This window comes from Sceloporus occidentalis, unplaced genomic scaffold (genome assembly GCF_023333645.1).
Source record: "Sceloporus occidentalis isolate IW3139 unplaced genomic scaffold, rSceOcc1.0.p SCAF_49, whole genome shotgun sequence".
Taxonomy (NCBI): Eukaryota; Metazoa; Chordata; class Lepidosauria; order Squamata; family Phrynosomatidae; genus Sceloporus; species Sceloporus occidentalis.
The window spans coordinates 4760818-4832906 of record NW_028317029.1 but is presented as its reverse complement, the minus strand read 5'-3'; the positions used below and the strand labels follow the sequence as shown (position 1 = coordinate 4832906).

The 72089-nt window shown below is 40.7% G+C and overlaps 1 protein-coding gene across 1 annotated transcript; it reads left to right on the top strand.

Annotated features, from left to right (window-relative positions):
* Window positions 1–13886: 13886 nt before the first annotated feature.
* On the top strand, window positions 13887–66384 carry LOC149288940 (lambda-crystallin-like). Its single transcript, XM_089491196.1, has 7 exons — window positions 13887–14056; window positions 16545–16671; window positions 52532–52693; window positions 54177–54371; window positions 56993–57098; window positions 64149–64255; window positions 66268–66384. Exons 1-7 carry the CDS (start codon window positions 13887–13889, stop codon window positions 66382–66384), a joined length of 984 nt encoding a protein of 327 aa, XP_089347322.1.
* The last annotated feature ends 5705 nt before the right edge of the window (window positions 66385–72089 follow it).

Sequence of the window (72089 nt, the reverse complement as noted above, 5' to 3'; positions counted from 1 at the left end):
GATAAAGGGTTTGCAGATTGAGTCACAAGGCCCTGTGCCAAATACTTAATTTTAAATGAAATTTGGACCACGAGCACTGTCTGAGCAGTAAAGCTAAATTGTCTCTTTATTTGCATTCCTTGAATCCTAACCAGTTCCTATATCTTTGCTGGTGATATCACTGGATTTTGATGGACGTTGGTTCCGCAGATATGTATCACCTAACCACAACCTCTGAGTCAGTTTCCTCATTGGCTTGAAATTTCCCCTAATCTGGTAGTTGAGTGTTTTATTCTTAGTTCTTGGGCACTTAGAAACTATAAACAGGCTCGGGATGAGAAGGTGAGAGCAAGCACAAAGCTAAGCTTAAGGAAGAAAACCATATTATTGGATGAGTAAAACACACACAGAGGAGAATTTTGCTAGGCTAACAAAAAAGGTGATAGAACATTCTTCAAATATATAAACAAATTTTTTTTAAACAATAATTCCACTAAAGACAACTTCTTCATCCTCAATCTGCTTCTATCTTTGTCGGCATCTCTGTGGACATAATCTGAGGGGGCCTCCACCAAGATGGCGTCACTTGCAATGAAGTCCTCTCCCCGATCCTCCACTCTGGGAAGAGGATAACTCCTTAAGTGCGATCATTTTGCCCTCACGCCATATTGCCCTCAGTTCTAGTGAAGGCAAAATGACAGCGTTTGCGGTGATGTCTTCTCCCCCGATTGGACAAACTGACAACGGTTGTGGTGACATCCTGTCTCCTGAGCTTTTGCAACTTGCAAATAAAACCTTAGACACAAAGAACATTACAAGTGATTCATTTACACTTTGGAGTATGTGCTACATTTGATAAACAGTAACTATTTTATTGTTCGTTTGTAACCTTCACATGAAAGTTAGTCACAGATCAAAGTTTAAACTTGTAATTTGTAAATTGAATAGTTTGCATCTAAATCATTTATAGTAGCAAAAAAGGTGTATTTTTCTATATTTGGACAGTGGAAGATCAATCTATTTTCCATTGTTTTATATATATATATATATATATATATATATATATTTTCTAGTGTCCCTCTTTTGAAGCCTTGGTTATTTGTTAGGACTCAAGTGCTTCTCTTTCATGTCCTGCTGTCAAGATCTGAGAACATATAGTCCTAAAATATTTAGCCTTCTTGGTCCAAAGATCAAGCAGCCAATAAGCCAATCCATGTCAGGAGAGTGTTCCCATTGAACAGACTCCCATCCTCATTTGCCAAGCCAGCGCTGAAGTTCACTTAATGGTAATTATATCACATGCGATGCGATCCCATCTCCTGCATGGAAAATAGCTGAGGGATGGGAAGAGGGACAAATGCATATGGGAGGATTCTGCAGAATTGCATGCAGCTATTATTTGCATTAAAGTGCATACGATGGTTGGAATGACCCTTCAAACTCACAATAAGGTGTGCTAAAACTACCACAAGTTTGCGCAGTGGGGCCTCCAAATAGGGTGACCAATTGGTTGATGCCAGAGAAAGACCCTGCAGGTGACCAATAGGCTCACTCGCACTGCCCTGTAACCCCTGACGGCGAAACGCTTCCGTCAACTCCTGCGATGCCGTGAAGATAAGGTAGGCTCGATGGGGAAGGGAGCGGGGAGATCAGTAGAGGAAGACGATCACGAAGATTCTTCTCGTGTGTGAGTCTTCATCTTCGCCTACGTTTTACCGCCACTGTCTTCTCTTCTTTGTGTCTTCGGAACGAACACGAAAACACACTCTTCGTGTTTGTTTTCATGTTCGTCCGAAGACGAATGCACAAGTCTAATCATTAATGATATTGTAAAAATAAGAGAGGAGAGACTTTAATTCCTATATCCATTTTTTACTAGCAGTAGGGCTGCAACTAACGATTGTTTTTCATAATCGATTAGTTGGCCGATTATTTTTTCCATTAATGTTAAAGACAAACACCAGAAAAAAAAAAACTTTGAGGAAAATGCATTTTTTCCCCCCCAACCTGCCTCCCCAGTTATGCACATCTGAGCCCAGGCTTGCCACACTGCCTCCCAGATATGCCTTATACCCCCCTGTATGCCTGATACCCCCAGATATGCCACTCTGCCTACCCAGATATGCTTTATCCCCCTATATGCCATAGTGCCCTCTGATATGCCTTATACCCCCTGATAGCCCCTGTGCCATCTGATATGCCTTAAACCCCAAATATGCCACTCTTCCCCCCAAATAGGCCTTATAACCCCCTATATGCCACTGTGCCCCTAATATACCTTATACCCCCAGATATGCCACTATGACCCCGTGCTCCATACTCCTTGGTGTCTGGTACGGGCAGCCAGTAAACCTCTGCGCGATGCACGTAGACAAACCTCTGCTTCTGCCGGCACTTTCGCTGGAGCTTCTATGTCAGGAAGGTCATGTGACGCCGGCGCTCCACACAGGTGTTCCCTGGCTGCCAGAGAGGGGGATCCAGGTCCCCTGCAGCGCTGTGATATCCGACCTCTGTTTGAGATTTGATTATAAGACGATGGGTATTTTTCAGAGCATTTGCTCATTGATTCGACTAATCGATAATGAAATTTATTGGCAACGATTTTTATTATCGATTTTATCAATTAGTTGTTGCAGCCTAAGTATATAACATTACAATTCAACTTACAGAAACAACAACCCTGCTCAAAGGAGCTTACAATTTAAATGTCCAAACATGTCACTGTTGTAGATTTTACACAGACTAATTTGACTGCATTTGCAGATATGGGTTTTGTTGTAGAGATACTTTTCATTTAAAACTTCCACTTACTTATATCCCTGCTGAGATTAGATAAGTGGAACAGCCACCCATCAGTGGTGGTAGAGGCTAATATACTAAAGGGCTTTAAACATGCATGGGATAGGCATACAGCTCCTGACTCTAAGAAGGACTGATTAAGGTCAGAGTCTTTACACCAGGAATAATGGGCCAAATGGGGCAGATCTGCCATCAACATATAAGGACAGCATCCATATTGAAATAATAAATAACAAAAATTCTGCAACAATAAATTAGAAAGTAGAGAAGGAATCGGAGAGAAGAACACTCAAAATGTTTATCGGGTATTGGTGTATCCAGGCCCGGTCTCGCCATCTGGCATAAGGGGAAATGTCCTGTTGGCCATTGCCAGATTATATTAGCCACCTATATTCATACCTTGGAACATCCAGACTCCGGCTACCCAGACTTAAGTTGGCTGCTGTGATGATGTTGGTGGGCAGTCCCCTAATGTTGGCGGGTGGTCCTGCTGATGTCAATAGGTGGTCCTGCTGATGTCAATGGGTGGTCCCACTGAAAGCTGCCAGTGTTTGGAGGGGACGTGGGCAGGGAGCGTGCCGCAATTGTGCCCCTGCGGCCCAGATGTTCTCTGTGGTGACCTGGCGAAGCGGCGCTTCACCTGGAGTCCCCAGGCAGCCTATAGGCACTGCCTCCCACAGAGCAGATGCGGTGATTTAATGTGCAGATGCGCTGAATACAAAGCACTCGGCAATTCAGCCCCAAGCACACAGTCAAGTAACATGCGCTAACTGCTCAACCTGCTATACATGTTTAGCGCATGCTACTTTGTATCTCCGAACAATGTTATTTTCAATAAAAAATCACTGCTTCTGATCAAAGCATCAAAAAACAAAGGAAATGTCTAGGCAGCCAATTGAAATCAAAGTAATTGAACACTTAGGTTAAATTAAGCTAAACGGGCAGATCCAATTAAAGCGCTAAAACAGTTAAAAAGGGATTTAAAAATAACCTTTGCAATGCTGGCACCTTTTTACTTTGTAAGATAAATCTAGGTAAGTATTGATGTACTAATACTTAGTAGCATTATTATTGTTGTAGTTTTTTTTATTATTAAAGTTTAACTGATTTGAACAATTGAAAAAGTAGGTTCAATTAAGCTAAACTAGCAGTTAAAATGTGTACAGATCCCCTTGATACAAACAAACCCATACAAGATAAACACAACATTTACATATATATATTTTAAAACCGGCCCATTATAATATGTACGGTACAACTGTTTTCCCTACATAGGGGTAATAATTAAAGGTGCCAACATTTTGTACTGTGCTAGATTTTTTATATATTCATGAATATTCTAGAAATAATTAGCGACGTGGCTGACGTATGTTCCCAATGACGGTGAATGATAGTTTTAGGGGCAATATAAACCATTGTTTTTTTTCTCACAGATGCATAGATTTTAGGACAGGGTATTAAGGAGATCCAAAAGTGGAGAAGCAGACATTTCTCTTCCAAATAGTTGTTTCCAGAAACATTGCCATCCGGAGTTTGTTAATGCAGGGGCCGGACCACCATTCATGTAGCATGGTACCCATGTTGCCGCATTGTCTCTGGCATAAATTACTAGTGTTTTGATACATCCTCGGCTGGTTTGGTAGGAACGAGGTGCCGTTTCATGAGGACTTCAACGAGTGGCGCCCCAGGAATCTCCTAATTGATTTTAGCCGTTGTTCCTCAGAGATGGGAATGTCAACAAACCCCAAATAATCATATCAGATAATTCATCTGTGTTTGATGTAAAAGAACTGTTAGCTCTTTAGTACGGGTCAGATCTGTTTCAGAATAGGGCTTAGAGGACCCCTGTCACCAACAGACCCCCGTCTAAGTTAACGTTCAACATCCGACCCAATACGAATATAAGTAAAGTGATCCCACCCATACAGCTGGAATCTAGCGATAAGAAGCGGAAATGGAACAAAATAATCTTTATCTAATGAATCTGTAATATCTACATTTTATTAATTAAGAATACAAAGTTTCCGAGGAAAACTTGTGTCTGATGCGCCCGCAGGGGTCCAGCTGCCTCTCGTGCGTCCTGAGAATGAGTGGTATCCGTGTTCACAAGCGAAATCAAGCGATAACGTAAAATTAAAGTCAATTTAGAAACAAAAAAAGGATTTGATTGATTTTTGGGGCATTTGATTTCTGCGGCCCGACCACCTCCCATCAGGACACTGGCAGTGCTCTTCTTTGTCCGCTTAGACTGATGTTGGCTCCGCGGATCTCTTTCTTTTAAGAATGACGTAGAATAGCATGATGACGGAAGAAACGAGGTGCAGGATCGCGGTCACTGCGGCCATTCCATATGTCGCGTATAGGACAACTTCATCGGAAATCGTCCCGGTTTTTACTTCCAGATCTCCTAAGGAAAGATTTTAAGTTAAAACATTTATTTTGATGTTTCATTAATATTTTTCAGTTTACCAAATATTAAAACCCATCAAAAATAGCACATCTATTCAGGGCGATAATGTCTGTATAATCATCCCCTACAGAAAAATAATATACATTTCCAAATCGTAGCTGAATAATATTTCGATCAGTCCTGATATTTCTTTTCCCATCTGGGCATCAGATATGGATTTCATGGTTTTCTGTCATATAAAAGTAGAAATATATATATATATATATATATATATATACATATATATTTGTTTCATTTAAAATACCCAACTAATGTTTATGAGACTTGCTGGGTTTCACTTGGAATCCAAACTTTAAAGATAAAAAGGTAAAACTGAAAATAAGATTTAGTTAGTTTGAAGAAGGAGAGAAAAGCTATAAAAACATAAAGAAATTAAACTTAAAATTAAAAGCCTCTATCGTGTTGGGTGTAAAATGACATAATTCAGAGAAGAAGAAAAGTACCGCTATTATAATGAAATACAATGCAAATAGTTTATAATACCCCCGATTACCTTTAGCGCTGGAGCCATCGTGCGATTCTTGCCCCTTGATGGAGGCGCAATCACCGAAAAAGAGAAAACACAGCAATAGGATATGTGTAGACATCATGCCAACAACACAGGTCTATACTGACTGTCTAACTCACGGTGACGGCAGCTTGTTTACTGCGCTGCTATTGTGACATCACTTTCATCATGCTGCAAGCTATCCTTGTAGCTGGTAGTTTATGATGTCATGCAGCTGCAGATGTTAAAGTGATATTAGCAGCAGTAATAGTTCTAGTTTCATCACTTATTAAAGTTGATATGTCTCTGAGCTTTGACTCCATCTTCTGTTGGACCAACACAGCTTTATCCTTTTCCCAAAGCAGTCCGTGACATTGTAGCGGCTCCCTGAATAATATCACAGAAACATAGAATTTGATGGCAGATCCAGCCCGTTTTGGCCCATTTTTCCTGGTGTAAAGACTCTGACCTCAATCAGTCCTTGGACTTGTCTTAGAGTCATATGCCATGCATGTTTTAAACCCTTTACCACCACTGATGGATGGTTGTTCCACTTATCTAATCTCAGCAGGGATATAAGTAAGTGGAAGTTTTAAATGAAAAGTATCTCTGTAATGAAACAAATGAAGTCAAGTAAAATCTTTGTAAAATCTACAACGGTGACATGTTTGGACATTTAAATTGTAAGCTTGTTTGAACAGGGCAGTGGCGTCTCCAGCTTTCATATTTAGGGGGGGCACATGGTGGGCCAGGGACCAAAGTAGGAGGGACAATTATAAAACGGTACATATACACTATATATATATATATATATATATATATATATATATAAAATATACATTAGACGTGCATTTTTAACTACATAATATGTACTTATCTCGTTGAAGTAAAGACCGTGATTGAAATATGATTTCAAAATAACAGCTGAACTGGCAGTTATTTTTCATTCTTTAATATTAGCCCCTGCTGCCAATATATATAAATATTAGCCCCTGCTGCAGATATATTATACCCTGCTGCCGATATACATAAAAATTATACCCTACTGCCGATATATATTAATATTAGATCTGGAGACTGGCTAGGCCACTCCAGGACCTTGAAATGCTTCTTACGAAGCCACTCCTTCGTTGCCCGGGCGGTGTGTTTGGGATCATTGTCATGCTGAAAGACCCCGCGACGTTTAATTTTCAATGCCCTTGCTGATGGAAGGAGGTTTTCACTCAAAATCTCACGATACATGGCCCCATTCATTCTTTCCTTTACACAGATCAGTCGTCCTGGTCCCTTTGCAGAAAAACAGCCCCAAAGCATGATGTTTCCACCCCCATGCTTCACCGTAGGTATGGTGTTCTTTGGATGCAACTCAGCATTCTTTCTCCTCCAAACACGACGAGTTGAGTTTCTACCAAAAAGTTCTACCTTGGTTTCAGTTGACCATATGACATTCGCCCAATCCTCTTCTGGATCATCCAAATGCTCTCTAGCAAACTTCAGACAGGCCCGGAGATGTACTGGCTTAAGCAGGGGGACACGTCTGGCACTGCATGATTTGAGTCCCTGGCGGCGTAGTGTGTTACTGATGGTAGCCTTTGTTACTTTGGTCCCAGTTCTCTGCAGGTCATTCACTAGGTCCCCCCGTGTGCTTCTGGGATTTTTGCTCACTGTTCTTGTGATCATTTTGACACCACGGGGTGAGATCTTGCGTGGAGCCCCAGATCGAGGGAGATTATCAGTGGTCCTGTACAGGGCCGGACTGGGACTGAAAAGCAGCCCTGGAAAAATTTGGAGACCAGCCCCATATAGTTTATCTCACGGTGAAGCTCTTATACCCACACGCACCCCTTATACATATCCGAGTCACACTATGTGCCATTCTTTTTATCTCATTATTTGTATTAAAATGCCAGAAAGCAAAAGTGTTAAAAGGCCCTAATAAATGAAATACATTACACATAATGGGATCAAAACATTTGCTACTGCGAACATTTTTAGATGAAAGAGTTCCATTTTATTTAGTGGAACAAAACACTGATCACATTATTCTTCATGATATTCTGGTAAGAAACTTTTATCTCTTTATTAATTCATGTAGACTATTTTTTCCATATTTAATAAAAGCTATGATTGAGACATGTTTGGTTTTTATTTCCTTTCATTTGACAACCTACCCCCGAGTTATGCACCTCTGCCCCCAGGCTTGCCACTCTGCCCCCCTGATATGCCTTCTAACCCCCTATATGCCACTCTGCCTCCAGAAATGCCTTATACCCCCTATATGCCACTCTGTCCCATGATATGCCTTCTTACCCCCTATATGCCACTCTGCCATATAGGGGGTTAAAAGGCATATCATGGGGCACTCTGCCTCCAGAAAAGCCTTATGCCCCACTATATGCCACTCTGCCTCCCCGATATGCTTTATACCCTCTCTTTATACCCTCACTCTGCATCCAGAAATGCCTTATACCCCTATATGCCACTCTGTCCCATGATATGCCTTCTAACCCCCTATATGCCACTCTGCCATATAGGGGGTTAAAAGGCATATCATGGGACAGAGTGGCATATAGGGGGGTATAAGGCATTTCTGGAGGCAGAGTGGCATAAAGGGGGTTAAAAGGCATATCATGGGGCACTCTGCCTACAGAAAAGCCTTATGCCCCTCTGCCCCATGACATCCCTTTTAACTCCCTTTATGCCACTCTGCCTCCAGATATGCTGTTGACCCCCTATATGTCACTCTGCATCCAAAAATGCCTTATATTCCCCCCTATATGCCACTCTGTCCCATGATATGCCTTCTTACCCCCTATATGCCACTCTGCCATATAGGGGGTTAAAAGGCATATCATGGGGCACTCTGCCTCCAGAAAAGCCTTATGCCCCACTATATGCCACTCTGCCTCCCCGATATGCTTTATACCCTCTCTTTATACCCTCACTCTGCATCCAGAAATGCCTTATACCCCTATATGCCACTCTGTCCCATGATATGCCTTCTAACCCCCTATATGCCACTCTGCCATATAGGGGGTTAAAAGGCATATCATGGGACAGAGTGGCATATAGGGGGGTATAAGGCATTTCTGGAGGCAGAGTGGCATAAAGGGGGTTAAAAGGCATATCATGGGGCACTCTGCCTACAGAAAAGCCTTATGCCCCTCTGCCCCATGACATCCCTTTTAACTCCCTTTATGCCACTCTGCCTCCAGATATGCTGTTGACCCCCTTCATGCCACTCTGCCTCCAGAAATGCCTTATACCCCCCTATATGCCACTCTGTCCCATGATATGCCTTTTAACCCCCTATATGCCAGAGTGGCATATAGGGGGTTAAAAGGCATATCATGGGACAGAGTGGCATATAGGGGGGTATAAGGCATTTCTGGAGGCAGAGTGGCATGAAGGGGGTTAAAAGGCATATCATGGGGCACTCTGCCTCCAGAAAAGCCTTATGCCCCCTATATGCCACTCTGCCTCCCCGATATGCTTTATACCCTCCTATATGCTCCTCTGCCCCATGATATACCTTTTAACCCCCTTTATGCCACTCTGCCTCCAGATATGCCTTTTGACCCCCTATATGGCACTCTGCATCCAGAAATGCCTTATACCCCTATATGCAACTCTGGCATATAGGGGGTTAAAAGGCATATCATGGGACAGAGTGGCATATAGGGGGGTATAAGGCATTTCTGGAGGCAGAGTGGCATATAGGGGGACACACTTACATACACACACATGCCGATTTTGTTTGTTTTTAACAAATACAAAAAACATTATACAGTACAAAAAATACATTATTTTACTCACCTTCTACTTGTCTTGACTTCCTGGTAGCTGCACACTGTTCTCCTCTATGCTGACAGGACGCCACTGACCTGACATCCGGTGCTGCAGCAGTCTGAGTGCGAGGGGGCAGAGCTTCCACCTCACGCTGCTCCCACACTATGCAGCCATCAGACTGCTGGGAACGTAATCTAAACGGCCGGTGCGTGCTGATGCCGCCGCCCGGAGCTACTTTGACACTTTTTTTTTTATTTATATGGTAAGCTGGATCGGCTTCCCATATAAAGTAAAAAAAAAGTATTAAAGCAGAGCCGGCCGGCGGCATCAGCACGCACCGGCCGTTCAGATTACATTCCCAGCAATCTGATGGCCGCATAGTGATGGGAGCAGCGTGAGGGGTGAAAGGTCAGTGCGAGGGGGAGGAGCTTTCACCCCTCACACTGCTCCCATCACTAGACGGCCATCGCACACGGCTGCTGGGTGCTGATGCCGGCCGGCCGCATCAGCACCCAGCGGCCGCTTTGATTAGATTTCGGGAAGCCTGGGGGGCAATTGCCCCCCTGCCCAGCCCGCCCCTGGCACCGAGGGAGGCGTTCATTGCCATTTGCAGCCGCTCAGCGGCTGTCTTCATGGTAAGTCTGCCGGCCGCCCAGCCCACGGACCTTCCGGCCCACCGGGAAATTTCCCGGTATCCCGGTGGGCCAGTCCGGCCCTGGTCCTGTATGTCTTCCATTTTCGAATAATTGCTCCCACAGTTGATTTCTTCACACCAAGCTGCTTGCCTATTGCAGATTCAGTCTTCCCAGCCTGGTGCAGGTCTACAATTTTGTTTCTGGTGTCCTTCGACAAGCTCTTTGGTCTTGGCCATAGTGGGGTTTGGAGTGTGACTGTTTGAGGTTGTGGACAGGTGTCTTTTATACTGATAACAAGTTCAAACAGGTGCCATTAATACAGGTAACGAGTGGAGGACAGAGGAGACTCTTAAAGAAGATGTTACAGGTCTGTGAGAGCCATATATCTTGCTTGTTTGTAGGTGACCAAATACTTATTTTACAGAGGAATTTACCAATGAATTCATTAGAAATCCTACAATGTGATTTCCTGTATTCGTTCCCCCCATTCTGTCTCTCATAGTTGAAATGTAATTATGGTGAAAATTACAGGCCTCTCTCATCTTTTTAAGTGGGAGAACTTGCACAATTGGTGGCTGACTAAATACTGTTTTGCCCCACTGTAAATAATGTGTGGAAACAGAGCATTGCAGGTATAAACCAACAGAACACACAAACCCAGCATTGCCGGTGTAGATGAACTGGAAATCACATGTAAACTCAGCACTGAAGGTATAGATCAAATAAACAACACATGGAAACAGCACTCCAGGTATTTATCAACTGAATAAGACATACAAATCCTATATTTGCAGGTAAACATAAACAATGTATGGAAATATAGCCGATACAGATCAACAGAATAACACAAAACCCAGCTTTGCAGGTATATATGAATTGGAAATGACATATAAACTCTGCATTAAAGGTATAGATAAAACCCCTAAATTACAGGCATAGATCACAGGTAGCACACCCCAAAGCCAACCCTGGCTTCCACATTGCCCACACAGAACCTGACCAGCACCCAAATTACACACACATAGGACGTGCCATCTTTGTCCCCAGTGCTTAAAGAAAATTTTTGTTATCCGCAGTATAGTTTAATATTTAATTCCTTCTGTTTAGTTTTAATTTTGGCAAGAACTTGGTGAAAATGTCAGAAAGTAGCACTGTGGAAATTTCCACGGAAAAAACCAACACAGACACCGAAGGTTACTAACCCCAACCTTGGTCGCACTGCTTTGACCTACCTCCAGCCCATGTATACAATGGTCAACCAACTACCGTATCGGCCTGATTATAAGACGACCTCCCAAAATGTGATTATTTAAAATGGGAAAAAAGAAAAAGCCTGAATATAAGACTACCCTTTAGGAAAAAAAGTTTTACTAGTAAATATTACTTCACATGTAAACCATATTTTTCCATATTTAATAAAAACTATGATTGAGAAAAATGCATTTCTTGTTATTTCCTTTTATTTGCCAACCTACCCCCCAGTTATGCACATCTGCCCCCAGGCTTTCCACTCTGCTCCCCAGATATGCCTCATATTCCCCTATATGCCACTCTGCTCCCCAGATATGCCTCATAGCCCCCTATATGCCACTCTGCCCCCCCGTGCTTACCAATGCAGCCCCAGACTTGCCCCCCCATGCTCCAGACTCCCTGGTGTTAAGTGAGGGCAGCTCACGGACGTCTACACGATACGCGTGGACAACCTCTGCTGCTGCCCAGCACTTCCGCCAGGGCTTCTATGACGGTGGTTGTGTGCGCGCATCGCACAGACGTCCACTGGCTTTATAGCTAGGGAATGCCTGTACCTGAATAAATCGCAACCATGAGGTCTAAGGTGGTGTGTGTCTCCATATTCCCAAGAGACAGAGATAAGATCTTCTGTCTAGACACTGCAAGCATATGATTTAAAATGGAATGATGTAACTTCATTGTGCATAAATAAATAAAGGAGATATCCTGATAGCTATTTTGACACACACCATAATCAATAAAATATGATGGAAAACATAGACACAAAATGTGTAACATACTGAGACTCCTTAAATAAATAACTGAGATGTGCAATAGACAACCTAATTACTAAGAAGTGTAATAGACAACGTAGTATTCTATTCTACAACTTTATTTCAGAGGCATAGACCCTTTGACAAGAATATAAATGACATTAAATGTATTGCCTAACTTTTCCTTATTTGTCAAGTATAATGTCCATTCTAAATGTACGCATTACAAATACAGGTAGGGATTTTCTTTAATGGATATTTTACTAATGGATACATTATTAGTTGTGGGATGCAATGAGTCAATGAAGTGATTCCCAGCATACCTCTACTTTAGCCTTAGTTTCAGGTTACATCATGGCAGACTCACACTTGTTGTTGGCCTCCTATTCTAATGGTTTTTGACAACTAAGAGTAATGGTGTCCTGTATCTCCTTACCCTTCTAAAAAGAACACACCATGTAAATATACAGTTCTGCAATATAACTCTCCTATGTAAAGGGACCAGTGGAGAATACATATGAAAGTAAGTACTTTAATATGCATTCTTCAATCTGTGCTTACCTAGGACTGTTGAGTATACCATATGGGTGCAGGCAGCCTGAGATGTGTTCTGTAAAGTTACCGGGGGGCGAGGAAAGAAGTAAATGCATTTACTGTGTTCTGCATAATCCCCCATGCATTTGAAAGGGGGACCACATGAAAATTTAAAGGGACCACTCAGCTATGATATTAAAGTACTTATGATGGGTGGAGGGAGTTATGCGTCTGGTATGCTGTTGAGGACAGCTCTCAGGATTTGTGGTCTCCTTTTACTCTTAGAAAGGGGCAAGCAGGGCTCCTGCTCTCCATCATACAGATTGTACAGTGCTACGGGGTATGATGGCGCTATATAAAACAATAAATACAAATAATCATGCTTGTGGTCTCTGCATCACTGATAGAAACAGAGCACTGGGGTATTGTATCTGAGCAGTCTGCTTCACTCCTAACTAGAGAAACCAGCGTGAGCAGTAAGCAAGGGCACTGCGGGACCCTCCTGAGTGCAGGAGCCCCACTTGCCTATAGTTGTTAACCTTTGTATACATGGAGGTAGGTCCAAAGTCGACGTTAGTAATCTTTTGTGTCTTTGTTGGTTTTTTCCACAGTGTTACTTTCTACCATTTTCACCAACTTCTAGTCAACATTAAAACTAAAGCGTTAACAGAAGGGATTAAATATTAAACTACAGTATATTACGAATAACAAATATTTATTGTGTGTGAGCCATTTGGGGATAAAACAAAGTTATTTGCAAAGGCGTACTCACGCCTTGTGATTACTAACGATACTTATTGGTTAAATACGGGTTATTAACTGTGCTGGGTAGCTCATATATGTATGTGTGTGTGTATGTTTGTATATGTGTGTATGTGTATATATATTATACACATACTCACAAGGGCAAGTCTCAGTTTTCCTTCTGTACCAATATGTTTTTTACATGTGTTCAACTCTCCCTGTTGTAATATTGTTGGTGCACTATAAATAATTGCAGTGTAATGATTAACTCTAATAAACCATGATTGGAAGCATTGTTGTTTTGTCTGCAGTAAAGTGCCCTGGATTCTATGCAAAATGTATTCTTGTAGAGTGTACCTTTAAGCAAAATGCCTACATTGTTTGCATATTAAATGCTAGATATGTCTTTTATAACCATCCTTTCTATATATATATTCTGTTAATAAATGGTCATATGCCTCTTTTTGGTTTTTTTCTTAATTATTATTATTATTTTGATACTTTTTAGTGGCCTCATTGGTCGCAGCTGGGCCATGGTGTTTGCGAGCGGAGGCTTTACAGTGACACTTTATGACATTGTGAAAGAGCAGGTCGCAGCTGCTTTGGAAGATATAAGGTATGTAGTACACGTTTCAATAAATGATTCACTGTCCCATGTTATGTTAGACTTTAGATTTTAATTGGTGTGACCAGATATCCCAGTGGGCGGACTGGCACCTTTAGTCCAAGGGGCGAGTAAAGCCAAGTTTCGATCTTAGGCACCGACATACTCGCTCTTACCTAGTCCCTGTGAGCTGCGCTACTGCTGTGCAGTCCACATAGTGTGGTCTTGCTTGACCTCACTGTGCTCCATCCTTTCCTGGCAAGCTGGCCAAAGTCAGTGCAGCAATGTTTGAAGAATTTGTACGGACCCAGGGCATTTACCCCCCTCCCTGGTGAACACACCCCTGGGGGTCCCAATCCTTACAGAACAATTCCTACTCCTCCCAGACCTGCCCCCTCTTCACTTTGGAAGCCTATTGGTAAATTTTATATTTAATTTCTTTTAACCCATTCAGTGTCTACCAAAATATATGTTACATGGTTGGCAACGTTGACCCACTAGCTCATGTGGTCTCTATACGCGCATAAAGGAAATGAACTGATTAGCAACTTCCCATTGGAACATGCACATGTTTAACTGTACATAGAATTTAACTTGGAACCATGTGGCCCTAATCTGCCTGTTTTTTCCCTGATGTACAGACGTGAGGTTTAATTGGCCCTTGTTCTCATCTCGTAGATTCATTCTCATGCACATAACTTGCAGAAGGAATTGTACATGAGATTACAAAAACTTTCTTGGTTTTTTTTTTTTTTTTTTTACACATTCACAGTAATAATTATGTATTTTTATGGTTTTAAAAGAAGACCCTACTTGTCCTGGAAAAAGTGATGTGTCTGTGTGGGTATTTCCAACATGGAAAAGGAAAATCATGATTTGAAAGTATATAAAAAAAAAAAAGATTTTGGAATTTAGGGTAGGATAACCTTTGGCTCTGATGTAGTTACGGCAAATGACCAGCGCTATCAAGGGCTGCATTTTAATCACTTTATTTTATCCTGTTAGCCACATGTCCTGCTTCAATGTAGTCAAACCATGCCTGAGAAAATAGGTGAACAGCGCCATCTATGGGAAAACAGAGGACATTTTATGATTTTGTAAAAAATATATGATATATATATATATATATATATATATATGATCTGTATCGCCTTTTGATCTGTGGACTTTGTAATTTAATTGCCAACTGGTTTCCATTATACTTTATAGTAGCAGTTACAACAGATACATTTTAGTTAATTAATATGTCAAGAGAATTGCGCCCCAGTAAGATGTCCTCAGACCTTTCAATTACAATATAACCACCAACCCAGCTGTGCAAATGCTGTAAATATGTTAAACTATATACATATATAATTACAGAGTTTAAAGCGATATTGAGTCCAAAGGGTGGGGGGACTCTGTGTTCCCCTGGACGAGTGCACGGGCTCTGGTCATCTTCCTGTTTTACTTTGTGGTTATGATGATAGTCGAGCCCATGAGGGAAGGAAAAAGATGAGAACACACAGCAAGAATAAATTGTTGTGAACATCTTTATTCTGTGTAGGTTCAATTTCAGGATAAGGTTAATGGCAGGATTGGTTCTTGGAATAAAACTTTCCATGTAGCTCACTGTTGACAGATCTTATCTCCCCAACCCCGATTCAGATCAATACATGTTTAGTTACTGTGGTTAAAAGCAACAGGAGGGTGCCATGTAATTTGTACTCTGCTTTCTAAAGTTGACACCTCTTTCTATTGATCTGGTTTATCTATGTTTATATTCAACACTGGAATGGATGAAACTTTTGGCTATTGTGTAACCTCATAGCTGAGGTAGATCTGCTGCCATCTTCTCAAAAGGCTCATATGTCAGAAAGTGAAGGTGTGTGCAATGGCTCATCCTGTCCTAGGCTCTGCCATGGTCCAGGGGAGGGGGCAGGTCCTGTGCTGGATTACTAGGGGCAAATTGCCCTGTAGGGCAATTGGCTCCTGGTACCACTCACTCGATACTCCCTTGTAACCATCCCGCTTGACCTACTGAGGTCTTTGTAGCTTTCTCTCTCCCATACCTGGCCCTCAGAGCAGCAGATGCATGGTGTGAATCCCTGACTAGCAGTAGGTCCTGGAGTTGGCTGGGCAGCTGCCCTTGGTCAGGCCTAGAGCAGCAGCCCCCTTATATGTATGTATTTATTTTAATGCAACTGAAAAACAATTACATTTGTGAGACACTTCTAAACACCAAATGTTCCGAGCTCCAAGAAAATGGGCATCATTGGAGGAAAGACGGGAGGTATTCATAATTGTAGCTTCAGTTCACATATAGAAAAGATACAAAAATACACCAAAGACTGTTCTCAGGTCAAAATGATCACACCTGACTTACATGAAGGGCGATGTTGGAGAGCTTTCTGAAATTATACTTTATTAATTCTGTTTTCTTATTTTTAGCTTATGGCTGATTATTTTTTTTTTATGATTTTGCAAAACTGCCTTTTTGAATTTTCTTTCTTTTTCTCAGAAAGCAGATGGAGGAACTAAAGAAATCCGGAATGCTCAGAGGAACGCTCAGTGTCGATGAACAAATGTCCCTAATTAGTGGCTGCAGTGACTTAAAAACAGCTTTAGAGGACGCTATATACATTCAAGTAAGACATGTATCCAATAATTAACTGTAATCCAGTTCTAAAAACAAATGAAAGCAGACTTGAATTGTAGTCTGGAACTGCAATGTATATTATAGAAGGCAGTTTGATTTTACGTTCTGTTTTAAAGCAAACAGGCAACAGAAAAAAATCTCAAATATTTTCTATTTATTTGGCTTGTTTAATATAGTTTCCTACAGAAACACACTAGTAGTTAACTTGCACATTGTAAAGATCCCTTACTTCTATAATGTTTTGAGATATTTTTAATGATCCTGTACTTAATGCTATGCACTGTGTTGTCTGGCTCAGTAGCTGACCGTAGTTAAAGGGACCGTTTTTAAAGGGACAGAGTTTTGATTGCCACCGCCACACCAGAATGTCAGTGGTGTTTCTAGGTTGTGTCTAAGCTGTAGTCTCCTCAGGCAACAAAGCCAGAAATGCTCTTTCCAGTGCATTTTTAACTGAGAAAATCCAGAATTCCAGGCCATTTTGATAACTGGCACAACTTTATCACAATTATATAACATAACCACCTGCACCCTGTTCTTTTCTTGCTTTTGTCTTCCAAGCAGTAGTTTTTAGAGCTGTCTACTGGGAACTATTTAATAAATGTTGAGTTGTCCCAATCTTGCCTCCCTTTTTTTCACTCTGCTTTCATCAAATGGGACAGTGATTTAATAGGGAAGAGCAGTCATGCAGATTGGGAGATGCCAAGATGATGGTACTTTTTATTTGCCTAACGATTTGAAGGATTTTGTTCTGTAAATATGTCATATATATACTGAACCGTAACCTTTTGAATTCTCATTAGTGTTTTGGACCTTTACTATGTTTCCGTTTCTAAAAGACATTTCATTTACTGGTCATCTACAGTTAAAAAAAATAAATAAAAAAAAGTTAGCAAAAGTACATTTATGGAGCAATGAACGATAACCCAAACGTTAAGAGCTGTCTGAGGTGTTACACGCTCTCCTATCGCAGGGCGCCTCCACTCACAATACCCCCTGTGTTCTTTTCCTTCTCCTGGCACAATGTCCCATTTGGTAGACCGACTACACTTTTAAGACGAAAACAGGGAACATTTTTTTTAAACACATCATTTATGTGATTCCTGGTCGGCACGGGGGGCCTGAACACCTTAGGCTGCCCCTGATCCCCTATCCTGTGTGTGTGCCATGAGGTCTCATGCGGAGTCACGTTAGGGTCAGAAGGAGTTAAGGACGCACTCTGACAGTGTCCTCCTAATTTGTAGAACCAGTACAGAAAGTAATTTTGTTTCTTTGTGGTGGTTTTTAGAGTTGAGTGGAGGGCGTGATTGTATGCCGGGGAGTGGGGGACCAAGCACATGCTTTCCCAGGGTGCAATCATTATTAAAGGCGGCCCTGCCTCCTGTGTGCATGTGTGGAAGGCACTTTTGTGCTACTGATTGGCTGCTTCAAGCAGCCAATCAGTGGAGCAAAACATTGGACCACAGAGGGGGCAGGCAGCTGTAACTATGGAGCTGCAGCTTCTACCTAAGGTAAGTAATAGTTATAAAAACTGGGGGGCTAAACGGGGGGGCTGTCCCCTGAACATCTACATTTTTGACACATTAAATACATATGTTTCTGGCAGCTCCTATAACAAAGAAAATCCCAAATATACTGGACAGAAACCCAGTTTTCCTGGCTGTTTCTCGCAATATTTTTATTGTCGGCAGTCTTTGCGTTATTGGACGCTCATTTGTAATATGTACACGTATATTGTGTATTTTCCTTTCCTCTTGTCTACTTAATCATGGAATTCAGTCAGACGACAATGGAAACCATTTGTTCATGTAAATGGTCTCCAGTAATTAGAGTCTCCCCTTTAGAGTGTCAGGTAATGGAGAAGATTATAACGCATTAGCTGGAGTCTAAAGGTTCATGAGACGTGTCTGTAAATGCCACAGACCTGTTTTAATAAAAGGAAAAATCAGCCCAAATCCTTCTCCGCAGCTAATTTATTTGTTACTAAGGTGTGGTTTAAGTGCCAAAAATCACTGCTGTTCCCAGATATTTTCTTTTATGTTTATTATGCTGCTCATTCCCGCTGACAGTTTTGCCTGGAATATGTTATTACTTGACTGCATCCCTTTAAACTACAAAAGCCATGTTTCACGAGGCTTGGGACAACTCCCTTCCCCTTTTAACTCTTTGAGGTCCAGGGAGATGAACAATTAATTGCCTTGTTAACCCCACACTCAGGCCTTTTCCTTTTTAAAGGGTTACAATAATTCCAACACTATTAATTACTCACAAATACTGTTATTTTTTTGCATTTTTTTGAATGTCATATTGTCCTGAACATTAGCTGTCCATATTATAAGCTAGGCTCATATATGATGCATTTGGATATGAAAACTTGACTTTTATGATGTTTGGTGTTTTGTTTTTTTTTGTAGACTACATGCCATTTAAACGGACCATACTTTATATGGGGAAAAAGTGGGGCTTATTTGGACCCTAATATGGTAATCAGACGTGTACTTAACCCTAGGGATGCCAGCGCCATTATTGGATCACTGGGTTTAAAGGCTGCCATCATTGTCATATGGCTTTAATATATGCACCCATTATTGTCTTTATTAAGTCAACCCTCTGTGTCAGTATTTTGCAGATGAAAGGTTGTGTTTCGAAGATGAAAGGTTCTATTACTAATGAAGAAAATGTTCATTCATGGGGCTAGGTAGCCATGGTGCCCAACTTTTTGTTCAACTTATATGAATTAAAACTATTTGCTATTATACTTTCACGTACAATATCAACAAAGAGCAGTTTTTATAGTTATAGTGAATGGCTGTGGAGTAAAGGCCCTTTATTTCATTTATTTTTTTTGCTGTCTAGTTTCATGTTGAGATGAGGCCATAAGTCATCTTCAGCCACGAATGCCCAGGGCACTTCCTCATGGCAGCCAGTAAATGACTCAATTTGGAATTCAACACAGCTACTGTATGAAAATATCTTCTACTAAAATGGAAACTTTCAACCAAGTACAGTAAAAGTGTGGGAATTTATTGCAAAGAAAGAGCAATTGTTTTATGACAGAGGGAGCAAAGCTTAGATATTGTTTTGAGTACAGCTTTGATGGATGAGTGGTGGTACACTCCTGGGTATAAGGCTGTTTCAAATCTGGCGCTACTTACAGGCAGCCAGTTGGGCTACGAGGTGCACCACCACCAGGTTCTTCCTATACTGGCAAACAAGTGCATGTAGGTGGGGGGATCAAATATTTAGTAGGCACTGGAAGCAAGGCTGGCCCTGGATGGATTTTTGGTAGGACCTTAAGCACACAGACTACTGCCACCCAAACAATGAGTCTCGTTAATGTAAATGTCGGCTCTGCATCATGGGATCTGTAGCCGAGGGTACATTTTAATGTGGTAATGGAGTTTTAGCATGCACGGGATCCTTCCCAACAGGGTTCCCTTTCTTAGAACTTCCAGTGGAGCTTGACGAGCTGCGGTAGTCTGTTTTCTAGATGCAGCTGGCATTGTGATGATATATTCTGCCGATCTAACAAAATGTATTTTTTTGCACTTTTAGCATAGTATAGTAGGTTGCAGTCCATCAAGTTCTGGCATTGTGATGATATATTCTGCCGATCTAACAAAATGTATTTTTTTGCACTTTTAGCATAGTATAGTAGGTTGCAGTCCATCAAGTTCAACCTTTCACACGTACATAGTTTTAAAGTGGATCCAAAAGAAGGCAAAAAAAACCCTACTTAGTGGCAATCAGATTACTCCCTGGATCAACTTTCTAATACTACTGTCCTTTTAAAAGTTGTAGCCCTTTATGTTATGCTTAACCAGAAAAGCACCCAGCCCTTTCTTAAAAATATCCACAGAGTTAGATAACACAACATCCATAGGCAGAGAGTTCCATATTCTTATTGTTCTTACTGTGAAGAACCCTTTCCTATGCTGATGGTGAGCTCTCCTTTCCTCAAGTCTCAACCGATGACCCTGTGTCTTTTGTAGAGACCTCTTGGTGAATAGATCACCGGAGAGCTGTTTATACCTTGTATGTATTTGTACAATGGGATCGGATCCCCTCTTAGATGTCTCTTTTCAAGTGAAAACAAGTTAATTTTTTCTAGTCTTGCTTTATAACTAAAATTCTTCATTCCTCTAATTAACTTTGTAGCCCGCCTCTGCACTTTCTCCAGCTCTATAACATCCTTCTTAAAAACTGGTGCCCAAAATTGCACTGCATATTCAAGGTGAGGCCTTACTATTGCTTTATAAAGAGGTAAAATTATATTTTCATCTCGTTATGCATGCCAATATCTTACTGGCTTTTGCAACCGCTGACTGGCACTGCACTTTATTGCTAAGTCTATGGTCTACAATTATAGACCATAGACTTCTCATTTTCTGCTTTTCCCAACGCAATGCCCTTAAGGGTGTAAATTGCGTGCTTATTTTTGTTAGATTGAGGTGCCTCAGGCAGGACATAAACCCTTCATAAAAATCAAAATACCATGCACAGCCAAAATATTTATCATTTTCTTAATGCCAATGTTTTGACCAAAAGGTCTTTAACAGGGCAAAGAACAAAAATACGAGGGGGGGGGAGGGGGGCCAAAACAGGAGTTGTTATCTTTTGTGGATGTTGCAGGGATGGAGAGCTTTGATTAATTTTTGAGTCTTATCGTATGTGATGAGAGAATAATGTTCCATTTGCTTAGAAACATTCACACGGATTTCATAGTGTCTACTACCCCCAGTACTCCTGCCTATGGTTACGAGAAGTTCTCTATTTTTGTTAAAATTTTTAGAATTTTCCAAAGCTGGATCTGCTGCATTCCATTTTTAGCCGGTTCAGAGCCATCCTACACTGTTTTTTTAAAAAAAACAAAACTTTTTTTTTGGGGTATATTGGATGACCTTATTTTATGTCACTAGATTGCTCATCAGAAATATTATACAGAATGAAAATATCAAACTAACAAACACCAGTTCATAAAGAGAGCACCTCCTGCAAACTTACAGTAATATCTATTTATATGAGGTTTAGAGAGAACTGTGCGCTAGCAGATGATTGATCTGACACAGGGCTCCAGAGGTCACCATTAAATGGGAACCTAGTTCAAAGGTAAGCACGTGTAATGACATCATTCCAGGAATCTAAGTAGCTTCCAAATTACTTTAAATCCCATGATTTTCTCATCTTTAGTTGGTAAATTTCTGTGTTTCACTTTAGATCATGTATAAAGTAGGAACTCGGTTATGTACATGTTGGCCTTATTTATATACACCTACCCAGAATCCCTTGCACTACACGATTTCTGTGGGAAAAGTAAGTATTCTGGCTTGCCTGGTGGATGTGGATGAGTGTTTTAATAGTGCCTCTGCTACCTCATTTATATTATGGAACTAATAAATGTGCCATCATTTTATTAATGGATTACCAAGATGAATTTTTATTCAGAATTGGGTCCAGTCTCTTGAGTGGTTCCTTAATTTCAAAACTGGATTCATCTGGTATCATTTTTTCACAGGAATAACAGATATGATGGTGATGGTTCCATATGCCATTTGTGGCTAAACATAGTTAAGGGGTAGGGCTTTTACCTACACGTTTAATAGGACTTTGGGCAACTGATAACTATAAGAAATAGAATAAGTATAATTTATAAAAATAAAAAAACAACAAAACACTCTGCTTTTTATGTAGGCACACTGAGAATATTAGGGCTGTACAAGTCATGCCCACCAATCAAGTCTGAGAAATGAGACCGTAAGATATTTTACCTAAAGAGGGACTGGTTCTTGCAAAAAGATTATATTATAACTCAATAACTGCGCAATCTAAACCACGAGAACGAGAAAAGATAATCTAAAAGCTTTGGTTATGACACTAAACCATTGCCATTTATACCAATATCGTACATGCTTTCTAATCATACAGATCTACAGTTTCCTGATGATGACTGCTGGTCATGTTCTACCAGCACTATTGGTTATTATAAGTATACATGATTTCTAAAGTAATTTTCACATTGTATGATAAAATCTGGACTTTGATAAATATAAGATAAGTTACGTTTGGAGTATGATTAATCTCCCCAACGTTCTGTACTTTAAACTGGTAAATTGATTGCTTTTCATCTAGTAAAAACATCCTTTCCAGTTTAGTTAATAGAAATCTTTGAGGAGGAGCAGCTATAATATCTGATAGCTGATATCGGTAGCTGATAGATGGATTACTCATGAGGCAGCCATTAAGTACCTTGGCAATAGTTGTCAACAGTCTCATATTTGCTGGGACAGTCCCAGCAATAGAGCTTATTATTATTTACTCCTTTCTAAAGTGCCATCATATTGGGCAGAGCTGTACAATCCGGGCTTATGCTTTGCTTTTATCATTACCAACAGGTATCCATGCTATTGGGATTTCTGACAACTCAGCCTGAACGTGAACATAAAAAAAAAGGTTAAAAATTAGTGTGCATGCTCTACATTTACAGTGTTAAATTTCCAGAGAGAGAAAACCAAACCAAGGAAGATACAAATGTACACTTGCTGTTTATGTTATCATACAGCACAAAAGCAATCAAGTTGTTTCTGGGGAAAAATCCACCCTTTTTCAATATAGTTAATATTTATTAATCAAAGAGGTTAGCAAAACGAGTATCAAGGAGCAGAGCATGAACTTCCAATGACATGTTCATCTGAATCATTAGGTAGTGACAACATCTACCCAGACTGGTGCAACAGTGAATCCGCTGTGTGAAACGCTGGCATTGTGTCAAACATTGATTATTCATGCGTATTTTCAATAAAGGTGTGTTAAGAAGACAAAACCGGTTGTTTACTTCAATTGTTAATGTAAATGCTACAATTATCGCTGATCTACAAAGTGGTCTGGTGTATTGATAGGAAATTGATAAGTGATGGATCCTGACTGATCCATGATGTGTTCTGGTTCCCCAGTTGTAGACTCTGCAAGACTCTTCTTCAAAGCTATTGTTTGTACTACACTTCTCCATACAGTCCTTCATAACTTATGTTATTTTCCTCATTGCTTGAACTGGTTGGAAATAATGGTTGGCAGGCAGGCAATGCAGCAAAGCATCGGAAAAGCAAGTAGGGTGCTGGGTTTTGTAGCTAGCGGCATTTATAGCGGGAAGAGGGAGGTGATTATCGTCACTCTTACTCCCGGTGACATTGTGTCCCCTGCTCCACTTTTTAAGCTTGTGGACAGAAGGTCACTATGTAAGGCTGTGTCGACACAGTCACAGCGCCCCATAGAGTAAAGGGGCCTAGGCCAAAATATGCCACTGGTGGTTATGTCACATTATAGAGCTCTGGTCAGGCCTCACCTAGAATATGGTTTTCTGTTCTGGAAACCTCATCTCCAGAAGAATATCGACATCCTGGAGAAGGACCAAGGATTTTTTAATATGTGTAGTTTGCAGGAGAGAGAAGACATGTGACACATACATTTAAATACATACAAGGATTTAAGAAAGTATAGGAGGGAGGTTTATTTTTAAATAGGGTAAAGCTAGAACAAGAAGTCATAATTTAAAAGTAGAGGGTTGAAAGCTTAAACATAACACAAAGATGTTCTACCATACTAAAAGGGTAGTACATAAAAGGGACAGCCACCTAGCAGATGTAAAGTGAGGGAATGCATGGGATAAACATATGGCTCTCCTGAGTACAAGGCAGGATCAGGGACCAATTAAGATCAGGAAAGACATGGCCAAATGGGTCTCATCTGCCATTAAATTCTATATGTCTATGTTTAAGATGTCGATGATATTATGAGACTGTTTAATCAGCCTGAAAATTATCCTTGTGTATATGGGTTCCGTTAACAAATCTATAACGTGTGGCATCAGTATGAACATACAATGTCTCTCATTCATTGGCATCAAATCAAGACAAAAGCGAGAGATGATACCAGACAAATCGTGCCTTTTACAGCACAAATCATTCTGGTTTTAAGTTAGGCATTATGTCCTTTAGCCATAGATAACACTTCTTTTTTAAATCCCCTGATATTGCTATAATTGTATTCAGTGATAATACAGACAATGGACTTCCTTCAACAACTTTGCGCTTACTCATTTTCATCAATTGTATCTTGTTCATGCCATGGGTATTTCGTATGCAAAACAGGCTCCCTGCGTTGTCTGTGTGGATATAATGGTGTTTCTTTTATACTATTGTTATGTTTTTAGCAATCAAACAATCCACTCATATGTCATAAGATGATGACTACAAATATACTTGCAGATTTTCAGCATTGGATGTACTTTCATGCACGTTGACAACATGAGTGTGCACGTCCATGTACGCTGATCATATGTGTTCTAAATACATTTACACTAGGGCTGCAACAACTAATCGATAAAATCGATGATAATCGATAATGAAATTCGTTCGCAACGAATTTCATTATCGATTAGTTGAATCGATTTTTATCGATTATAAAATGAGGGTTTTTTTCAGAGCAAATGCTCTGAAAAATACCCCTCGTGTTATAATCCGTTTAGTGTGACTCACAGGAGTCACAGCAGCAGTTGCTACTTACAGTTCCTCCCTGCAGTCACTGCCGATTGGCCCGCCCACTTCCTTTTTCCAGTCCCTCCCTGCAATCGCTGCTGGAGAAAGAAAGGGGCGGGGCCAATCGGCAGTGACTGCAGGGAGGGACAGGGAGGAAGAAAGGGGCGGAGCCAAATGGTCGATTGGCTCTGACCATTTCCTTAGCATCGCCATGGCTGTGACACTCATCTAACTGTGAGTATAAAATTAATATTTGGGCTGCTGAAAGTTAGGGGAGGTGGGGGTTAATTTAGGGGCAGTTATAGTTAATGGGGTGTTTAGGGTTAACTTAGGGGCAGTTATTGTTAATGGGGTGTTTAGGGTTAACTTAGGGGCAGTTATAGTTAATGGGGTGTTTAGGGTTAACTTAGGGGCAGTTATAGTTAATGGGGTGTTTAGGGTTAATTTAGGGGCAGTTACAGTTAATGGGGTGTTTAGGGTTAATTTAGGGGCAGTTATAGTTAATGGGGTGGTTAGGGTTAATTTAGGGGCAGTTATAGTTAATGGGGGTGTTTAGGGTTAATTTAGGGGCAGGGGGGTCTTCTCTTCAGGATTAATTTAATGCTGAGGACTGAGGGTTAATTTAATTAATTTAATAAGGTTAACTTAAGGTGCAGTTAGAGGTAAAGGGGGGCACACTAAGGGGGATCTAAATCCTGGGGGCAGTGAATATTAATCCTGTATTTATTTATAAAAGTATTGTGTCTGTGAACGAGTCTGCAAATCCTATGAGGGCACAATGGCATATCAGGGGGGTATACGGCATACCTGAGGAGGACAGAGTGACATCTGGGGGTATAAGGCATATAGGGTATATAAGGCATATGTGGGGAGGGCAGTGTGGCATGTCTGGGAGGGCAGTGTGGGAAGCCTGGGCTCAAATATGCATAACTGGGGGGCAGGTTGGGGAAATCAAAGCAAGAACATTTTTTTATTCTGCCGTTTGTTTTTAACATCCTATGTTACTTTATTAAATAATTTAAAATAAATGAAAAATTTAATTTTTTTATCCGATTAATCGATTAATCGAAAAAATAATCGGCCAACTAATCGATTATGAAAATAATCGTTAGTTGCCGCCCTAATTTACACATTATTGTTTGGACCATTCTTTCTCTGTTGGCAGGTTTCTTTGCACAGTATGTATTCCTATTCCTAGTCATGGTCTTTACTTGGTGATAATGGCTTTTGGGGATGAGTATGAGCTTCCACTCTACTCAATATTCCAATCGGGGGATTTTATTATGGTGACAAGACAATCTATCCTTTCTTAATATTTATATTGTATATTTCCCATCTAGATTAGATTACTTTGAGGTTCTGTGGCACTTTCCTTATCATGTTTGTTTTCCTGAGATACCAAATAACATTGTGGATTAGCAAGAATATTCCACAACAGGACCACACAGGGGGAGGAAAGCAGCCCTGCCAGTCTCTGCTAACTGATGTATGTCCGGCTCAATATTCAATGATTTCAATATTAAAAATCACAAGCTTTAAAGAATATCTATTATCTCACAAAATCAGCAATGCAAGGGGTCTGATGATAACCTTATAATGATTTGCTTTCTAGTCTTGCACCCAAGGCTAGGTTAACGAGTTTGGGCCCTGGAGCACTTGTAGAAAAAGGGCTCCTCCTCCAACCAACTATATTTTCACTATATAAGTAAAACGTAATAAAAAAATAGTTGATTGCAGAATCCTCTACATTTCTACAAGTGGAATATCTCCTGGTCAAAACTGTCCCTTTTTATATAAGAACTAAGCATGTGAACTCATGTTAGTTGACCTATAGATTCTATCAGTCTCATCACACTTTGAAACAGTTCCTTATTATCTGAGTCCGCATACCAGCAGAGTTTAAGCTCCCGTGCCGCCTGCGGCTGACAACACGCAAACCCATTTAACATTTAGGTGAAAGGACGGGGGAATCGGTGAAGCACTCTGTGCCCTAAAGCCCCCACTCTTCCTGCCTGAGTGTTGATGGGCACTGGGACAGAGGAGCCGGCTCTCTGCTGGATTAATCTGCTCCTCTCTGTTAGTGTCTGACAGTCCCTCATATTAATCCAGGGCTCATAGACGGCACAGGTTATGAGAGCCGTGGAGCAGCTCAGACTACTACAGGATAGACTCAGGGCCCCTCTACCATTCTGGGGCCCTCCAGCAATTGCTCCATATCCCCCTTGGTAATTCCGGCCCTGCTGGCAAAAGTTTGCATGCTTGAAATCGGCAAATACCAGAGAGACATTAGACAGTAAACAGTAAACAGAGCTAAAATGCACAGTGGGTGTGGTATAGACCAGGGTGGGTGGGGTGTATGTAAATATTAGGACGTAGGGGTAAGCGTGACATCACTCTCATTTGAATCCTATAGCCCCTCTTCAAAATGTCATGCTGTAAATGAAGCCTGTATAATAAAGTGATACTTTCGCTATCATAGAAAGCTGTTTTGGTAATATTTAACCATTTTTATAGGGGAAATCCTTAAAAAACAGCACTGTATTTTGTGCTCAATTCATAATACGCTTCCTTTGTCTGCAGACATGGAGGCTGCTATTGTTGTCTGTTACGATATCCCCAGGCTCAGCCACCACACTGGACTGATTCTTTATGACGATGCTAATGAAGTCCATTACTCCGCAGACTTTCATTAGTAGCTGGGTGATTAAGACTGAGCTATTCGATTGTTTACCTCAAGGCAGTAAGGAGTCAGGTGTTTGTCTAGTAGATAGCAGGAGCTACAACATATCCAAATGGCCAGTATGTGTGAAAACATTACATTAGGTAAAATCTGGCACTTGGATTTTTGGTGGGAGTTCGCGTGTGGGTTTATTTGGACAGGGTGTAACATGCTTTATATGTCTGCATTTCCTTGTATTAGTGGATGTTGACAGGAAGCTTTCATTGTGCTGCGGGTAGCAGCCTAACACCTCATGATTGGATTTTTTTTTACATAATCTCACAATCTGTCAGTAACCGGCACTGACTGACCACGTGAACATGTGTAAATAACTCAAGAAATTCATTCTTCATGAGCTGGTTGAATTGCGACCATTTAAGACACTGCTCCTAACTGTCTTTCAAAAGGGGGGGAAAAAAGGACACAATCAACCATAGAGGAGAGTTTTTTTCACCCAGGTTTTTGGCATCCAAATTGTATTTCCGGTTCCCATGATTGCTTTTTTTTTTTTTTTAAATACCCATTATATTTCAAGGATTAAGAGACATTCTAAAGAAAGAAAAGGACTGAATATACGATGACCATACGCACTCTGAGCCACTCACTCATATGCGCTAATACACTCTGACATCCACCCACTTACACTCATACGCCCTGCCGCGCACTCATACTGTATGTACCATTATGCTCTGCCGCACACTCATACTGTATGTACCCTTATGCTCTGCCGCACACTCATACTGTATGTACCCTTACGCCCTGCCGCACACTCATAATCTACGTACCCTTACGCCCTGCCGTGCACTCATACTGTATGTACCCTTATGCTCTGCCGCACACTCATACTGTATGTACCTTTACGCCCTGCCGCACACTCATAATCTACGTACCCTTACGCCCTGCCGCGCACTCATACTGTATGTACCCTTATGCCCTGCCCCGCACTCATACTGTATGTACCCTTACGCTCTGCCGCACACTCATACTCTACGTACCCTTCAGCTCTGCCGCACGCTCATACTCTACGTACCCTTCAGCTCTGCCGCACACTCATACTCTACGTACCCTTACGCTCTGCCGCGCACTCATACTCTACGTACCCTTACGCTCTGCCGCACACTCATACTCTACGTACCCTTCAGCTCTGCCGCACACTCATTCTCCACGTACCCTTCAGCTCTGCCGCGCACTCATACTGTATGTATCCTTACGCCCTGCCTCGCACTCATACTGTATGTACCCTTACGCCCTGCCCCGCACTCATACTGTATGTACCCTTACGCCCTGCCCCGCACTCATACTGTATGTACCCTTATGCCCTGCCGTGCATTCATACTGTATGTACCCTTACGCTCTGCCGTGCACTCATACTGTATGTACCCTTACGCAGTGCCACGCACTCATACTCTACGTACCCTTACGCTCTGCCGCGCGCTCATACACACATTTATGTAAGTAGGATGTGCAGGAGTGGGAGTAATAAAGTGGGGTTTTCAAGGACAGATACATACAGCTTTCTTTTGAGACCTTTTTTAGAGACTTAACCATTAATATTTATAATGCATATAAAGAATGTGAAAAAGGAAACAAATATTTTATCACTATTTTCTTATTTCTTTATTTTCAGGGACACTATATCTCTCTCTCTCTCCTCTTCCCCTCTATCTCTGACACAAGATCAAAGTGTATCAATGAGAGACAGGGGATTTTAACAATTCAGTGTTTAGAGAACACTAAATGTGTCATTTATTGCATGTGATCACTGTGATTTTCACAGTGATCACTAAACTTGTGCACTCAGATTCGTGCAATTTTATCAAAATTTGTCAATTTCCTTAATTTGTATGAATGTCTTAAAAAAAAAAAGAGGGACCCCCAACAAATTAAACTAAAGCAAAGCAGAGTGCCCTGAATTTTTGTTTGCGTTACATTGCTTTCTTTACTCTCACAATCTCTCTCATGCGCTCTGTCAATGTCTCCCTACCTTCTCCACCAACCACTTCTATGTTCCTGTCTCCTTTCCTGTAGCTCTGCCACTTCTCTTGCCTATTCGCGTTCTTCTGTCTTTTTTCTTGATTGTTTAGTGGGGTGTACCTGGCAGCAAGGATGGACTCGTGGACTCCTTAATTCCTGAGTAGCTGGCAGAGTGACATGCCACCAGTTGCATATTCTTTGGAGCGCCCCATTGGGACAATGTCATTACTTTTGGTCTCTTTAACAGAGGCTAATTGTTGTGTTGGGCAGTGGGCCTTCTCAATGCACCAATCAGAGATCCTCCTTGAAAGAAAGTTATTTTATAATGAAGATTATAAAATCATATCCCAGGGTTCTGCACACACACATGTGCAGAGGAGGAGAAGGCATGGTGGATACTGAGAGGCAAGCCTAGGGCAGTAACCTCTTAAACAAGTAATGTATTTGAGGTTTCTGCCCTTGTCTATTTGCTTCTCTATGTTCAGTGTGCCATATTACCAAGAGTACCAATCACCTGTCTAGCAGCTAGCATGATAGCCATACGAAGAGGGTCATCTCTGAACAGAGACACTATTGGAAAATGCATTGGTAGTGTATGAATGGGTGCTCCCAAATCCTATGCACTGGCACACAACCGGCACAGTATAAGACCTGTCTCTGAAATGTTGTTTTTTCTCTTCGAAAAGATGCCTGGATTTCACTAAAACCTTGAGTCAACAAAGCCAAATCAGTTTGCTTCGGTCATCCCTGAGTGAAATGGATTTGGCTGTTCCAAATAAACAAACAAAAAAACCCATAGTCTGCTAGTTTTATTTGCGTTAATTAATCTTCATGGTAGTACAACCAATATCATGAAGCAGTCATTTTCATTGAAACAGTGGAACAGTATTATGAAATAAAAGTAGGCCTTCTTATAAGTAAGCTATCGATGTTGTTCCTGAAACAAACATAAGGATACCTGGAACCTCAACCATTTATTAGACTGAATGTGTATAATAACGTGTCTTTGAATGCGACCAAGTAACGATATGAAGCAGATACTCTACACCCAAGGGTGGTGCATTTTAAAATGCATAGTGAAGCCATTTATATACATATATATATATGCAGCCAATTGACTGTCATGTTTTCTTTGGTTCTGGTACCTGCGTAAATAGAAGGAAAACATGTTATGCCCTTACATGCTTTCCTAATCTCTTGAAATGATTTAATTACCCAGGAGATTTAGAAGCCCTATTAGCAGTTGTTTTATTTGTAATTAGTGGTACTTTGTACATATTGAGTACTTAACCATACTTTGCACATGAAGATGCTAGAAAACCCTTCAATTAAATGAAACATTCTGTCCTCTCATAAAGTTGTATTCATTTGCAATACCTAAAACAAGCTTCCATGCATTAATTCATAACTAGAATTCAATGAGAATAGATGTTGATTGAAGTAGACTGCTTTCTGCACGTGGACCTTGCTAAGGGAAGGGCAGCACAGATAAGTAGGGGGAGATTTGCACCTGGGGTGTCCTGATTCAAGATACTAGGTCGCTTCCAGAAGCCTTTTCTTTCGTTTTACATGTGTTTTACTTAGGTCATCGTTATGAGGTATGGATACCAACATTGAGATGTGCCTTGTAAAAGTAATATAAAGCACTGAGGTTAAGACTCATCAAATGCTAGTGAAAACATGATGTTTCTGACAGTAGAAGACCTTGTGTACATTGACCAAAGCATCCTAGCTCCTTAGCCTAGATTCCCACTCAGATCCCACTGCCAAGGGGCATTTCATGGAGCAGATAACCCACCTGGTTATGAACACAACTGGTATAGTTAAGTCTGTTAGTAAGGTTACGATGTGTCCTTTGCATTTCTCTATCTAGTCTATCTACATTTAAGAACAAATGTCTAAGTTTTTTCTTTGAAACCTTGATTTTATGAACTGTTGAGTGCAGGTATCACTTAATACCCAATAGTAAGTGTGATTATGATTACTTATGTACAACCAAGTGAGGAAAGCTAACATGTTTGTTTCATGGGGATCATAAAGCTAATCAAATTGTTCTCTTTGGATGCTGCCTGTACCTGTCAAACAAAACATTGTGTGAATTGGGGAAAACTTGTGTCAGTAATAACTGTATGTTTGTGTATGTATACTAACTGATACTGATTGAACTTGTATATTCTACAACCTCTATAAACCACTTACTATTAAACGCATAAAACTGGAACCTGCCAAAATGACCTCTTAGTCACTCCAGTTAGGTGTTTAAATCCAGGCCAGAAATGATATGGATTGTTGCCTGAAAAACAAGTAATTTGGGAGATCATAAAGGGGGTAATAAATAACACAGCAGTATGGATATATTACACTGGGGAAATCACACATCAGATTTGAGATAGTACACTGCGGCATGATGGTGTCTAGCACCTGAAAATGAAATTGAAGCATATGTGGCTTGGTGGACCTTAGCCACCGCCACTTATCACTCTCTAGCCACTTCCAAAACTTCAAACCCCAAGCATCTTAAACACCCGCTAAAGATGAAAACTGGGTTCAAAGTGTGAAACTGAAATTTTCCCAGTCTTGAATGTGAAGATTTGGCACCATATGCTTTAACATGGTCATTTCTAACTAAATCTGTCATACATTTTACATTCCAGTACACTAAACAAACCTATGTTTTGGTGTTTATAAATACCGTATGTACTTGAAACTACGAGAACGATTTAGCCAGGTTCTACATGATTACTCTCCATTAACTTTTCTCTGTCCTGGAGGAAGGTCGGGGACAAGACATAGTTTCAAATGTATACTTTAATATATTCAAACAATTACAGTGATTGACAGACAAAAAGCACAAGCTATAGATGGTAAAAGATATGACAGCGTTTATGAATGCGCCTGTTTTTTCAGATATTGGCTTAAATTGTAAAATCCAAAAATGCACCAACATCTTGAGCAGCAGATGCTAAATGTGGTCGCCAGAAATGCAGCTTGGACAAGATTTCCAAAATCAGAATTAGAATTTTCATGTAACTAAAATATATTTGTATCATGCAGAATACCCTCTAAAACTTAATATTCAATAACTTAATTGAATCTGTTGTTGAGACTGTGTCACTGTTACCCACTGACAAACATAATTTGTTTGCTTGTGTATTAATTTATTGAGAAGTACTTTGGCAGAGAGCAATACCCCAAGGGGAGGATTTAACACGCCTATGCTTGGCATTAAGAAATGTATGCACTTCACATGTGCAGAGTTGAAATAGTCAAAAACCATGCATCTAAATATTTACAAATGGGACTACAATGTACTGGCAGATCGTGTAATTTACTTAAAAAAAGGCATGAAAGGCAAGGTAGAATTTAAGAAAAGTGCAAGTAATGCTTATCATAATAATAGCACATCAAACACATCCACCATTGGATCATAAACTGTGGTCATTAAAGCAATTTTGTGTTGTTGGAATTAAATCTCCAGAGAAAAGAATAAAAATGGATAAGCTGCACTATGATTATGTAAGTGTATGGTGTCAAACGTTAAGTTACTGAGTATATAAGTGTGTGATGTTGGAGAGCGTTTGTAGAAGTGTATGGTGTTAGCATGTGTGTGTGAGTGTATGGTATTGTATTAGCTTGCGGGTGTACGGTGTGCATATGTTAGTGCATCGTGTAAGCATTGGAGAGAGGTTGCTGTTAGTTTGTGTGCGTGATACTAAATGGTGTAAGAGTGTGTTAGTGTATGGTATTACTGTGTGTGTGTGTCAGCATATTGTCTTAGAGTATGTATATGTTAGTGTATGGTCTTAGCATGAGTGTGTGTTAATATTTAGTGTTAGCATAAGTATGGGTGCGGTGGCGTAACGACCACTTGTTCCTATCTCCTCGTGCCTAGTTCAGAATTGTTCAGAAAGGACGTGTATATGGAAGTGTGTGTGAGCATGGATGCATAGATTCTCACCACTGCTACTCACCCGCTCCGGGAAGAAGGTCCCGCGTCGTGTCTGTCCAATCCTCCTCCACCGGCCGCGTGGTCCGTTCTAAGCGCACCCTCACCAAACTTTGTGTTCCCCGCCACAACCGTCGAGGGAATGCGCGCGAGTGACATCACGTCTATGGGCGTGGCGATCACTAGCGGGAAGTTAAAAAACTGAGCACTGAGACTCATTCAGTGCTCGGTTATTGTGCCGTGTACTACCCATCCCTTGTATTTCCTTGCTGCCCTTATCGTGTACCAGACCCTGGCTATCCTGACGGGTTCTCTCGTGTACCAGACCCTGGCTATCCTGATGTGTCCTATATTCGAGGTGTGCTCCTGCTGTTACCTGCATTCTGGGTTTCCACCTGTGATTTCTGGCGTCATACCTGCCGCCTCACAGATATAGTGTGTGTATAAGTGCATTTAAAGTGTTTCTTTAGTTGGGGTTTATATAGTTTAGGTCATGATTTATTTGGTTTGGTATGTATGGGGAAAATTTATTTTTATTTTTGTACCATTATTTCATGTGGTGCACAATGCATAGAAAAATAAAGCCCTATTTGTCATTGAAAAAACAAAATATAAATTGTGTGGTCACCAGGGCAATGTTCTACTGTTTTTGGCATGTTGAAGATGTTATGTGTATATTCCCTTGTCCCCAATTCTCATGTGGGAACATTATGCCCAATTAACTACTAAACAGTATTGGCACTTAGAGAAGCACGTGTGTCAGACCATGACCACTTATGGACTTGTATCTGTTGAGAGGAAGTCATCTTTGTGCAAATCAGCTTCAGGAGCTGGGCATGGGCTTGGCTTGGGTCCACCATGGCTCATGGAATGCTCACCTAACTCTACACTTGTCAAGTCTTGTACGTGGGATTGAAATTGACGTGAGGCCAAAAGTAGTTAATAGTGGCCTGGATAGTTCTTAATAGAGAGCGCTGAGAGTCCTCACTGAATAAATTTACATGAGATGTGAACATATTTAATTTTTTTTCTTAAGTGAAAGGATTTGCATCTTTGTATGAGTCTGGCATTTTCTTTGAAGTGGGGAGAGGCAACTTAGTGAGTTGCCAGCTAGGTGGAGTTGGCAGTACTCAAGTCGAAACATGAGTGAGTAAAAGTGTGTTGCCTTGAATCAGAAAAAAACTATCTGAGTAATTTGTTCTGGGTGAAAGCAGCCCAAACTAGTGAGAGCCTGAAAATGCCAGCAGTGGTGGTGTCACCATGATTGACTTTTAATAACAGAGCATTTTTTATGCATGTTGATGATATAATATTACTTGAGAATTTCTATAGATCTCTGCAGACTCTACCCGGGTTAGTGGAATCATATCATAATTTACATTATGATTTACTGTTTCCAGGGGAATCTTGGCTTTAACAACTTTCTGTTTTTCTTGATTACAGCCCCGGTTTTCCTCCCAGATAAGGCCAGGCTTTTTATTTCAAATATAAACTAGATATCATCATATTACCTGCAAATCCATATTTGTTTTTCTCATTTGTTATTGCACTAGTTTTCCAGTTATCCAGTTGGGTTCCATTGCTTAGTAGATGCATAGAAGTTCAATCGTGTTTGCTCTCCTTATAGTCATTTAATCAATTGTACTTTGGGTCAATGGGAAGACTAGATGGGCCAGACAATTGCCATCGGATGCTATGTTTCTGTATTTACTATGTCTAAATATAAAAATAACAGTTCTGCATATTTAAACTGTGCCTAAAGCGACACAAATTAGCCTGTATACTGAGCACAGCAACCAAAATAAAATACACTTCGGTACTAAGGTATGTAGGTGGAACTGCATATGCAGATGCTGGAGCCTGTGTAACGTGTAAGGAATAAAATAGTGACATAACATGTGTCTTTCCTTGTATTTTGGAAAACATTTATTTTATTTTGGTCGCTGAATATAAAGGCTTGGGCTATTTGACACTCATATGCTGACTTCTGTGATAAATCCAAGAGTAAAAAAACCACAAACCAAACACTAAACATGCAGTACACGCCAGTATTCCATGGCTTCTGACATTACATCGGTCACCAGTATTCTATTGCTTTCTGACAAGGGCCATTTTAATATTTAATACTTAATGGAGCCCATATTTAAGCTTCCCCCTATGGCCCCAACCCTGTAGTACAAATAACACCAGATGTTAAATTGAAGGGACACTCCAGCCATATGCACTTTAATATTTATTTGACAGCTGAATGGTCCCTCTGGGCCGTTGCATTTGCCCCTTTTCACATCCCCAGCTAAAGGCTGAACACGTCTCCCTGCATGTGATATGTTCACCTCCAGTCATCTCCATCGTTGGCCCACGGAAAGCTGGGGGCAGACAACAGAATGCATGTGTGGAAAGTGCTGCCATTTACTGCCATGGGGCACTTTCTTGCCACAGATTGAATGCTTTAAGCAGCCAATCAGTGACAAAATGTGCTGGCCCATAGAACAGGGCAGCAGCTGCTGCAGGGCAGTCTCTTCTGTGTTTTTCATTTTGGAAGAATGCATATTACTCACAGAGAGGGCATCAGAGTCATTCGACTGTCCCTTTTAACAATAAGGCCCACAGAGTAAAACAATGTTTTTTCCTCATATGTTCCATTTTTACAGTGTCTGCTAGTTAACCCCCCCCCCAATATTTTGCACTTATTTTTACCCGTAATTCCATACATTTGGAGATAGTATATTTTCATAATGAGAATTTTTTGTTCACAGGTTCAATATGTATGGCCTTTATTAACACTGAATGGATTCTTCATGGTCATGGTGTCACGATCTCTCCCTCGGTGTCGGGTGCTCGCGTACACAGGACCGCTCGCGTGCAGCCGCTACTGGGGGTGACGGGTATCCCTCTCGACGCGGGCGGTTGAGTCCTCGATCGCTGGCGTCGTGGAGTCTTGGTCTCTTCCCCGGTGGCGAGTGCTCGCGGGCGGAGGACCGCTCGCGAGCGCCCGGTTCCGGGGGTTACTGTTGTCTCCCGCGATGCTGATGATCGGGTTTCCGATCGTCGGCATCGAGGTTTGAAGGTGGGATCTGAGGACAGTGCTGATGCCCAGTATACGGTACTTACCCGCTCCCGGTCCAGTGGCGTTCCTCCTGTCTGTATTGATGGGGGCACGGCTGGACGGGTCCGGAGGCGGAGTTCTGGGAGATTGCTCAGAACTGTGATGACGTGGTCCAGGGGGCGGAGCTTGTAAGGGCGCCAAGTTTAAAAACCCAGGAACTGCTTCATTCTGTACCCTGTTGTGGTCTGAGTATCCAGAGTTGCTGCTGCTGTTATTATTGCTTTAGTTTTTGACCCTTGCCTGCCTGACGATTCTTTTGCCTGACGATTCTGTACCTTATCCTGCTTATCCTGGTTACCATTTTTTTGGCTCGTCTGATTATCCGCTCTGTTACTGACCCGGCCATCCTGTGCACGTTACCGGCTCAGCTCCTATTGCCTACCGGCTCCGGCTGTCGGGGCTTTTGCACCTTGCACACCAACTCGGCCCTTAATTTATCCACCTGCATCAGGCCTCCTCACTGTTGGAATCATCCCAGCCTCCACTCCCTGTCTCTAAGGGTCTCCCTTGGTGAGGGGTTTCGGAGCAGACGGATTTTTTTTTATATCCAAAAAAGATGGGGGGTTGAGACCTTGTATAGACTATCGCGGATTGAATCTAATTACGATTAAGAATAAATATCCCTTGCCCCTCATTCCAGAACTATTCGATAGACTCAGGGGCTCCGTTGTTCGATCTCAGAGGGGCTTATAATTTGATTCGTATACAAGAAGGGCATGAGTGGAAGACCACTTTTAACACACGCATGGGACACTACGAATACACTGTGATGCCCTTTGGGCTCTGCAATGCTCCGGCGGTGTTTCAAGAATTTATTAATGACATTTTCAGAGACATTTCGTTACAATTCGTAATTGTTTATTTGGATGATATACTGATTCACTCTCCTGATTTGCCCTCCCATCGCAATCATGTTCGCATTGTGCTCCAGCGGTTACGTCAAAATCATTTGTACGCTAAAATCGAAAAATGCGTTTTTGAGGTCCCTAAGGTGTCATTTTTGGGGTACATTATTTCGAACTCTGGTTTTGAAATGGACCCACTAAAACTCTCGGCCATTTCTGAGTGGCCTCAGCCGCAGGCCTTGAAACCTCTTCAAAGATTTCTAGGATTTGCCAATTACTATAGGAAGTTCATTCATAATTTCTCTAAGATTGTCGCGCCACTCACGTTTATGACTAAGAAAGGGGCCGACTGTCGTATTTGGTCCGAAGAGGCGATCCAAGCATTTTCTTTTTTGAAACAAGCATTTGTTTCTGCGCCAGTTTTGAGACATCCTGATGTTACTAAACCATTCGTGATTGAAGTTGATGCTTCTGAAGTGGGGCAGTATTATCTCAAAGGAAAGAATTTACGGATAAACTTCATCCCTGTGCTTACTTTTCGAAAAAATTCTACACGGCGGAATCTCATTATGATGTTGGGAATCGAGAACTTTTGGTCATTATCATGTCCCTTCATGAATGGAGACACCTACTTGAGGGGGCCAGAAACCCTATCACAATTCTAACGGATCATAAGCTAGATGGTCGCTTTTTCTCTCCAGATTCCAATTTATAATTTATTTTCGCCCAGGTTCTAAGAACATTAAAGCGGATGCTCTTTCTTGGCAATTTGACGTTGTTTCTAATACCAAACCGACTCCGGAACCCATCCTTGCTCCTTCACAGATCGTTGCTTCCATCACTACTCGGGTGACATTAGTTTCTCGGATTCTTCTGCAGCAGTCCAAAGCTCCAGTTCACAGTAGATGGCCAGTGAATACCTTATTTGTTCCTATTGCTGATAGAGAGGAGGTGTTGCTTTGGGCCCACTCGTCCTTGCCTTCAGGACACCCTTGTGCACGACGTACTAAAGAAATTATTGAACGTCAGTTTTGGTGGCCTACCATGAATAAAGACTGTAAGGAATTTGTAGCTGCCTGTATTTCTTGCACTACTGCTAAAAGTACCCATTCAAAATCTATGGGGTTACTTCATCCTTTCCCAATCCCTTCATGCCCAATGGACACACCTGGCTATGGATTTTATTGTGGAGCTACCACCATCTCAGGGTTACACTGTTATTTTGGTCGCCGTAGATCGATTTTCTAAAATGTGTCATTTTGTTCCTCTTAAAAAGTTACCTTCCGCTCCAGAACTTGTGCCGGTTTTTGTTCGGGAGATTATTCGTCTTCATGGCATTCCTCAGCAAATTGTATCGGATAGGGGAGTCCAATTTACTGCTTTATTTTGGAGAACCTTATGTAATTCATAAACCCGGGAATTGTCGGCCTACGGCCGGCCCTCAAGAGGGGGGTACTGTCACGATCTCTCCCTCGGTGTCGGGTGCTCGCGTACGCAGGACCGCTCGCGAGCAGCCGCTACCGGGGGTGACGGGTATGCCTCTCGACGCGGGTGGTCGAGTCCTCGATCGCCGGCGTCGAGGCGTCTTGGTCTCTTCCCCGGTGGCGAGTGCTCGGGGGCGGAGGACCGATTGCGAGCGCCCGCTTCCGGGGGTTACTGTTGTCTCCCGCGATGCTGACGATCGGGTTTCCTTGGTGAGGGGTTTCGGAGCAGAAGAACTTCTGCGGTGAGTGCCTTGGTTTTCGTGGTCGTGACACATGGCCCGGTCTTTTCATAAGCAATTAAGAATAACTAGGAATGGGCACCAAGTAATAAACAATAGGAGGTAAAAGAGTTAGGGGTGACCCTAAAACATCTCTAACTATACCATGAATTAAATAAACTACCTGTACCTACATAATAGCTTACTGCTTCAGTCTAAATCCAAATGGCCCTTATCAGGGTAACACAAGATGTGATCCCAATGACTGTTGTTTATATTCAGTGAATTATTACTTATTTCTGTTGAGTGTACAGGAAGTTTCTTTCTTTCTCAGGGATGCTGAATTGGGTCAAATTGGTCTGTTAATACTAACTTTCTATCATGAGAAAATCTAAAGTAATTGGGGTGAATCACTGGGATATTACCGATACAGCCTGTCACACCCAGTAGCCCCAGAGAACTTTATCGAAATATTTAAGACTTGTGTTTAATGTTTGTACACTAAGATTGAGCCGAGTCATGGCAGAAGCATATCGTGATGGTTTATTGGAGATGTTTTATTGTGTATGGTTATTTGGCTGTGACTGACTGGTCTAAAGATAATTTATGGGAATAAAGGGAATCTGTGTAATTTATAACACATCTATAGTGGTACAAAAATAGTATTTTCTGTATGGTTTTTGCGGGTGTCCTGAATTTCACATATTTTGGGGGTATTATAGTTATGTGTAAAGATAACCTTGACTTTGAAATGCCAAGTTATACAGTAAACTTACTAACTAGGAGGTGATCTGTCATCCAGATCTGTTCTATCAATGGAGATCTGTTTGATGCATAGAGTAAAATGCTCATCTATGCAATATGCTGGTGAGTTTGCCAGCAAATATGTAGCTCTGGTGATAGTCTCACCTCTTCTTTTATATTTAAAGGGACTTACACACAAGGCTAGCTCTAGCATAAAGCTGGATGAGCATCTGAAGATGAGAACCATTTAGCCCATCTAGTCTGCCTGTTTTCCCTGCTGTAAAGACTCAGTCCTTGACAGTAACTTGTAAAGTATCTCTTTAATATAAATATGTGCAAATGCAAAAGGGTATTCTGCAGAATCCCTGCAAATGCTTTTGCCCCTTTCCCCACCCCCAGCTGGATGCAATTGGCCAAACACATCTCTCTGCAGAGCCGTAGCTAGCTCCTTTTGCGCCCGAGGCAAGGATGGAAAATTGTGCCCCCGAGCTATTTTTTTTTTATTTTTTTTTTTACAGAGGTTGTTTTATTTACACTGCCCTTACACACTCCCTTTACACACACCTGTCCATAAACACTCATACACACTGCCTTTACACACGACTGCCCATACACACACACATACATCTTCCATCCTGTGGTGGGAGTGAGAGGTCTGTCTCTCCAGGCCTCTGCTCTAGTGCTCCCTCATAACTATGCGCCGGTTATTGATGCAGAGCGCCAGGGTGATGTCATATCCCGACGATTGGCACCATTTGCCGCCGTGTAGTGATTAGGGAGAACGGAAGCCGAGGTCTGAATTGACAGACCTCGCCCTCCCTAATGTTGGGCCGGTTAGAGGGGCTTTGTGATCTCCCCAACCAGCCCTGCTCATCGGACACCTCCTCCCCAGACCAGCGCTGATGTTGCCTGGAAGCGCACTGCCCACGGGGGCACCTGATGAGCAGGGCTGGTTGGGGAGAGCACAATCATGCAGCTGCCTCGGCAGTCCCCTGAAGACCGGCCCAGGGGAGGCAGCCTTCCCCCCCCTCCCCTATAGAATCGCTACTGTTTTTTTAGGGGCTTTGTGGTGAATCACATTGCTCGCACCAATGTGATTCACCACGGGGCCCCGTTGAGCTTGTTAGGGAGATCTGTGATCTCCCCAACCAGTCCTGGAGGCTGCAGCTGCGCCTAACCTCGCCCTACCTACGGCCCTGTGTCCCTGCAGGTGAGGTAGTCACCTCCAGTCCTGTGTGCAATACCCATACCTGGGAACTTCTTCACTCCGTTTACCCGGAGCCTTCCGTTGCGGGGCGCGGCCAGGACTGCCCACTGACGTCGGTGGGCGGTCCCGCTGACGTCAGTGGGAGTTCCGGCTGACGTTGGGGGCAGTACTTATAGAGTACTTTAATGTGCATTCTACTATATCATAAGTGTCAGGGACATTAGTCTGTATCTTTAATGCCCCTTAAAATCCCCCAGTCACCCCCTGACCCCCATTGGTTATGATGTCCCCATTGGGTAAAAAATTTTAATACGACTCGAGCATGTGTAACAATGCAAATATTTGGTTCAGAAGCTAATATTGAGAAACATTTCCAGACGCTATGCTGTGACACGATTTTCTTCACTGAACTCCTCTGACGTGATTACAAAATGTATTTCAACTGAAGTCTTTCATCAGACGTTTGTAAGAACTTACTGCACTCACGCTGAACTGAAGGAAGAAAACTCAGAAAGTAATAAGGCTAGTTCATAAAGCTTAACTAATAACAATTAACATAGGGAAATTTGCAGGAGCTGCTTCTTTCAACTGAGGTCTTCAGAAGTCCTTATTTATAAGTGTTAAAAGTGAAAAGACAAATACAGCTCACATGTGTAAGGATGTTGCCTTTTGAATGAAATATATAGGGTCACAACACTTCTAAAATCTAAAAATGTACAAGCAAATGGTGTGTGGAGAGAATATTCACATAAAGGCAAATTTTACATAAAGATGTAAAAAAAAAGATATAAAAAATAGCTATGTCTTTGCACACACACAATAAGGTCAAAAAAGTCTCATATAACATAATACCTATTTTTGGTGGGCGTTCTCTTTTTTGGAATCTCTTTTCCACCTTTCCTTGTGTGTATATTTTTCCCATTTCCAAAAGAATGTACCTAATTAGCCAGGCTCACACGATCTAGGTTTGAAAAAAAAATACATCATCTAATCTATGTGTTTTTTTATGATTTTCGGTAATATTTCTAACTCATCAATCCAATTAGCCTACAAAAGCAACAGTCACTAAAACCAAAATGAGACCTCCACTTGAGGCATTGACTTCTGCAGTGTTAATAGGGGAGAGATCACCTCAACTTGCCTACTTGAGCTGTGGCCCAATGGTGGAGCCCAATTGCCCATTGGAGTGATCTGCTTCAGGTAAAGTAGGACAGGGTCTGCTACTTCCCAGATGTAGGCAGGAGCCAGCCCATAACCTTTTCCAGATGGATCACAATTGTAACTTTCTTTTGATTTTAACCTTATTGTCTGAATAAAAGTTACGTTTTTATACACTGTCTTTAGTTCTCATGTGCCCATTCTTTTGGGAACCTTAAAATATTTGACATAAAGGTTAAACACTTTGCACACGGTATATTACACAACTTTGACTATATCTGGTTTAATCCACATTAATGTAGTATGTTTTATGTTTTTCTTAAGTGGTAACTACTTAATTAGCCCTTGACCAGTATTTCGTATGTACACCTAATATGTTTAAACAAGGTGTGAAGGCTTTTGGTCTGCGGACTTATAATTAAGAGTATATAAGCGAAATGCGTCATGGGCGCTGCCTGTTTTGGGCTGCTCTTATGTGGATCAGTAATGCAATAAAGTTTATTTGTCATCACACATACTTTGTTTTACTAATCACTTTCTACTATTCTGATGCAAGTTTTAATTTTACCAATGAAAAGTAAAATGTTAACACGATAATTTCCTTTTTTTAATGAATAGGCTTGATTTGTACAAATCCTGTTAATGTATGCATGTATAAGGCATGTATAATACACTTGGGTATTTTTCCTGCGTTATTTTCTTGATGAAAAACGCCAGGAAAACTGTCACTGCATTTTCCTGCGTTTTGGCATTTTTTCTGGAGTTTTTTTCTGGCGTTTTAGCCTTTCTGTGGAAATTGCTTTTTTGACCTTAGGCAGTTTTGCCAGCCTTTACACCCAGCTAAAAGGGATTAGGATAAATTGCAAGTATCTGCCCCCTCCTGATGTCATTTCCTTGGCAGAGTTCTACTTAAACACACCCCGGCGGACCCTTTTTTCTCTTTTCTGTGGTTTGTAAGGTGTGCCTTATTCTGAATGTCTGCTCCTCTAGGAAGATTGGCCCCAAATGATATTGCAAATTGCAAGGGATACTCACTAGTTGAATAAGCTTGGACACATCAAAGACGATTCTGGGTGCCATGCTGCTAATAAATTACACAGAGACAGCACACAGTGTACAAGCAGATAAAAGTTTTACCACAGTACTGGGAAAATGGCAGCTCTTCCTGGGTCCTGCCCCTGTTTTGTAACTGTGGAAAAAAACGCCATCAAAAATACCAAGGCAAAACCCACATGGCGTTTTCATGGCGTTTTTCTCTCCCATAGACTTCTATTGGAGAAAAACGCCAAGATTTCCTTGCAAAAAACGCCAGAGTGTCAACATGCTGCGATTCTGAAAAACTGCCACAGAGCCCAAAAAAGCAGTAAAACGCCAAAGAGGACTGAAAAACAGAAAAACGCCAAGTGGATATGGCATTGTGCGATTTTCTATTGAAGAACAGCCAACATCTGGCCGCAGCGTTTTTTCACTAGTATAACGCCGTGTGGCTGAATTGGCGTTATTATGGGCGTTTTTAGCAAAAAATACCCAAGTGGAAACCTAGCCTAACAGAGTTAATAGTTTGTAGAGTTTTACTGGTATGTGAATGCTTGATTAGTATTCCAAACTAAGTTTTGCTCAGATCTTAATAGTCTTAAATGGAATATTTTTGGATTTTTATGGTAAACACTTAAAATAATTAAGGAAATCTATTGAGTCTTTACCCCATAAATAAAAATCTCAGATTAAACAACTGAAACCTGTTAACAAATTTCAAGAGCAGACAATCAAATATTTGCAAGCTTCTTATCTTCAACAAATATTGGACCACAATGTAGAAATTTTACTTACAAGATATGATCAGTCCTTGACTGCCACATCTTCAGTTTCACCAAACCAGATTTAATCTCCGGAAAGAGATAGAGAACTTTAAGTAAACAAATCAGGTTTTATCTCTTTCACTCAGTGACCAAATCTGAGAAAATAAGTCATTTACTAGTGATGTTTCCAGAGTTGTAAAAATAGACAATCCCATTCTGTAGGACCTTGAGAGAATTGGCATTAGTATAGGCGAAAATATTTGGTCACATTTAATTTTTTTCAATTATTGTTTAGGAGACCTTCCTTAATTCCTTTAGACTCCCACACTGTTCTTTTTAGATTGAAACATTGTGATAATACAACATAGTGTGTCTCAATCAGAAAATAGCTCCTTGAATTGCTTCCTAAAGACCCTAAATTATTTTACAGGTGTTTGGGCTGATGTATAAACGGTCCACTGGGGACATCAACCTTCCCTTGAACACTAAAATTGCATTACAGCCCCTTCTTTCTGGGTACGAGTTTCTTCCACCTTATCGGATAATCAACTTATAAACGAGGGTGCCATGAACCTCCGGATCATTAGACTGGTTGGCCAGGTCTTAATACTTAGCAATAGGGAACGGTTCCTTATTTATAAAGAGCAATCCTAGATCAAAGTGATTAAACCAGCAGGTACATTTCATTGGTTTCCATGTGGATTCCTCCTCGTTCCAAACTTTGCCACTGAGCTACTTATAAAAATAAGGACCAACATTTGTTTTTGTTCCGTGCTTAATTTGCATGACAAAATAAATAGGTCTGCCTAATAAGAGTTTTCATTCAAAAAAACACTTATTTGGTGCTGTAAAAAAGTTGATATAAAGAAGAAGTTGGTTGCTCATGTTTTCAGGTCTATAAGTTAGATCATATTTATGTAGAGATGATAATAAAATAAAAGAAGCAGACTAGTTACATCATTTCATAAGTTGGCATCCGATTCAGCTGCCTAATTTGCTTCTGTTACGGAATATCTGGGTAGCTTTGCCAAGTGAATTAGAAATGCTTTTAATCAGCATATAATGATGTAGTTTTATTACTGCTTCATTTATATTGACTAACACTTACTTTTAATGGTCTTAAAGCCAAGAGAAGAAACCAGATGTCCAGTTTTCTCACCTCAGCTGTGTAACCGCTGTCCAGATATAAGGAATAAACATTATATATATTAAGTCTAACTGTCTTTCTTCTGGTATATTTTATCACGTCCTGCATCATGGGGAAAACATACTTCCTTAAAACATATTAAGGTTGATATAATATGATGGCTGGTTGTGCAAGTTATACATAGATCTGTATCACAGAATTAAACAAAACTACAACCTTATCCCTGTTTTTAGCTGACCGTACTTGGAGCCAGCATTCAATAAGCACTAGAATAAGGTTAAATACAGCTAATGCACAGACAAGATATACTACTTTATTGGTATCATATGGGATTAAGCATGGTGTGCATAATAATTTAAACTTGATTTTATCTTCACATTGCATCCTATTGCTTGGGTCCTTCTTAAATGAAATGACACATTCTCATTATAATACCTTTCTGAGGGACACTATGTTCAGGATATGCGATTATGGGAGGCTGTTAAGAGATTAACAAAGCTCTCATCTTTAATTACTCTAATTTAAAATAACATATTTTAAATGTTTTCGGGTTGCACACATTGAAGTAATAGACTTTGTTGCAAGATCATAGGAGGAAATGTTAGAACTTTTTCCAGAAAATTGAAAGTACTTGAAAGAGTTACACTTTTACTGTAATATGGCATTTTTTTTTATTAACCATATCATGCTTTCGAACCAGGGGCATATTAAGAAAAGGTTGAGGATCCAAGATGACACTGATCCAAGCAGCCCATCCAATACCCACACACACATACACACACATTACTATCCTAATGCATTAGCAGGCTGTACGCTTGTAGCATAACAAGCTGGTAGCCTTATCCATGATGTTCCAGTCCCAGGTACACTTCTTTTATAGACTTGTACAAATGGACCAAAAACAATTTGGACACATTTATTAGTTTTTGGTACGTTCGTTTTCACACAACAAATTTTGTTTCCTCCTATTTCGGTTCGGATGAAATCTGAAGGGATTTTTATATTCTACCTTTCACTCCCTCTCTTTCTCTTTTCTTTCTCATTCTTTCTCTGTATCTCTTTTTTCTCGTTACTTCTCCTTTCTCTTTTATCTCTCCCCCTTTTCTTTGGTCTCCCATTTTAATTATCTCTTACCTTTTTTTTTTTTTATATCTCATCGTTCCCATATCACTAACGTTCCTCTTTTTCATTAGCTCTCACTTTTGTCCCCATCTCTCTCTCCTTTCTCTCGCCTTTCACTTTATCTCATCTCTCCTTGATCTCTTCTCATTTTCCCATATTGTCCTTTTTTTGCCTGTCCCTCTCCCTTCTCACTATCTCTCCCTTTTCTTTCCTTGTTCCTAGCTCTCCTCTTGCTCTTTCTTCCTCATTATCTCTCCCCTATATCTTATTCTTTATCTCTGCCTTTTTTAATCTATTTTATACTCCCCTATCACTTATCTTTCTCCTTTCTGAAGTCCTTCTTCTTGCAGGCCTCCATGATGGTGCACCTGACCTCGCTACAGAGCGCTGGGATATGACATCATATCCCAGCGCTCGGCATTACTCGTTGGCAGCATCGCAAGGGAGAAACCAAATGCAAGGTCATTCCCCTTGGAATGATTTTTATCTGTGATGTATTTGTTGAGTGTAGCCACCTCCCATCATGTGGGGAAAACATTCTGTTGTTTTTTTAAAATAAGGAATCGGTGTGTAGATGTCTAAAAGACCTGAAATTAGACATTTTAAAAAAAATCAGAAACAAATCATAGATTTGGAAAAAAGTATATGTATAGTACTGTGATCATCCATTAACTACCTCCTCTCGGTATGATTATTCTGCCCTTATTAAAGTTATCTCTACCTGTTGTTGGCTGTTGTGGAAAATGGAGAGAATTTGAGTAGAGAAAATGCCTGTTCTGCTGCCTTTAACATGGATCCCAGCTTCCATGAGGTGAAACAAACCCTTATTTTTTAATACATATCTCCAAAACATTATATTGACAAACAAAAAGGAGTTGTTTTTTTATCCATGTGAAACATTTACCTCCTATTTATTTTATACAGCAAAATGTCATCAAGAAAAACATCATACTCCCTCTGTTGTCTACTCTGCTTTCCCAGGGTACCTAATATTCAGTCTTGTCTAGACTCTCTGAAGTTGTGCAACAGGTCATGCCATACGCAGGAGAATGCCAGGTTCTTTCAGCCCATGTGGACTGGTGGGTGCTTCCAATTTTGACAGAAAGGTTATTGGAGCGGTCCAAAAGCAGGCTATGATTATACCAGTATAATGAGCCTCTCAGTTTAAAAAAAGGCCCATTCATGCACTTTGTATAATCTGAACTGGTTTAAGTTTCTGCAAGCTTTGAGCTTTCTTGCTCACCAGTTATCATATAATCCTTCTAGGTGGATGGCATACTATTTCACTATCCTGCTCACAAAAGCCTCATTCTTTTTCCCTTTTTTACATCTTTGTACGGAGACTCAAACCTTTGGCTCTGCAGGTATCCTGAAAGAAACTGTTTACACTTTACCAGAACATACTTTGCCATTGTTGAAATGCAAGCCATCATGATTAGGTTGCAGCAATTTGAAGGGGTTGGGAGAGACCAAATATAAAGCAAGTTTCCTGCATAATCTAACTACACAAAATAATACGTTCCCCTTCTTTTTAATTCTTAGTAAATTAAACATTAGTTTTTGTGGAAAGGAGAAACTCTAAAACAAAAAAAAATCATAAAGCCGGGAAATTTATATAAATCTGTAACTTTAAAAAAAGAATTAGAAACAAAATATAAAAAAAGAAAGTGTCAACAGTTTGTCACTTTTTGATTTTGTACCAGTTGTTGCATGATGCCTATTTCTTGCCCATGTAACAAAGGGTAAGTAATTTACATGCCTCCACCCAAAATCACAAAGGTATATTGGGTAACTTTAATCTTTTTCATTCAGAGCATGTTTGTTCCTGTGCCAACTATTCCATAATAATATTTTTCTATTCTCTTTCACCATACGCTTTTTAAAGCAACATAAATTATGCTTTGAGTGACATTGAAGTGATATTGAATCACTACAGTCTCTAGAGGAATTAAATCCAAATCAGTAGGCAAACAATTAAGTAAAGCAATCCAGGTGTATGTATTCCTCTACAATAAATGAGGTCAGGGTCAAGATCAGAGGCAATTAAAGTGTCAAAGTCAGGGAAGCTATGTAAGCATAGCTCAGTGTCAGTGACCCACTTGTCCTGTCCTGTCGCTTCTCTGCCTTTTGGCTGAGATCAAGTGAGTATCTGTTAGTGTGGGAAAGCTTGGTCCTCAGGCCTTAAGGTTGAGTAGGCTCACAAAGCCCAGCGTGTGGTTTTATGAGCCCCCTGGTATCAGTGCACCAGGGCGGTCTCCATGTGTTTCATGTGATGTGCGAGGGAACATTCACAACAAGGGAGCTGATTTAACCACCCACATTTTTGTTCGATCCTCCCTCTTTATTGTATTTTTATTCTTCTCACTTAAATATGCCCTGGCCTATGGCTGATAACAGCCATGGGCTGGGGCCTGAAATAGCATGGCACAAAACCACTTCACGTTTGTTTTTAGTTTTGATTTTTAAATACCGACACTGATTGTATGGATTTGTTACAAGTTGAAAACACCACAGAGGACCATTTTCCCGAAAACTCTGCTTTTTAGTGGGGGATGGTTGAGCCTTCCCCCCTGAAGACTTCAGTGGGTCTCTTCGGAGGAGCTCTGGCCCTCCTTTGATTTTGATCTGGAAGGGAAAGAAGGGTCTGCATATGCCCTTCATTGATTGATGCCAGATTAGCTCCCTGCCGGCGACCAATAGTCACTCGTACGGAGCCAAGTTGCTCAGAGGTGTACCTTGCCGTGCCCTTTGCCAGGGAGACTAAAATCCAAGCCAAGTTGCTCAGAGCAGTTGAGTTAACCCCGTATTAACCCCTGCTAAAAAAATGGCAAAAAACGAAGAAAAAAAAATGAACACAAAGAACATATATTTATAGAACTACAAAGATTTTAAGAAAGGTGTAGTTTCTTTTTCACATGACTGTGTGTGAGCACTTACTGCTGCCTTCAGTAATTTACCAATATCAACAACATCTCATTGCACGCATGTTTGGATTTGTACAGTATCTGCCAATGAAGGATGCATCTAAACCATTGCATTCTGCATTATGATTCATGAAAAGTTTGATGTTAATGCATTCAGTAAAATGAATCGGAAAATATTAAAATGTTCTTATTGCAGGGGTACCAGAATTAGTCTAATTATTGTATAAAAATACTTATCAACTAAGGCTAAAATGTGCTTCGTTTTTATATAACCCAGGCATTCAAATAGAAGGATTAGGGAAACGTGCAAGAATCAACATAGAATAATAATCATACTAACAGATCCTGATAATATTATGTGCGGGAAATCTAGGGGCAGCATCATATAACCACGATGTAAGCAACCACACCTGGCCTTCCTTTGTAAGCAGTTGTGAGATTGTATGACTTGGTTCTTATCTGCCATGCAATTCTATGTTACGGTTTATCAACACAAACAATTTTTATTACTTAAAAGAAACGAGTGCAAATTTCACTTATGCAGGGAAGATATACTTAAACCTAAACAAATATATAAGTATTTTTAGTGGGAACTTTCAAGGCCTTCCTCCTAGAACGCTCCTCTTTCTGGTAGAGAGGGAATGTAGGGATAACCAAACCCAGATACAGATAGTTCTGCACTGCATACCAGGAAAGTAACACATTAATGTTTCTGGACCCAAATAACATAGGTATCCACATTTAAATTAAAACTATAATATATATCCCACTGTTGGCTGTAGGTTAATGTCATGGAAAATTCTATACAGTTTTGCAATCAGTCTTTCCGTTGGTCATCTGGGAAACGTTTAATTAAAACTTAAATTATTTGCAATTTCTCTGCACATAACCTATACTTTTTGGAAGACACATCTTCAAAGCACGCATGTAGTTAAGCAGTCAGTGTGTCAGGGTATTGCTCTTCGTGTTTAGTAAATATATTATCATACAATACATGTTGTGCCGTAACCTTAAACATGCTGCCGCATTACACAATCTTACCTTTAATGATGCAGTGTAATAGATAATGATATATATTTGTCCATTACAATAATGTATACAGATTTTGGCAGAAACAGACAGCGCTTGCCTTATATGACTTTAAGTATGTGATTTTGTAGGGATATAAATAGAATAACAGTAATATTTTAGAGATTCTTGATCCAAGGAGAAATCCGATTGCCTCTTGGAGTCAAGAAGAATTCGAAGTAGCTTAATTAGGGTTTGTTTGCCTTCTTTTGGATCAAGAATTGGAAGGTTAGATAGAAGGGTTGAACTTGATGGACTTAGATCTTTTTTTCAACCTACTATGTAACTATGAATGACATGTATCTCACCAACATCACTTTACATGGTGAATGGCCAACCCAAGTGAGCTCCTGCTTCTAGAATAGCTTGCATGGGCACCTTACTGATCACATCAGACAGAGACAGCCTAGTACCTCAAGCCGAATAATTTGCCAGGGATAGCCCTTTATTAGGCACACAAACCATAACTTTAGTAAATGATGTAGGACGCATTAATGATGACCCTAAGTGTGAAATTTAAACTGGCCTGTGAAGACCTCACTACCCACTGTGGGACTAATAATTATTCTATCAACTTTGTGTCCATTATTCTGCAGGGTTTGAATGTAATTGTTTGTGTAACATTAAACACTATTGATTTCTTTGGAATTTCTTATATTCAAATGTGATCTTGGTGGCTGAGCAGATTCCTTTTCTATGTAGTTGTAGACTGTGAGGCCTTGGGTGACTGATGTTTGAGGTCCACCATCATACAGAAATCAAATGAAGAAAACTGTGCGTTCATTCACACTGAGAAAACAAACCATTGTTTCAAGAGGGTGGAGTAGATTAGATTTCAGTGACACCTTGGTGGCTTTCTCAACAAAAAGGTAACAGGTCACATTAGTCAGGGTTGAAACTCAATGCACTCTACAACATGTGTTATAGTAATGTCCAATATACTGTAAGGTCTGAGGCATGCTGATGGGTCCACATCAGCCAGGCGTCAAGATAATATGCAGAGAACATAATGATTCTTTAACTGATATGCTTCTAAGGTTCGCTAAAAGTAATCAAGGTGTTATTGTAGCATGAAATTGTGGAAAATCAACTGAAAATTAGACTTACAATGTTATGAGGGTTTCTTGGCTTTCTAACACCTTTTTTTTCCTCTCTCTGTTTCGTGAACGAGCATTGTCAATATTTAATAAATTATTCGTAAATATAATAATAATAGAATAAGTAATTGCAATATGTAATTTCAAGTGCTTGGTGTCTGTGGCTACCCCTGAATATGTGAAATTCAAATAATTTACTTTTGTTATTCAGGTTATACGTAAAGTTTTTAAAGACGCCTACATCTGACAGGAGTAACGATGCATAGAAAGGGAATAGATGGGTTTTAAAGTTGCTGTTCCACCTATGCTGATGAATCTGACCCCCTTTATAGCTGAATGTCGCATTAGAAACATCATTCTTAGTACAGCTGAGTGTTCAAAAGCTTCACAGAAAAATTCTTACTCGTAGTCTTGCCAGAAACACAAAATGGGTCATTTTCATTGAAACTGAGTTTGTTTTTTTTCTTTAATTTTCTGTGTTTTCATATTGTTAAGCCTGGAGAGTTTATAGGGTTTATTTGCTTAAGATACTCAAGAACTCAATGTTTTGTCTAAGTAGGACAGCATCTTTAAGCTCAGGAAAAAGAGCTTGCCTTGTCTGTGATAACAAGGAATGTAATTATCACTGCATTGATACATGGTCAGAATAATGTTAATATATATAATATTCATGTTTTAGGAAGCATATGTGATATGCATTTTTGTGAACGGACTTGATTACAGTAATAAAAAAAATAATTGCGCTTTCTTTAATTGTTTTTAGGAGTGTGTTCCTGAGAGCCTGGAATTAAAACTGAAGATATTTGCAGATATAGACCTTCACATCAATGACACAGCCATAATCAGTAGCTCAACATCCTGCCTTTCGCCTACAAAGATGTTTAATGGACTTAAACATGTCAAGAACTGCATAGTAGCGCACCCTGTAAGTCTTGAGCATTTTTGACTAGATTGGTAGATAATCCGTATAATCGTGATTTTATATTCATGAAGTTTCCCAGCTAAAATGTCTGCCTGGAAGTCTGGAGACAATGACGATTTCACTGATTTAATGACCATATTGTCATTATACCCTATTAGCTCATGTAATGAGGCTTCTAAGTTTTGATATAACATGCATTTTGGTTGACTATTAGTGATCTTCCAGAGCAGTAACAGTGACTATGACTCCAAATGGGAAAATGGCTACTCTCTAGAGTGAGTGAATTAAGAACAAAATTAGTTTGCTATTTTCAGTTTTTCATCTCATTTACTATCTTGTAGATGATTCAGTCTAGTTGCAATCAGAAATTACACCATTCATGCGTAGCTGTGTAAAGTTCTCTGGTGTCTTACATGTAGTTCCTTAGACCTTAGGTAATGGACATGACACATATGCCTTGTGGCCAAGGTTAGACTGTAAAGTTTGCTACACAAGGAAAACATACATGCCATTAGAATATTATGTTACTAATGTTTGGGCAGGTGGAATTTTGTCTAAGTTGTGGATCTAGGTACGGATCCAACAATCTGTGTTAGCGTTGGCTGAGTCAGCGAGCCAATGTACGCACAATATACCTGCCAGCCAGAGAGCGGCCCAATTCTATTACCAGTCCCTCTCCTCCACTCTTCAAACTCTGGTTCCTCACCCTAGGCAGATGTCATCCTTGGAGATTAAGTATCTGTAATACCCTCTTAATACCATTTGTTATCCTGAAATATGTGCCATCTGCGGTCCACTGGGAAAACTGACTATTATTTGTATTCATTAATAACATGAACTATGTACCGCTAATTAGCCACTGGAATCCTACATAGAAGCAGTGCAGACGAATAGAATTATTCCCCATCTTTGATGTTACTGTTGTTTCCCAATGCACTACATCTACTGTATGAGTCAGCTTCTCAAGTACAGCTTACGTGCAGTTGTACAGCAGCTATACGCAGTACCCACCTACTTTATACGATCCCCATATCCAACATAACATCGTGTGTGACTCCAGGCAGGTGACGTGACTAATCTCGTTTAAATGCATTATATCTAGCTTTATTGCCCCTATGAAACTGTTCAGAATAATCTCTTAAACCAGTGCGTAAGACTGTGAACACTGTACTAGCAGCTGGTAATTATTATGTTTTACAACCCAAACAAAAATAATAGCTCTTTCTGCTGAAAGGCTTTGATTCAGATTACTGATTAAATATTCCAAAAACAATGCATAAATCAAGGAGAGACAAAAGACCTATCCACTGTTGTGCGTGTCCTAATATTTTGTCCTGTGTTTCTAGTGAAAATATGGAATATAACACATTCTAGCAACCCAAAATATATAAAATAATAGGAAGAATGTGAATTAAACGGTTTTTTTTGTGTCTCAACTTGAATGTTCGGAAAAACTACATATTGTATTTCTTGTCCCACAAAACAGGTGAATCCACCTTATTATGTTCCCTTGGTTGAACTTGTTCCCCATCCAGAGACACAACCAGCCACAGTTGAAAGAACCTATGATCTGATGAAAAAAATTGGCCAGTCACCTGTAAAATTATTGAAAGAGACTGATGGGTTTGTGTTGAATCGGCTCCAGTATGCAGTGGTCAGTGAAGCGTGGAGACTTGTACAGGTATGGTATTTGTCTATCTGTACATTGTCTGAATAATACACAATTGTGCTATTTCATAAAGGAACACACATTATCGCTGTAATATGACATTACGGGCAGATTAAAACGGGTCAAATGAGAAAATAGAGGGTTTATACCATAAGATCTTACAGTTTAACCATATTGTTCCTCTTTCGAGAATTTTCTCACCTTGCTGTTGCATTAATAATATTACAGTATCTCACAAAAGTGAGTTTTTGTAAATATTTTATTATATCTTTTCATGTGAACACTGAAGAAATAATACTCTGCTACAATGTAAAGTAGTTGAGTGTACTGTAGTGAGGCAGTGTTTGGCGTATGGTCTGAGCACTGACAGGCTGACCCCCAACCCTTTCACCCTCTGCAGCAATGCTGGCGGCACTCATACCTCTATTTCCCAAAGACAACCTCTGGATATGACGCTGAGCACGTGCACTCAACTTCTTTGGTCGACCATGGCGAGGCCTGTTCTCAGTGGAACCTGTCCTGTGAAACCGCTGTATGGTCTTGCCCGCCGTGCTGCAGCTCAGTTTCAGGGTCTTGGCAATCTTCTTATAGCCTAGGCCATCTTTATGTAGAGCAACAAGTCTTTTTCAGAGCCTCAGATAGTTCTTTGCCATGAGGTGCCATGTTGAACTTCCAGTGACCAGTATGAGAGAGTGTGAGAGAGATAACACCAAATTTAACACACCTGCTCCCCATTCACACCTGAGACCTTGTAACACTAACGAGTCACATGACACTGGGGAGGGAAATGGGCTAATTGGGCCCAATTTAGACATTTCCACTTAGGGGTGTACTCACTTTTGTTGCCAAGGTTTAGACCTTAATGGCTGTGTATTGAGTTATTTTGAGGGGACAGCAAATTTACAAAGTTATACAGGCTGTACACTCACTACTTTACATTGTACATTTCTTCAGTGTTGTCACTGTGAGAGGGGAAAATCTTTGTAAATTCTGAATGAAATATGCCTCTTGTAGAGAGAAGGTTTGTTACTCAAGCTGCTTACAACATCTCATTATTCTAAATAAAATTTGCAATTTGAGAGGAAGTTTCTGTCTTCACCTGTTTACAGGATGTACATCACGATTTAATTGTTTCCTTATGTTTACTTTTTTTGTTTAAATGGATTTCCTTGTAGATGTGTTTGTATTTAATCTTACTATTTGTAACTTCCTTGGCTATGCAGTTAATATATGTATGAATTTTTATGTGACCATTTTAAATAAGTGGAAGTGGCATTTTCTGGGCAACTATTTGTTAAGAGGCATTGTTGTATTCCTTTAGACAGGGCCGGCCCGACAATGGAGCCGAGTGGGGCAACCGCTCCAGGCGGCACTTTTGAAGGGGCGGCACTTCGCCGCCCCAAGCCCTTTTTTTTTTTTTTTTTTTTTTTTTTTTTTTTTTAAAGCGAAAGAGAGAGAAAGGGGCGCCGAGTGGTTTTCGCTTACCACGCTGTCAGTACCCGCTCGGCGCCCCTCTCTCTCTCCTCTGCGGCGAGTCTCCCTGTTCGGTCTCGGTGCCGGCTTGTAATGCTGAGTGCCGGAAGATTTCCGGCGCTCAGCATTACAAGCCGGTACTGAGACCGAACAGGGAGACTCGCCGCAGGACTGCTGAAAGGTAAGTACAAGGGGGGGGGGGCGGGCGGCAGGGACGGAGGGAGAGGAAGGGTAGATAAGGGGGGGCAGGGACGGAGGTAGAGGAAGGGTAGATAATGGGGGGGGGGGCATTTTAAAATTCGCCCCAGGCGGCATTTTGCCTTGGGCCGGCCCTGCCTTTAGATTATAAATTATTCTAGAACAGATTCTGATATTGTTACAGGAAATCGAGGTTGGATATTCACCATAGATTCCAATAATTCCAAAGCCATAAAGTAATAGACATTGCAGTTATTTTTCCAGTACAATAGAAGCAAGACCATGGCTTCTTTCCATTTCATCTAAATTGATCTTAATAATATTAATAATAATAATATTTGTAAATAATATATATAATACAAAAATAGTAAGATCTGTAAATGTAATGTAAGGAAGTTTTACTACACTGAGAGTGTAGTAGACAATCAGAATAGTCTCTAAGCCTGAATGGGATAGCCATATAGCTATCCTGACTATAAGAAAGGACCAAGGACCAATGAAGATTTCATTCTTTATAACAGGACTAGATGAGGTGGATGGTTCTTATCTGCCAGCAAATTCTATGTCATAGGTAAAGAAAAAAAAGCTTAGCTACTCCTGATGATGAGAGCCTGTGCCCTCCTAAAATGTTGAAAATAGATTAAAGATTTTGTTATTTTTGTTGCATTAAAGTTATATTCACAGTTAATGAACTTAGAACTGAACCGAATTCTGTGGAAAATGACACTTTAACCTACAACTTAAGGGTTGTGGATCAACATGAATAACAGATTCCATAAAGATGTTTGAAGTCGGAACTGTAACTAAGAGTCAGATTTTCACCTCACATATTTATTCCATGTTGTTGCTTCAATTGACAATAATGGAACATCTTCATGTTATGGTTTCATATATGTATTTCTGGTCTTCCTAACACTTCCATACATGTAAGAATATCTTATAGGTCACTTTTGTCCATGCAGGATGGTGTCATATCACCAAGAGATGTGGACCTTGTGATGTCTGAAGGGCTTGGGATGAGATATGCTTTCCTTGGTCCTCTGGAAACTGCTCACCTAAATGCTGATGGTAAGAATGCTTTAATAAAAATGTAACCTTCGAGATCCTATTGCAGTTTTCTTCTCAATGAAATTCCAGAATTTTGTGTGTTAAATATTATCCTGAAAGGGAAATCTGAAATTTATCAAAAATACAATGCAAAAATCTAATGGTGTTTTACAGTACACAGAAAGGATGCATCGGCAGCACGGGAACTTGGTTAGATTTCATAATTTTGCCATAGAGCGTAACTTCACTGAAAAAAAACTTTTTAAAATGTTTTCTTCTATCATGAAAATAAACAGCAGCAGTGATGATCTCCCCACTCTCAGACATATTATTATTATTATTATTATTTAGGGGTAAATCACAATGTTAATTTATAATAGTTTATTATTATGCAAGACAGGTAATGATCGGGTGTGACCCTTGGAATAACAGGTATGAGGGATGGGGATTAAAGTATATTAATGAAAGTTTTCATTGTGCAAAATTTTTTGTCAATTTGATATTTACCACCTTACAAAGGCTACCAAAACCAATCGGCAACTTGGTAACACAGCAGAGATATGTTTATGGGTAGGACTAATCATGCAAATCCAAAAAACAGCTGATATACATTCCCACATTAAGTTGATTTTAAGATATATTAATAATTTTAATAAAAAACAAACATGTAATCATTTAGTGTATAGAGCGGTAAGATGTAGCATTTGGAAAAAGTGATAGATCTTTTTAAAGGACTGATTATGAATTCCCTGTTTCAAATGTTATCATCCCCTTATTTCACGTAACCTTTGTGAGCTCACTTTTCTGAAAGCATCTTCCTACGGCACCGACAAAGGCTCATGGATCAGTAGTTTTATAGCCATGCCTGGGAATAAAGGTTTGAGCAGGAGTCTCCGGGTGAAACCCTGCTCCCCTGGGTCTCCAGGTCACTTTCCGCAGAGCCACAGACTTCCAAAAGAGAATAGTGGCATGTTTTCTTTGGCGGAAAGGCAGTGGAGTCATTGACTCATTGAGTTGAGTCTTTTGACCACTGTTTCTACTAGGAGAGAGATTTGTTGCTATTTTATTAACTTTTTATTTTATGGGTTTTTTATTCTTTGTTAACTTTTTATTTTATGGGTTTAAGATGGTCCTAAAAACCTATCCCGTTCCACTGAGATTTTTTGCCTGTGTCCCCCCTTTCACCTATTCATAATACATAAAATGTTTTGTGTAAGAGTGGGTTTGCCATTACTGCTGGATTGGGCTCATACATACCGTATTGGCTTGGATATAGGCCGCCCCCGTATATAGGCCGCACCTTAAAAGTTTGGTGCTTTTTTAAAGAAAACGTTTTTTTTAATAGACATGCTGCCACTCTGTCCCCCCCCGAGATATCCTGCCACTGCCCCTCCCGAGATATGCTGCCACTGTCCCCCCCCGAGATATGCTGCCACTGTCCCCCCCCCGAGATATGCTGCCACTGTCCTCCTCCCCCCCCCGAGATATGCTGCCACTGTCCCCCCCCCCCCCGACTTACCAGAGCAGACTCCCAGGTGTCTTGCGGGGCCGGCGGGGGACATCTACGCAATACGCGTATACAACTTCCGGTGCCGGCACATCCGCTCAGTGCCGGCACCGGAAGTTGTATACGCGTATTGCGTAGATATCCCCCGCCGGCCCCGCAAGACACCGTCGGGAGTCTGCTCTGGTAAGTCTTGGGGGCAGAGGTAAAACGCATCGTGCGGACGTTCACCGGCTGTGGCGATGCGCGTAAACAACCTCCGCTGCCGGCACGTCTGCACGATGTGCTTTAACAATCTCCCTTGCCGGGATTCCCCCCGTGGGAATTCCCGGCAAGGGAGATTGTTAAAGCACATCGTGCAGATGTGCCGGCAGCGGAGGCTGTTTACGCGTGCATCGCTGCAGCCGATGAATGTCTGCGCGATGCGCTTAGATAACCTCCCGTGCTGGCACTCCCCCCGTGGAAAGTGCCGGCAGGGGAGGCTGTCTGAGCGTATCAGAGAGTAGGATGCAGGTCCCCTGCACCGCTGCGGGGGATCTGTATCCTAACCCCGCTGCCTGCCTGGAGCCCGGAACTGCATGTCCCGGGCGTCGGGCGCTAGACCCCGAATATAGGCTGCACCCCCACTTTAAAGACTTAAAGTGGGGGGAAAAAGTGCGGCCTATATTCGAGCCAATACGGTATATGCCTATGATTTCCGTGCACGTCCTATGTTTTCCGATGTTCTCATATGAACACAACGATCCTAACTCATAAAGCAATTTTTGGCTTAAATTACATCATTACCTTTTAAGCTCGACTGCGACATTTACTCCTGTTTGGCCCATACAGGTTGCTGCTCGTGCCTTTTCTAGAGGGCGGCATTAAGCATGGGTTAAGTGTGTCATGTTCACACAGAAAAAGTATGTTTTGGATTGTTTTCTGATGTTACCAAGCCTGAAGCTGTGCAGACTTGATAGCTGACGACAACTGCAGCTCATGTGTGTTTTCTGATGTGTTTTATAACTTTATAAAGTATGTATATCCCCCACAATTTCAGGTGCCCAAATTGGGGTGTGGTTAGAGGTGGGAGTAGGTGTATGTGTGGGAGTGGCCAGGATTAAAAGCGTGTCCACTCACCCACCATACGCATATGGGATCAGAGGGATCCGAGGATCTTCCTGGTCAGCCCATGATCCCCAATGCCTATATAAGCAGTACATTAGGGGACTAATGGACTAAATTGGGACTGTGCCAGGTAAACTGTTACACTTGGGAGATATGCCATGATAACAGACGGAATGTTTAACACTTTGCACAAGTCATTAAAATCCATATTTTGTTATTTGACGTGTTCTGACAAGGAACAGGTTTGAAGATGGTGTTTCTTCAATCTTTTAAATGAACACAATATGAATTGTATAAAGAGCAAAAGGGCAAAAGGTTGAGTAATCAGCAGAAACATTCTGTAGATCCCTGCGGTGGTGGCTTCACTTTCACCGCTTCCTCAGAACAGCTAGCCATGTGTTTGAAGTTGAAGTCTGCTTCCCTGACCTGCTCTCACATCCTGCTTCATAAGGAAGCTGGGGATAGCGCCCAAAAGGAAGAAGCGGGGACAGGAAGTAGGTGGAGCCAGTTTGGGTGTCGGCAGAGACAAGCACCACTCTGGCCTGGCCTCAGAAATCAACTGTGAGGCTAGCAAGCGAAAATCCTGAAAGTTCCCAGATTTCTCATTAGGCAATAAACATATTGAAGGAAACCGGTTTTAGAAACAGGTTACAGGAACGTGTTATATTATTTGGTTAAAGGAACTAATCACTCTAATTATCTGCAATGAAAGCAATTGCACTTAACATTAAAGGGTAAAGTTCCTCCTGTGCCACCGAAGGAGTTGGCATGTATGGGTATATACGACGCATCAGGTTGGAAAAACAATGGCGCGAAAGCAATATGTCCCCAAGGCATCTGGTGGTAAGGGCCCCCACTTGCTGCTCACCTGTTGCAGAGCAGGAACACAGTGCATGCTGTGCTTTGTATTACAGAGATACTCTGTAAAGGTACAGAATTATATCCATGTGCATGTATGTGTATGTACGTGATATATGTGTGTGAATATATACCAGGCTGAATTCTTACCGGTCTTCATTTTCTATGTCACAACATACCCTGTATTTGTAATTTTGAAAAGGACCCTTATCACCTTATCAGGAATATTGCTCCTGATTGGTCTATTCCATTGGTTGCTATAGCAATAAGATTGTATTAGAACATTGTACAAGAACCTGCACAGAGCACACTTTCAAAAATCACATACCTTTTCCTCCAGCCACTAACCAAGATATCTTTAAAAGGGTTTTGCTATCCTTATATAAGTTTTTAATTTATTTATCACTAGCGAATCTGCTCCAGCTACGTTTATAGGGCTTGATATCATGACAAAAGTCTGTTTTTAGAATATGCCTTTCCCTTGTACGGTGTGTACCCAACGCATAACCCCCAACACTTCAGCTGTCCAAATGAACGCCTGTGTTGGGTATGGATGGGGCAGGACCAAACGTGGGAGTAGACAGGAGGTAGTTGTGGGTGGAGCTAAGGACTGGCTATCCACTCAACATACCCCAATTCACCTTGTGGTGCAAGGTGGCAACATGGAAGCTACACTGGAGATCTGTGCTGCAATATCACATACTTTCCAGTCACCACTGCCTATAGGGCAGCTAAGGCGGATTGTCAAGATTGTCCTACAAACAACGGGACACTTAGTAGGTCTTTATGTAGAATATTGGCTTTATTTATACATTTACGGACCCCAAGCAACGGAGTGCTCATCTTAAAGAGGTGATCAACTAGGGATATTGCATTATTGGATCTCTTGGCTAAAATGACCCCCCCCCCCCCCCATTTTGGTGATATTTTCTAAAACTTAATTGAGCTCTCTTATAGTTATTACACTTTTATTTATTAATCTAATTGTGTGTTTTTCACCTTGGTATTTCATTCATTAATGTTTAATAACCCTGAGACTTAACTACTGGTAAATAATATACCACAAACAAGGTAGAATAATGGTTCACAAATAAATGTTTAACAAAAGAAATATTGGCTGATTTGGGAAAACCCATGATCTGGGAGCTGCAGAACATTGAATGTCGTCAACATTAACCCTTTTGTGACAGTTGTCACAGAACAAATATAGTTAATGACAACTGGTGTGCCTGGCTGACAAATATACGCAGGGGTGAAAGGCATCATCAATGATCGCTTCCGTCACTCATGGGATGTTGCTGGATGTCAGCAACATCCAATTAATATGCAGAATATGTACATGTGGGGGATGATTCAGGGATTCATGACAAATATCAGAATTACAATGCCGCTATTGCTTTTTTAGAAAAACAGTGGTTTTGAAATAGCAATACGCTACTTGTACTTATGGCCCTATAACTTGCAAAATATATATTTAGTAAATTAGATGATATGATCAAAATAATGGTATCTAAAGAGATCTCTTCTTGAAAAGAACAATATATAATTTGTGTGGATACAGTAAATGATCATACCTGGGAGCTTGTGGGCTCCGGCAACCCGGAACCTACCCTTGCGGGATCCGACAAGGACTACCCGCTGACGTCAGTGCATGGTCCAGACATCGTCAGTGGGTGCGTTCCCGTTGACTGCACGGGAAACACTCCCATATAAAGGGAAAATGGGTGGGGAGTGGGGCATGCCAGGCCCCCGCAAATGGCAGGATTTGGGTGTTGACTTGGCGACAGGCCCGGACTGGGACAAAAAATAGGCCCGGGCATTTAAGCCTGAGAAGCCCATTTTTATTTATTTATTTATTTATTTATTGTTAAAGCCCACCCTTTATGTACCATCTTTGCATTTACTCACTCATTCACACAAATCATTAACACATTCATTAATGCAGTCTCACAAATCATTCAAGCAATTCATCCACACATGAATTCATTGTCATACGCATTCACACAATTCATCCACACATTTATTCATTCATTCTCATACGCATTCATACTACCCCCTCTCACCATCTTATCTGCCCCTTCTCACTATGTTCCCCCTTTTCACTATATACCTCCTTCCCCACTTCTCAATATGTACCCCCTCTCACTATCTATCCCCTCTCCCCATTTCTCACTATCTAACCGGTATCTGCCCCTTCTCACTGCACCCCCTCCCTCTCCCTACTTACCTTGTTGCCGGAGGAAGCAGCAACTGCGACCGGGCCCGCGGCAGGGCCAGATTGACTTAGGGACTGATGGAGCTGCAGCTCCAGGCCCCTACCTTAAAATAGGCCCAGTCAGGACCGGACTGAATGGGCCTATGCGGCCTCTACGGCCGCATTAACGTAGGGACCCTTAAGCCCGCTGCAACTGCGACCGGGTCCGCCACTGTAACGGGCCGGGAAGCCCCCACCAGGGTCGGCCTTAGGGGTCTGCGGCCGCACAGGGCTTAAATTAAAACATCGGGTTTTTTTTTTTACTTTATTTAACATCCTCCATGTTAAATAAAGTTAACAAAAACTTTATATAACATGGAGGATGTTAAATAAAGTAACAACAAAAAACCCCCCAATGTTTTAATTTAAACCCTGTGCGGCCGCACACCCGTAAGGCCGGCCCTGGTGGGGGCTTCCCGGCCCCTTAGAGTGGCGGACCCGGTCGCAGTTTCAGCGGGCTTAAGGGGCAGGTGCCCCTTAAGCCCGCTTCAGATTTGTCAACATCCTAGCAGTTGCAACCAGCTTCAGGTTTCTTGAAGGCATTTTATATACTCGCCACAAAGGCTGTTCCAGTAACATCGAAGCTATCCTGATTATAGATTGTTTCCTCCCCACACTAGGGTTATTCCAGGCCCAGCTGGTCAGGGTATGGGGAAACATAGCAACCATTACTCCATTCATACTCAAGGTTTTAAACTCCTTCACTCATTTGGAATGACAAGCTGGAAATGTTGACTATCCAATTCATGTTATTATATGGATTAAGCATAGCCACAACCTCTTGCAATTTATTATTTTTTATTTATTTAGCGCCAACAATACATATATTCAAGAGCTATGACAAGATGAGAATTGACAGACTAAGACAAACCGATACATTAGTTGGAGAGACCCCTTTTCGCAAGCTTTCTGTTAAGACACTTAGTCTAGCCGACTTCTTACAACAATTTTAGACTGCAGGTGTCGACTAGACAATTTCTAGATACAGATAGAAGAATGCAGCTTGTAACATATGCCATGCTTCACCCCCCCCCAAAGTACCAAATGGAATCAAGTTCGTGTAAAACCAAATGGCATTTTACTCAACCTGATTTAACAGTTTATTTTAATCACCAGACTGTTCCAGTGGCCTTTTCTCCATGTATGTTCAAGTATAGTATATATCCAATTACTGATTATAGGAAATGACCATATGTACAGTGAGATTTTAGTGTCAACAATCAGCAGATCACTAGTGTGACCTATGACCGAAACGCACATTTTAAAATGAGTGGAGGACAAATTGGTTTATTTCCCATAAAAACAGTATTAGGAAGCATTTCAATGTTTTTGTCTCAATTTCTAACAGGGTTTCAGAGTTATTGTGAACGCTATGGAGAAGGCATAAAACGTGTATTGACAACATTCGGACCAGTACCAGAATTTTCGGGAGAAGTGGCACAAAAAATTGACACGGTAAGCTTCAGTTGTTTATAGGATTGTGTTGGTCAATTCATTTATTGTTCACCTGTAGCTATGAGTGTTATCATTACAAGGTAACCTGTATTAAAAAAAACATATTTTACCATCTCAGATGGTATTGAAATACATGGGCTTTAAAAATGCCAGTTGATGATCATTGACATTGTCTTTCAATAGCTGGCTAAAACATTTTATTTAAGGGCAAAAGGCATTGTTCTTGTTGGAACGTAACTCCTGCCAAGTGAACAGCTATCAAGACGGAGCTTTTAGTTTTTTGCCGTTCCTTTCCAAATAAATAGATATGTAACAAACCCTTAAGCACTCGATATAAGCTTTTCTTCAAAGTTTATTTATTTAGAAAATACATTTATTTTTGGAGATTTCATACTTTAAAAGTATTTTTTTTCGGGCAAGCCTTTAATATGAGTTGCTTTGATTCTGTTTAGGGGATCTCAATTGACACCCTTAAACTCCCCAGGTTGGCATTGAAGTGCAGTAGTTCAGCCATTTTTTATGTGCAATTTTTGGTAGCGATGGACTAACTAAGGGCTGTTTTGCTTATGATTCCTGCCCTGTCTAAGCTGTCAGAGGTGAATGCCCTTTAACCTACATCCAATCTGCAAAAAAAAAGTATTGTGTCTGTGGTAGTGGCATCCTGCAAATCAGGTTATTCCTAACTACGTTGGTCACTCAAAAAACTGTCATGGTGAGTAGATCTCATATGCGCTTGGGAAAGCAGGAGATGTGTTTGCCAAGGGGAGGGTTCAAATAGATTTGCAAGACGGAGCAAATAATTTAAAGGGGACACAGCTATTATATGCATTATAATGCATTGATGGCTGGAGTGTCTCTTTAAAAAGAGATATGTGTGATAAAATATTGAATAACTCAGGGGCGTAAGTGGAAACCACAGGGCCCTGGGGCGAGAATCTTGGGCACTACAGACTCTGATCTAGACTAATCAAACTCTTCAAAGTCTGGGATCACTGCCAAGGAGATGTGATGGGAAGTGGCACTCCGATTGTACAGAAGCATAGTAATTCACCACACATTGAAGTAATGCTTTCCTGTAGACTATTCAATGTAAATGGGTAATATCATATTCCTTGCTCCATCCGCTTCACTGTATTTTTGCATCTCTTTTCTGTTGTGAAGTCCCACGTTGATCACTTGATAGATGCCGTCTGCCGCAAACACTCAAGGTGCTGAGGGAAAGGGTAGCCAGCAGACAGCTTTCCAGCTGTTCGTATACTACAACTCCTAATATGCTTGGATACATATGAAAACATTTTATTTTGGTTGTAATGCTAGCAGAGTAGCTTACCCATCAGTTAGACATTTACCTCCTAGCTAGGGTGTCAGGTCCACTCTCTTGATTTGATGGTAAATGACCCAAAATAGATAGCATATTGTGGCATGGAGGTGAGGATAACACTATTCTGCTTTGTTATTCACTGCGTGCTTATGAAGATACCAGTATGCATATGCTCTTTCCTGGGAACCTTCCAGAACTGCCCTGGATGACCAAGACCCTAGGGCAGTTCTTTGATATCTGTGACTTCACCCACTCCCACTCTGTTTCAGTTACTTCACATTCTGGGCTAACAGTACTACATGCGTGGCTAGGCATGCCTCCCCGGCCCAAATCACATTTAGAGAGTCCTTTGTGACAGGTTCCTGATAAGCACAAGCTTAGCCTACCTTAAGAAGAAAAGGTCAGTTTGCTGGATTTAGTGAGTGCTTAAATCTAGACTAAGTAGAGGAGATTCTGACAGAATGAGTTAGGTAATTCCAGAGAATGGGCACATCACAGGTAAAATTCTAGAGACATGAGTGGAGAAGTGATAATGGTTCAGGCAAGAAGCAAGGCATGGGTAGAGAGAAGAGGACAGTTAGGCGATAGTTACTGATATAAGCGTGTGTGTTTTCTAGGTTTTCTTACTTGTAGTATATATGCACTTATACTTCCAACAATTAGTTGATTCCATTTTTTTTCTTTCTTTCAGGCCCTGTGGGACAATAAATCCTCTAAAAACGATCAGCTTGCAACAAGGAGAGAATGGAGAAATTTATGTCTGAGTCGCCTGGCTAAGCTAAAGAGTGAAATTAAATATAATAATTAACATATTATCTACATGCCATCTACATGACCTAAAATTACTGATTCCTGCTTTAAATATCATTTGGTGCAAATTCCCTCTTTTAGCATAAACTTTTCAATATCGCTAAATACATTGTATACACCCTTGTTCTGTCAAAACAGATGCTATATGTGGAATGCATAAATATCTGAAAAATAAACCAGTTTTATGATTGTGCCTTTTGTAGAAATAAGATGACGTTTACAGAGATCTGATTATGAAATAGTATCAGCGTGTACTAATATCTGTCCCTGGCTTCATTACAGATAGTGGTATTTTGTGTTTATACAAGACTGTGTTCAGGGGTGTAACTAGAGACCACGTGGCCCTGGTGCAAAAATTGCCCTGTGCCCCTCCAACTTCTGTTCTGTGCCGTCATTGCTCCCAAACAAGTTGTCTGTGCCTTCTTTGTCCTTTGCTCCCCCTTCCAACAAACTCTCTGGCACACAAATTACACACACTTACTAACACACATGTTCACATTCATTCTAACACATACTCCATCTCTCCCCACGTACACATCCATGCTCACACAAACACCTACACATGCATGCTCTCACACGCATTTACGCATCCATGCTTACACACACAATTACACATCCATGTCTAATATGTATGTGTATATATTACACATATATGTATGTATGGATGTACACATCCATATATAATTTATATAAAAACACATATACATACATCACACCCCTCCCGCCTCGCCCACCTTGCACCTCTCCAGAGGTGCCTCGGTTTCACCACAGAGTCATGTGACGTCCAGGTCGGAAGGGTCCTTTCTAAACTATTTTGAACCAATACAAGGAGACAGGAACAAGGGATCGTTGGGGTTGCACCGTGCCCCCAGATGCATAAGCCCCCCCCCTGTAGTTACTCCACTGGCCATGTTTAATTTTTCCCAAAACATAACATTTATAGTTACATTTATAATTTTTAGTCAGGAATTGTCCATGACACTCCAGAGAACATGCTAGAGGGTTGAAAAGTTTTAGCCTTGCATCAATTTATATATTTTAATATGTTTAACGCCCCCCCCCCCCACTCATGATGATATCTGCACACTTAATTATCCAGTGCCTTGATTCTAGTGGAGTACAAGTCCAAAATATAGTCCTCTAACTGGGCCAACACATTGCTGCTGACATTTTGTGTTGTATCACCTAAAGATATTTTCTTAAAAAAATAGGGGGGGAGATCGGGTAAAATAGGTGGGACCAATTTCTTAAATTTTTTACATTGTCTTGTGAGCTGTGTGGACTGATGCATCTTCCCCGGTGGAACTGCCAACGGCGGAGGTTGTGTGATGCAATTAAACAACCTCCCTTGTCGGCACCGGAAGTTGTCTACGCGTATGCTAGACACCAGGAGTCTGCATTGGTAAGTCTGGGGGGGGGGGTCAGAGTGGCAGCATATCTGGGGGGGACAGAGTGGCATATCTGGGAGCAGAGGGGCATATCTATAAGTAAGGTGCATTAAAATGGCTATTGGTTTTCTGTTTGTATGTAATATATGTTGGCTAACTGCATAATAGATACCAAAAGTGTTAAAATACAGTGTGTTAGTTAGAATACTGTTTTAATATTCCACTAATGTGTATTTTTTCTAAAAATATAAATCTTTCGTTAAAAAAGCACCTAACTTTTAGGGTGCGGCCTATAATCGAGCCAATACGGTATCAGCTCTGTGACTTTACATAATAATAACTAATTTGCCGAAATTGGTCCTCCCCATCCTTCTCGTTGATTTTCCCCTCTTATGAAAGAAGCAACCCAAGATTGTATGATGACCTAAAATATGAACACTTCCTCCATGGGCATACCTTCATATGCTTTTGTTGTGGTTAAAGATTTTTTGATGGCTCTGTTCTTATTTTTGTTGACATCGTTCAAACAGATTTTATGATTTGCTCTATTATAAAATATAAAATGTAATGTTTACACGTTGGTTACACGGCCAATGAATTCCATTAGTGTAAATTCTAAATATACATCCACATTTACAATGTCATGGATACAATTGATAGCCTCAGCAGAATTTGACATAGACAGGAGACTCCATGGCAGTATTAATGATCTAGCCACACATGCTTGTGTATTGTGGAACCCTTAAAACATGCATTTTATAGGGTTGCTTAGTGTGTTCTATGACAAATCCAGTCCTCTATTTACTTCCTGCTGTTCTTGGATACAATTCCTATGACTGTCAGCGACCAGAGACAAAGTTCAATTGTAGCTGGACTGCCAAAGGTTGCTTGGTGCTGTGGTCAATGGTTATGAGTTAAACCTGATCTCGGCTCATGATTAACTTGTTACATATAATAATACCATGCTATTTATACTTTTTAACTTAGAGCCTCGGTGTTTAGCTGCATGGAATAAAAGTACTTGAATGAATTTGTAGTTTGTTCTTGATGTCCTTGAAGCTGGTTAATTCAAATTTTAAAACCCACAGCACAACAAAATGATAGAATTTTATAGTGCAGAGAACTATAGGTAGTGGTAGTATCTCAAACATCAGTTTGTATCAGAAGTATAAGCTGCTCTGTTAAAATGCCTTTACCTTTCACTTGGACGCACCGTAAGGCAGGCTATAAAGTGGTTGTCTGTTCATGGTGAATACTTCATATTATTTTTGTATGGCATTTCACCCTTCGTCGATCCCTTGGGGTTCCCCTAAGTGTAAATGTGAGTCTAGACCTCCTTGCTTTCTTGTGCCTAGACAAGGTCAATTAAGGCCAAAACGTACGTCTTGGGTTGTTCCCTCATGCAAAGAAAATTTGCCTCTCATTTCAGTTCTAGACTGCCCTTTTGGGTGGGATCAGACTCATATGTAGATGGAGATTTTCTCTGTAATGGCACAAGAGAGCAAAAATTGGAGATGCTCCCAAGCAGGGACGCACTGTAAGGCATGCTATAATTGGCTGTGTGTTCTTGGTGAGCATTTCTTATTCTTTTTGTATGGGAAGACCTGTGCTAACCCTTACCATACCCTGCTCATAGGCATCTTGCATGAGACCATCCCTTTTGTCTCTCTTCTTTCTTCATATCTCTCCTATTCATTATTTTTATATCACTCCTTTCTCTCCACTTATCTTCTTTCTCATTATCTCTTTTCTTTCTCACTATCTCTCTTGTTTCTTTCTAGCTATCCCCTCATGCTATCCTCCCTCACTTCCCTCACTACCACATGACCTTTCTCTCCATCTCTTGCCTTTCTTTTAAAACCTTTCTTCAATCTTGAAGTTCCCTTCAGACCTCTGCTTCAGTGCTCCCTTGTGACGCACAGCTTTAGTGCTGAGCGTCAGGGATTTCACCGCCCTGGATGGTCCAGCTGGGTAAAGGTGACTCTGGAGTCTTGTGAAGATGGAAGAGAAAGCAGCATGTGCACATAGATTGAACCAGGAGGAAGGACACCCCTGAAAATCTAGCTTGCTAGGCATACAACTCTAGGTGCCCTGTCGAATATACAACTACACAATTCCCTCAACATGGGTATTCCAAGATTATAATTTTTAAAGGGATAGAATCACCATGGATGCTTTGAAGGTATAATGATTTGTAAACACTGGCTTGCCACAAAACGGCTGCTTTGGTTGCAGAGTAGATACTTTTTAGGTTTCTGTTTGCATACAAATGTTTATTCTTGAAAGTCTTTCTTGTGGCTGAGTTTACAAATCTTATCTCCCCTGCACCAATCAATACAAGCTTATCTAGTGTCAGTTTACTATGGACAGAACAATTAGAGAACATTCTGAGGGTGCTTCTTCTGTTGGTATTTAGGAATACAGGGGAGTGCTAGGGTGGGTGGCCAGCAGGGTCACCTTAAGCGTGTTTTGTTACCCCACAGCAGTAGGGCAACATCTCACATAGAATTTGAGTTCCAGTGACGTCAGGGCTCCATTATGCCTTGTTACATAATCTTGCTGTCCTGTATGTCCATCAAACAAATGGCAATTAAAACAAGGGGTTCTCTATCTATAGCATTCTAAACCAAACTAGCAAAGAAAGAAAGTAAGCAACCTGTAGTGCAAAAATTCCAACCATAACATATTGTTGAAAAAGGTCCATCAAGTTCAACCTTGCTATTAATCCGGATGAAGCCATTTAAAAAATGAACGCACGCACACACCTAGGAGATTTAAAATTGTGGCTCAAAAATTGAAAAATTTCCCCAAATTGACTCCAAAATAGTGATCTGATTTCTCAATGGATCAACAAGCTATACCTAATCCTATCCTCATAGCCAAATATATGCATGTATCTTTTTCTTTGCTACAATCGATGTGCCAGGTTTGTCATGGGGTTAAATGAGCTTAGCAAGCAATCAATGATTGATTTCCTCCCTCAGCCAGTGTTGCTGCAATGCTTCAATATTCAGCAACTCCAAGCAAATATGCAGGGGTACCATGCGAGTACGCTTCTGAGCACCCTGCTGCTGGAAAGAGCTTAGGAAGCAATCAACAATCACAGCCTTCACTCAGCCCATCGATACTGAGGCATTCAGCAACACAAAAAATAAACATGGCACCATTTTGCTCGCCGTAACCAGTAAAAGGACCCCTGCTTACTGATCACTTTCTGATTAGTAAAATATAAAACCAATTAACATTTTTAAAATAAAGAATAAATAAGGACATAGTACAATTTAAAAATAAGACTCTAGTGATGTCACCGCAACGTAAAATATCCAGTTCCGAGAAAATGTAAAAATAAAACTGGGGAAAAAAAAAAAATTAGAATTTTTTTTTAAAAAGAGACGCCCAGACACCTAGTGCCCCTCCTGCTAGAAATTTACATAAAAAACGTCTCTTGCCCAAAGTACAAAAAAAAAGAAAAAAATACACCACTTTTACTTGTTGCATTATAACTTGCAAAAAAACCCATAAAAACATTGAGTATACCAGTATTTAAACTCAGGACAAATATTAGAATCTATCAGGTTTTTTATTAGCTTTTCTAGATGAGTAAAATATTTTTCAAATAAAAGTCTGAATTTTTTTTAATTGTCAACATATTTTAATATTTTTTAACACATTATATGATATCATCAAACTAATGATATCTAAAGAAAGCCCTTCTTGTCCTTAAAAAAACAACACACACACTGCCCATACAAACACACACTGCCCATACACACACACACTGCCCATACAAACACACACTGCCCATACACACACACACTGCCCATACACACACCAGCTTTCTCCCCATCTCTTACTTCCATCATCTTCTATCTTCCATCCTATGGTGGGAACGCGATGTCTGTCACTCTATGTGTATATGAGTATGTATGCATGATGTGAGCATGTGTGTGTGTGTTATGTTTTCTTTCTGAAAGGTAAAAACAACACTGCACTACACCAGGGGAAGGCACCAACATTGCTCATTTTCACAAATAAAAATCCATACATTATATGGGTGAATTGATGCATACTGTTGTTTACAGTAATTTTGTACTGAACAAACTTAATTTCCATGTTTAATATGCAGTGTTGGCACTTTGAAGTCTTGGCTTCAACTTGGCTTAATATTGAAAATTGGACACTCAGGTTCAAAAACATTTGCCATCACTTATCTATAATGTGCCACTTGGTTACACTATATGTAAATCAAAATTGTGTTCTTTGTAAGTACATCATTTTTGATTATACAAATCAGTGGGATTGTTAGATTATCTTC

Coding starts and splice junctions, on each gene's coding strand:
- LOC149288940 (XM_089491196.1), top strand. CDS start 13,887: ATGGTCATATGCCTCTTTTTGGTTTTTTTCTTAATTATTATTATTATT. Junction 16,672..52,531: donor AGGACGCTATATACATTCAA/GTAAGACATGTA, acceptor AATTGTTTTTAG/GAGTGTGTTCCTGAGAGCCT. Junction 54,372..56,992: donor AAGCGTGGAGACTTGTACAG/GTATGGTATTTG, acceptor TTGTCCATGCAG/GATGGTGTCATATCACCAAG.